The 72,089-nt window shown below is 42.0% G+C and overlaps 1 protein-coding gene across 3 annotated transcripts; it reads right to left on the bottom strand.

Moving 5' to 3' along the window:
• Window positions 1–52,033: 52,033 nt before the first annotated feature.
• On the bottom strand, window positions 52,034–65,074 carry LOC148018839 (phosphatidylinositol 4-phosphate 5-kinase 9-like). Of its 3 annotated transcripts, XR_015695030.1 has the most exons (9): window positions 62,806–65,074; window positions 62,545–62,712; window positions 61,935–62,100; window positions 61,041–61,151; window positions 60,753–60,940; window positions 53,686–53,840; window positions 53,078–53,234; window positions 52,562–52,990; window positions 52,034–52,473 (listed from the first exon to the last, which is right to left on the bottom strand). XR_015695030.1 is itself a non-coding variant. In XM_087701110.1 (8 exons), the coding sequence occupies exons 1-8, from the start codon at window positions 64,062–64,064 to the stop codon at window positions 52,702–52,704; spliced, it is 2,493 nt and encodes an 830-aa protein (XP_087557236.1). In that variant the 5' UTR covers window positions 64,065–65,074; the 3' UTR covers window positions 52,035–52,701. The 3 variants fall into 3 exon arrangements, 2 of the variants coding, with proteins under 2 accessions (XP_087557236.1, XP_087557237.1); XM_087701110.1 differs by having other exon boundaries at window positions 52,035–52,990; XM_087701111.1 differs by having other exon boundaries at window positions 52,036–52,990; window positions 53,078–53,225; window positions 62,806–65,072.
• Between the last annotated feature and the right edge of the window lie 7,015 nt (window positions 65,075–72,089).

Genomic DNA, 72,089 nt, shown 5'->3' with positions numbered 1-72,089 from the left:
AGAAGAATACTCTTTTTGCCACACACCAAAGAATGAGCTTCTCATTCACTTTTCAACTTTATATACAAAGCCCTAAATCCTTTTTGGGCGGTCATCCCCTTTTCCCTCTTTTACATGGCCGGCCGTAGCCTAGGCCCTTTTTCCCATTTCCCACCATTCTAATTTATCCTATTCCCAACTAGTGCGTACACTTTGCACAGGAGCGAGCCTGGCACTCTTTTACAAAGATTCGGGGGCACTCCCACATTTTAATGGTGCGCCTTTTTTCTCTTTTGTTGTCTCGGGCCAACACCGAGGCTTTCTGAGGGTCATGCTTGAACATTTAAATTTTTCAAGGACTAGTTATCGGTCAAGGCGCCTTTTTCTACTTTTATCATGCGCCTTTTTTTGCTATTTCTGTTTTTCCATTCTTTGCTCCTCTGTGCTGCAGGAAACACGGTAACATTACCCCCCTCCTAGCCAAGTGCCAGTCCCATGGCACTGCGGTGGGACGTAGTGGCTAGTTAGGTCAGTTGCTAGGTAGAGAAGGTAAGTGGCGGATACTGCTTCCAATGTGGTTGGGTGAATGATAAGTGATGGGGTTTAAGGACGATGACCAGGAAAGATTCCGGCGTGCTTTAGGCTCCATGAAGATACTCGGCATCTTTCACACTGTTGTGGCGCCTGTGTGTAGCTAGTCGTCTGTTGAGTATCCGAAACGCTTAAAGCAATAAGCAATCCTTTAGGAGGATGGTATTGGAGGGATTTATTCTAGAGAAACCCCCCGAACATTGTTTGCCTTGAAAACCCGTGGCCTTGATTGAAGATCCTTGTCTTTGAGTAGAAGGTCTTCAGTTTTGAGTTAAAGGTCTTCAGGCTTGTGGAGTCAATAAGCGATCCGTAGATCTTGAGGCGTTGGGCATGGATCATTGGGCGATGAGGTTCCAAGATCTATGCCAATGGCAGTTCTACCTTGACTTGGTTCAATCAGGGTAGCCATCAGCAGGCAGATGGACGGATGCCGGTACAGGAAAAGAAGTTTTGATCATTAAAGGATGCCGTGGGTGATCCTCTTCTGTGGGTAGCCATGTCTTGAAGCGTGAACATAACCTGCACGAAAAGTTGTGCACTCGCTAAGGGGTGTGTCTGTCCCGCCGTGTAGTGTGTGGTGCCCGTGGCAGTGGAACTAGGAGATGGGTCTAACCTTGGGCAAGCCCTTGGTAACGTCCCACACTTGAGGACCCAGTTCATGCTTTGTTGGAGGTGCGGTGCAAGTCTTAGGGTGACAGGTCTAAAAGTCCCGCCCTTGATGCGCCCTAAGTGTGAAGTGGGGAGAGGGGCTAGGGAGAACCCTAGGTGCGGTGATTGTGGTGCTTCTTTCTTCTTCTTCTTCATTTTCTTTTTCTTTTTTTTGTTATAAAATATAATAGCATAAGGAGGCGTATACATGGAGACAAGCGGTACAAGGGCATGACGGGAGTTTACTCCTCGTCATCTGAATGGCAGGTAGGGGATGGCAGAGGGCGAGGGGCCTTGTTAAGGAATCTTCGACTCAACAAGTAGCCCTTGAGGTTGAGGCGGGTTTTGAGGGTGGTGGTAGAAAGGAAGGGGTAGTTGCACTGGGTGAATTTGCTTTCGCTCATATCTTCAAGCAGTGCAACACAGAAAGATGGCAAAAGAGAAGCACACATCATGAGGTGAGTCATGGTGCTGCTGTCTATGGCGTTGGGGTCAAAATAGAGGGGTGGGAGGTGGCGTTCTTGGGGTGCAAGCTCTTGGTGGACTACGATCCTAATTAGCCTAAGATAATTACAAGTGGTAATGAATGCGGGGTCAGGACAAGAGGTGAACTCGCTAAGAAATCTATCTATAGAGCTATACAAATCAGGGAGGGTGAAGAGAAGGGCGTCCCTATGGGAGGTGCTATTGGTGTTATAGATAATGGGGAAGTCAAACCTGCCATGGATGGACAGATTGAAGTCTACCCCTACCCTCCGAGGATATGGAATAAAAGTAGGGTCGTTTCCAGGTGGGTTGGCAATTATAGCCTTCCACTGATCTAGGCACCTGGAGGACTTTATACTGCCAAAATTTGCGGTCCTTGGCTCCCCAAGCAGTTGGGTGGGCCTCACGCTCCGCTAACCACTTGGCTTTGAGCCTTGCACCCATAGCGATGACGTCCTCTACAAGTTGAATGGGCAATACTCTGTTCAAGGTAGTGGGAAACTCAAAGCGCAAGTCGAAGGGGTCGCGGTTATATTCCTGCTGTTCCCAGATAATCAATTCGGCACAGAATTCAACAGGGGGATCTTGAGTGCGCGGTAGGAGAGGGGCAGGCTATCTTGGAATGGGTCTAGTATTCAGCTTTCTCCTTGCCTTCTCTACCATCTCTTTCCTGCGGTTGGCCTGGGCTGCTCTTCTCTCAACAGATGTATCAGGGGGCTGCACTTCCACTTGTTGTGGCTGAGGGGGTGGTGGGACATATTCCTCCTCCTAAGGTCCTAGATCGAACTCCGGTTCACCCCCTTCTACTTGCTTGTCTTCTTGTGCTTTTGCCTCTATGAAACCGAGGTCATCTATTTCATGCGCCGTCAGGCCTACTTGTGCAAGATACTCTGCGGCGGGCCTCCTAGCTGCAGCGGCACATGCAGGCCTGCTGTGAGCGCTCTACTGTAATGGTTAGTTTCTTTTGCAGCTGATCATTGGCTTCGTCTCCTTCCAGTCTGGTGGAGTGGAGCAGTGTATTGAGGAAGGTGTGCTGCTAGTCTATCATGGAGAGTTGGGCCGCCTCTACCTGATTCTCAGCCACCAGCACCCTGTCTCCTTCGGCTTTGGCTAGCCGGCATGCTAAGTCCCATATTCTCTGCTCATTGTGATCGGCCCATTCTTTCGCTCTTTTTTCCATATCTTCCATGCTCTCCCCCTGATGGAGGGTCATTGCCATGAGTTGTTGCTGTTGGGCCTTGAGCTCACGGTGCAGGCGGGACTGCTCCTGGCGTTCATCTGCGATCTGTGCATTGAGCTAGTCCAGCTTCACCTGCATCCTTCGCACCTGTTCTTCCCTTAACTGGTCCAGCTCTGCAGCCTCCTGTCTGATCTTGTCAAGCTGGCTTTGTGCTTCCAGGTTGACTGCAGATAGCTGATCATTCTTGCGCCGAAGGTGGGCATTGGTTTCCCTCTCCCCATTGAGACGCTCCATCAAGATTTTTCTCCTTCCTTCCCAAGCAGCGTCATGTTCCTTCAGGGCCTTTAATTCCTCTGCCTCCTTAGTGCTAGCTTCCTCCCTGAGCGCAGCGATCTCCCTTTGATATTATGTTATCTGCTTCATTCTCTCCAACTGGAGAGCGACTTGTGATTCTCATTTTGCTACCAGCTCCTCCACGGCTGTCCTCCTTTCTTCCCTGGCCCTTTCCAACTACGAGAGCAGCTCCTTGACATATTCGTCATGTTGGCCTACTGGAGGTGGGGGATGGGGCATGGTGGTAGTGGTGACAACATCTTCTAGTTTCTACCTTTTCAGCTCCCGCCTTGGCTCCAATTCAGTCGTAGCTACCCTTTTGGCTCCTGATGCTAGGGTGGCCACGGCCGCTTCCCTTGCCAACTCCCGTTCCACCAAGAATTATAGCCAAGTGACCACGTTGCTCTCGTCGACTTTTGGGGTGGAACCTTGGGTGGCGGTGGCAAGGGGTGTTGTCATGATAGGAGTGGCTGGCATGGAAGGTATGAAGAGGGGGAGAGTTGGCATCATCGGATCCTTTCCTCTTCCTTCTACGGGGGGTAGGGGTGAGATTTCCGACACGCTGGTACTGGGACTAGGTGCCTCCTTTCAGTGCGGGCCCTCTATGCCTTCCTCGTCTCTTTTGTGCTACTCCTCGATGGAGCGATGGGTTGCCAGCTCTATTTCTTTCTCTTCCTTCCTTCTCAGCTCCTCCTCGGTCTTCTTTTTTCTTTCCTCCTTATCCTTGACTGACTCCCTTCGAGCCCTTTCCAAATCTTCCTTCTCTTTCTTCTTTCGCTCCTCTTCTCTTTTTCCATGCAAGGTTTTGGTTCGTTGTTCCGCATGCCTTTGTGGTGTAGCCTAGGATTCTCCCTCTTCGTCTGCGTCCCTCTCCGTTTCATCAGACGACCTCTACTGCTCTTCTGTGTGAGGCGGGGACTGTGACGATGACTCGTCACTTTCTTCATCGCCTCCCTCTTTGGCTTCTCCTGCTTGTCCTTGCCCTAGCGCTTCTTGGATGATTGCCATAAGGACACCTCCAAACCCTACGGTGGAGGCCTTGGAGAATGATGCCTTGCGGGTCGATCGGGACGACGGGGACTCCCCTCCCACGACTCTTCCTCATGTTGCCAGGGCCTTCGCCGAAGCCTCAATTGTCTTCCTCATGAACCCATTAAGGTTCACCTCATCCAGCGATTGCACCGCAATGCTGTCGAGCAAAGGTACATTAATTCGGGTCATTATGCTGTTGTACCTCTAGCTTGAGAACAAGGCGTGCATCATCTTTGCCTGCAGCTGAATTTCTTAGTTGGGGATGTCTGCCAGGCTAATTCCATCATTGGTGTGGACCTTCACTTTATCCATCCCCAACATGGCGTAGATGTCTCTTTTCGGCTTCCTTTCCACCTTATTCGGGAGCCCTAGTGCCCTTTCCACCAACTCGGGGGTCAGCTCGATCTACACCTGTCTGGTGGCTTCATTGTCGTGCACCGTGATGGTGCCCCTGTTCCTGTTGAAGGTGCACAAGAAATTAGCACACATAGTGTAATCTACCCTCTGGCCCACTACGTCCAGGTACTTCTGCAGGTGGCACTGCTCTATGATTTGGCGTACCGCCGGCTCTTCGATGGCCACGTCTTCAAGGTTGAAGACGTGGCGAAACTTTAACTGGTTGAAAGCTCTCATTTCCACCATGAGGCCGTACTTTACTTGTTCCTCCTCCGAGAAGGGAAGCTTGCCCGCTTTGTCCTGGCTTGCCATGATCGCCATTTGCACGTTCAGCCATTTCCACTTTTAGTGCTTTTGACAACTAATTTGCTGGAAGAATAAAAGCATAGCAAATTTTATTGAACATAGCCTTAAATTTTCCTTTCAAACTTTTACCACCACCTCTTACCCTTTCATTTCAAATTTAACAGACGTTTCACACTCGGTTTACTTTTTAGATTCTATTTTGTTTATTTTTTTACATTCCACTATATTCCACCTTCCACTACATTCCACCTTCCGCCTTCCACTACATTCCACCTTACTACCCCTTCCCCCTTTGGAAAAGAAGAATCCGTCCCAGGATTGGAGGTTGCGAGGCCAAGGCTTTCAGCAGAAAGGTCGTCGCTCTATTTGTGTAGGAGCCAAGCGTAGAAGTTGGGGTTATATTCCAGTTGAGTGGCACGGTCCAGATCAAAGGGTCGAATCCCTACGTGTGTGATGTACGTGAGGACATCTATGAGGAAGTCACCAGAGTCGACTCAACTTGCGATGTGGAGCTCTTCCTCTGTTAAGAGGCGGTCAAGATAGGGATGCCCCGTGATATGCTCGTCCATGGGTCGACCCCGTGATATGCTCGTCCATGGGTCGACCCCGAAGAGTGGTTAACACTCTATACGAGGTAGGCGCAACGTAGGTGGGATCATACTCTGCCATTTTGATGGCTCGGCGTTGGTCATTATGCGACATCCGTCAACCTCCCATTACAACCTAAGAGCGTACCACTGCCTTAAGAAGGGTGATCCAGTATTAGCAAGGTGTGATAACCTTGTGATCTCTTGGTCAGTGATAGCAGACGTTGTCTGTGGATCATATGATGTGATGAGGCATTGCTTAATGGCTTGCTCTTTGGAGACCTCGCTAGCGAGCAACTCAGCAGCAGAGCGAGAAGCCTGTGCAAAGGCGAATTCAAAAGTCTCCCAAGAGCAAGGCATATTGCTCACTTCTGTTGCAAAGGGTTCCGCTAATAGACCCAAGTCCAAGCAGTCATAGCTGAGGGCCAGTGATACAAAGGTGGCATCGAGTCGTTTGATACAGTCCACCACATCATCTCTGTTGTCCTCTACAAGGTCAACGGCCAGCGCCAGAAATGACATCCGTTCATAGGAGGGCGTAAGGCCGACGGGTGGTTGAGGTTTGCTAGAACTAGAGGTCCTGGCAGTACAGAGTTGCGGTTGGGAGTCCCTTTGAGCCTGCAACCGGGCTGTTTGCAAGGGGGTGGGTTAGGGTTGGTCACAGTAGACAGCTGGGCTGCTGCAATCAGCTTTGCTGCGGAGAGTTGGGTTGACTTCGTCGGATGATGCCACCTGTGGCAGTGGCCGTTGCTTGGGCCGATAGGTTTGTGCGACTCTCTTGGGCCGAAGCGTAGAGGAGTCGGATGGCTGGGGCTCTGGAGAGCACTGCGGCCTATGGTCTTGAGGTGTTGGGGGACGTGGGCTGAGCAGGCTTGAGGGTAGCGTAGGACTAGTGCCTTTGGCCGTAGGTGCCTTAGGGATCCACAGTGAGGCATTTCCTTCATAGTAGCCTTGCGCATGCAGGAGGGTTTTAGGGGCCCATATTTGCTTAATCACGCTGCGCTTCCGGTGATTGTGTCTTGGTTTCCTAGATTTAGAGTTGTAGGTCTTATGCGGACAGGCGCGTCTAGTCCTAGGCGATTCTCCTGGCTGTTTAGACACCCATTGGAAACGAGGCTGTTGGGCCCTTACTTTGGTTGTTGTGGTCTGCGGTTTATGGGAATCGGGGAGCGGCAGATGCGTACTACCCCCTCCTTAATCTTGCCTACGGACATTTCTATCGGTGGCCCTGCAGACGGTGATGGTGTTACACAGCCCTTGTTGAAGGCTGTGTCAATGTGCACATTGCCGATTGCTAGGTGGATGTGCTACAACTCATAATCAACATTGCAGTGAATCTGATTTTTGAAGGTTCGCCCGAGCAGTGACTCCATGCCTGCGCCTATAGCACTCGAGAACACGTAAAACAGCATTGGAATAGCCTCAGACTCGATAGAAATGGCGACTCTGCACTTGCCGAGAAGTGCATAAGATTGAGCCCCATATGGGCTTAATTTGGCAGTTGTGGGTTGAAGTAGTGGTTTGCCAAGTTGGATCCAATGCTTGTGCGTTAAGACATTGAAATCTGCTCCCTCATCAATCAAGGCGTTGAAGGAGCATGTTTGCTTGGCAGTGGACCGTGACACGGAGGTAGGCGGGTTCTACAGCTTCCTTCTCATTCTCGTAGATTTCGGTGATTGTGGCTACTCGTATTTTGACCAGCGGTTCTAACATTGGTGGCTCATGCAAAGGATGAGTGGGAGGGTAGTACTTCTTGACACGGCTGCCATTGAAGAAGCCTATTCCTTCACCGTCCAGGGTCTCAATCTCGACATTACCGGTTCGGCTAATTGCCCGAACCTTAAAGGGTCCGAGACCTCTGAATTTCATCTTTTTCTTATGTCCTTTAACTGAGTAGAGGAGCACTAAGTCACCCTACTCAAACTCGCGCTGCTTGACATGCTTGTCAAACTAGCTCTTCCGTCGGGCTTTCTCGCAGATAAGTGCGTGGGTGGCTGGAAGACGAGTTTCTGACAGGCGTTCTAGCTCGAGCAAGCGTTGCGTCCATGCTTCCTTTCCTTCCCATCATTCTTGGAGTGCTATTCTCAGGCTAGGGACGAAGAATTCTACTGGTAGAATTGCTTCAGTCCCATAGGTCAGCCTAAAGGGGGTTTGGCCAACGGCCGTTTTATAAGCTGTGTGGTAGGCCCACAAGGCTGCCATCAACTTGTTGTCCCAGTCGCTTCGTGAGGCTGAGACTACTTTAGTCAAGACATTGATGAGAATTTTGTTAGTTGATTCCACCTGGCCATTATCCTGAGGGTAGTATGGTGAGGATTTGCGATGGATGATAAGAAAGGTGGATAGGAGATATGTTATCACTTCGTTGATGAAGTGTGTGCCTTGGTCACTAACCAGTTCAATGGGGCAACCGAAGCGCGAGATCACTTGCTCCCATAAGAACTTGGTAGTCATCCTAAAGTCGTTTTTTCGTGTGGCTCTCGCCTCTGCCCATTTCGTGAGGTAATCCGTGGCCACCACGATGTATTTGGCTTGTGAGTACTACGCCGTAGGGCTGATGGGTCCTATGAAGTCAATCCTCCATTTTTCGAAGGGTTGGCGAGCAATAACTGGGGTTAACTCCATTTGATCCTTACGAATTGGAACTTTTGTCCGTTGGCACTCGTCACAATGCTTGACGAATCGCTTATCATCGCGAAAAAGTGTGGGCCACCATAGTTGGGACTGCAGCATCTTCCGTGTTGTCGTGTCTCCGCTAAAGTGTCCTCCTGCAATGCCGCTGTGCACCTCTGAGAGCACATCGTGCATCTCATGCTTACATAGGTACCTATAGAGTTGGCTTACAATCAGCTAGTAGGGCTGGATCTTCAGGATCAAGCGCCTAAGTCGTGCCTTTTCCATTGGTCACTCAGGTAGTCCGTGCTCGAGCACTTGGACTATGTCGTCTACCCAGTATGGCGTCACATCAGCCTTAAATAGATCTCTCTTGCTGGACAGGTGGAATAAGTGGGCGTCAGGTAACTCGTCAATGATGCCCTGTCCAGCGGCTTCTCCTGTGGGTATACGGGACATGTGATCAGCCATGTAATGTTGTTTTCCCTTTCGTACCACCACGGAGAAATCGAACTCTAGGAGCAGGAGGAGCCATCGAGCTATGCGTCCTGTAGCACAAGGTTTGTTCACTAAATAGAGCAGGGATTGATGGTCCACGAAGAAGATGAAAGGGGTGGCCAATAGGTAATGCCGGAACTTCTTCACGGCAAACACCATGGCTAATCCCTCTCTTTCTATTGTCGAATAATTCATCTCCGTCTCAGAGAGTTGCCTGCTAGCAAAGCTCACTGGGTAATCTAGGTTATGCTCACCAGGTTGGCACAACACTGCCCCCACGGCAAACTTAGAAGCATCGATGTGTACGTGGAAGGTAATGGTCCAGCCTGGGGCTCGTAGAATTGGTGTTGTTGTCAAAGCCTTTTTCAATTCTTTGTATGCTCGTTGGCATGCCTTGGTCCACTCAAAGACAACCAGCAGCTTGTACAATGGCCTGGCGATCAATGCGTAGTATCCTGTGTGACATAAGAAGCATTGAACTCCCTTGTAATTAATTGGGGGTGGAAGGTCAACGATAACCCTGACCTTCGAGAAGTCAGTGGCAATGCCGTTCTTCGACACCAGTGTCCTAAGATGCATCCGTGCTTCACCCAAAACTGTCATTTCAAGGGGTTCAAGGAGAGATGGTACAAGTGGCACCGTTCAAAGACTGCGCGGAGTTTGTCTAGGTGTTCGATCCAGGTCAAATGGACACACTGATCGTCGACAAAGACCTCTAACTCCTTGCGAAGCATGTCTTTGAAGATGGTGCACATGAGGCGTTGGAAGGTGGCAGGGGCATTGGTCAACCCGAAGGGCATGACTATGTATGCAAAGACACCCCACTCAGTGGCAAAGGTAGTCTTGTGCCTGTTTGCAGGATGCACCTACACCTGGTTGTACCTTGAGAAGCCATCTAGGAAGCTATAGGCTTCCTTGCCTGCCACCCTCTCAAGCATATGCTTGGTGTACGGCAAGGGATAGTTGTCTCTCTTTGTAGCAGCGTTCACCTTCTTGTAATTGACGCACACTCGAATTTTGCCATTCTTCTTCATCACAATGACTATGGGTGATACCCAGTCTGTGTGCTCAATTTTGTAAATGAATCCAGCTCTCATCAGCTTGTCAATTTCCTCTTTGAGAGCATGAGCATGTTTTGGATTCATGGGGTATGGTCGCTGTGCTTGACCGGCGTTGCATCCGATGTCATGGGTATGTTGTGAGTCACAACACTCGGATTTCCCCCCCATAGCTCTTCTAAGGACCAGGCAAATACGTCTATGTACTCCCGCAAGAGAGCGACAAGACTCAACTCTTCTTCACCAGTCAAGTCATCGGCAATGAACACTGGTCGGGGTATCTCCCCTTCCAAGGCTAGCTTTACCTCCTTGACCTTGGCTGGTCCTTCGATTGGTTCGCTCGTCTGCCCTTGACACTTGGCACCTAGCAAAACCACTACCCTATCCTCTTTTTTGAATTTAGTGAAGCGTTTAGGGAGATCCTGCGGCTTTCGTTGTTCTTCTGATTGTGCATCCTTGGGGTGCTTTGCCCTATCCTGCCTTGACCGTCTGCGTCTCAGGTGGACGGGTAAGTGCCCCTTGGTGTGTCTGGTCATGGGCGGCCTAGGGATCTCTGGGTCACTATCTGAAGTAACTTCCGATTCAGAGTCAAACCCTCCATCTTTACTAGAAGAGGTGGTCTCCCCTAGTGGCCGCAATTCGGATGGCGATTTGGTCCTAAGTATTGATGTCATTCCTGATTGGGCTAGGCCTACTTGCTCAAGGTCTATGGCCCCTATACATTCCAACCACGCACGATCACATTTCATGCGCATGACTCCTTGCTCCAGTCCAAGGGCCTACTTTTTTTGCGGCTTGGCGTCTGCTCGTATCTGCTCAATTTCTCGTCCTTCAATGTCGTACTCTATGGTATCCACTTCACCCTTGCTCTCATCACCGAAGGATTGGCAGTCTTTGTATTCATCACAGGAATCTTTGTCATTCGACTGCCCATCGTCTCCTAGGGCTTGGTATGCCCTGTGTCGTTGGTCTGGAACCAGAGCCCAGTTATACATGAGGTTCAGCTCGTGCACCCTGGTCCATTGCCACTTAGAATCCTCTAAGAGATCCTGGAGCAGTTTGAAGTTGGTAGCCGGGTTGCCCGCTAGCTGGTCCGTTAGGTATTCCAATGCCCCCTGGAGATCCCTTTTGTTGGATGGCACTTGGAAGGTAACAGGCTTAGGCCTTCCATGGAGGCTTGCTGCCATCATGCAGACTGGTGTAGGGAGTGCTTCGTTTGTCTTGCCGATTGTTTTGATGGTCTGCTCAAACGCCTCATGGTCTGAGAATGGCAGGTCAATTGTAGCGAGAACGTGCATCCAATCCCGCTCATCCTCTGGGCATGGGATATAGTCAAGGACCCATAGGGCTCCCTGACCTGAGTGTTCCCTTTGAGCATAGCAGAGATGGCATCTAGGTTGACTGGTGAGGTCTTCCAAGTGTCCATCTCTATTCTTACGGTGTCAGTTCTATTGCCAAGGAAGATCAAGCCGTCACCCCAATCTTCAATGACTCTAGCATTGTGCATCCAGGGTTGGCCTAATAGGACATCGTAGTCCACTCCCTTCATGACTATAAAGTCGACAAAGAACTAGACACCTGCAATCTTCACTGGCCAATTCGTCAAGACCCCGAATGGCTTCACTCTCATACCATTTGCTAGCGTGACGTTAAACCTAGCAGCTTCGATAGGCGGGTTTCCCCAAGTCTACAGCACTACATGGCTAAGCACACTAACCCCGGCTCCCGTGTCTATGATTCCCTTCCTTGTTGTGTCACCCACCGGTAGGATTGCATGCATCTCAGAGCCTTCCCAAAAGGTGTTGATGTGCAAAGATTTAGGCACGGAGTGCAGCGTCAGACTTGGCAATTGTGTTTCTACATCTTGGTCTCGAGGGCCTGCGTGACCTGCTCTTGTGATCCCTCGACCCACTGCTTAAGGTCTTGCCATAGGGCGGGGTGCTACTTAAGCAGATCTCCTAGGCTAAGTGTTACAAGGGTGGTCACTAGCGTGGTCAAGAGATCGTTAGATACTCGTCCTTCCTTTAGCCATGACTGTCCGAGCCAATGGCTGTCGGCTGACCTACGGCTCTGTTGCGTCTAGGCTTGGTCTCAGCGGCACTGCTTGTGGCACAGCCGCTTCGGCTGACTTAGGTTGAGGCGGTGACATTGGCATGCTTATGCTGGAGAGATCATCGATCTCATTCTCTATGATGGGTTCAGCATCTTTGAGATGCTGTTGAGCCTCCCTCACCCATTCCTTCACCTTTTCTATGGCCTCTAATTTTTGCTTTGGATGCGGGTATTCCCCTATCTTAGCGCTTCCCTTTTCAGCCGTCTTAGGGGCTGAAGTCTCTGCCTCCGTGTCTGAGACTTTCTTCCCAGCAGGTAAGGTCGTAGCACTCTCAGTCTTTAATGCGACCTTAGCTTCCGATCTCTTCTTTTTCTGCTTGCGGCTTTTCTTTCCTATTGAGGTGGCGTCAAGATTGCTAGGTCTTGGCAGAGAGATGCCGGCCTGCTTCGTTTGGGCTCAGGTCATAACTCGCAAGGGAATAGGTGTGGCCTCCCCATCAGGGTTTTCGACACCAAACAGCCCCAATGGGACGGATGGCAAATTAGCTGAGCCAGAGGACGGCTTCCGCTTTGGGCAGTCTATGAAAAGATGGGTGATTCCGCACTCTGCGCACCTTTAGTCAGCCTTGTCCCTGTTTTTCTGCTCTCTTTCAGGGCAGCGTGATGAGACATGACCGGGGTGTCCGCAAGTCCAGCAAGTGACTGGATCCTATGGCTGCCCTCCTAGGCCTCTACCCCATCCTTGTCCTAACTCCATCACCGACACGGGTCGATAATCCATGAGGACCGCGTTGCCCTCGTCATCATGCGAGACCTAAGGGTATATGTAGGTCTCTTCGTCATTCGGCTCCTCCACGTAGTGTACTGGAGCGTCGCTCGGTGGGTGGGTCACATAAGGACCAGGTGGTCTAGGAATGCCTATAGGATTTATGTCCATTCTAGGGACAGCTGGTTTCATATCGTTAGGCGCGAGTAGAGCCAATGGGGCTCCCCTTTCGAAGAATGGCTGCGGCCTGTTAGCTAGATAAGGCTGGCCGTAGGGTTGCGAGTATGGAAGTCTTCTTGGTAGTCTGCAATGTGTGACATCGTGGCCAAACGTACCGCAGTTAGTGCAAGGTCTTGACCTAGGGTCTTGACACTCGGCCGGCAATTGGTTTCCGCCACAATACACGCATTGGATGTGCGGGCGCATCGGTCGTCTCAACATGTCTTGTATCTTGGCGAATTCCATCTTAACCTCAGCCAAGCCTTCCCCTTATCTTGGGATGACGGGTTTGACCGCTCACTAGAGGCTGACGTTCTCTCTAAGCTTTGCGGGTTGGTCTCTTCTAGAGTTGAGCTCCTAGAGCTTCGCTCTTTTAGCTGGTCATCGACTCTGATGGCGTCCTCAAAAACTCTAGCCACCACGTCCCGTTGCAAGCTTGAATTGCCTGCCAATGCCTTATATAACTCCTCGTCTCTAATTCTGCTGATGAATACAGTTGAAACTGCTCTGTCACTTGGTCACTCACCTAGAGGGATTCTCTTAAAGAGACTTCTCACATGGGTCACGTAGTCGTGGATGTCCTCCTTCTCTTTCTGCTTGACATTCATCAAGCGTACTAGCAGGTTATCGGAGTATCCGGGCTCGGCGAACCTCTTAACGAAGAGATCCTTGAGATTATTGAAGTTGGCTCGTTCCACGGCATCCAGGCTTGTGTACCACGGCCTACCCTTGTCGCCTAAGCAAAGCCCAAATGCTTGCGAACGTTGAGTCTGGTCATTGAGGCCGTTGGCTTCGCAGACTTGCTCAAACTGCTCAACAAAGCTGTATGGATCGGCGGTTGGTACTTATCGAGTTGCTTGGCAACAATCGGTATTTTGGCCTAGCTCTTCGAGCCCTGGTTTGCCCCTAATCCTGCAAGTAGAGATGTTGCTAGTGCGGTAGCACTCTGCTCTACTGCGATGTTATCAAGTAGCCATTTCATGAGGAGCTTGCTCAATGTCAGGTCTCCTTCTAGCGCTCTCTCATGGTCTGTTCGGTTTCGGCTAGCCAAGTTTAGCACTCGCTGCACCTCATGCAGCTACATGCTTTGCCTTTGGCTCCTAGCCTGTTGATCCCTATTATAATCAGCTATGCCCTGCAATGCCTTGCGGGCTAGCCTTCTCTCCTCCTCTAGGTCTACAATGATTGCGTCTTCTGTCCTGTCGTGGTACTTGTACCGGGGGTGCACATCATAACTGCTCACCATCTGCTGTATAGCGTCTGGGAATATCCTCAAATTGAGCTCCTCGTTAGACCGATGGTCTGAGCTTTCTTCCGTCCTGGTCGAATTCTTGCGCCTCGCTGCACTATCGATCAGGTTGACTAGTCGTGCAGATCCTCGTCGTTGGCGCTCCTTGCTTGGTTCTACCCCGCACTTCACTTGTTTGTCTATGTCTTGTGTCCTCTTCTATTGGTGGGTTTCTTGAGCGATTTATCTGGGTGAGTTCCTTTGATTATTGAATACAAACCTAAAGTTATGATCACTTGGTGAGTGTGTCGTTTCTCGTGCACTTGTGCCCAATCAGGCTCTCAGCTTTTTTAGGTGTGCTTCAAGTGCGGAAATTCCACGTGAGTGCTGCAAGCAATTCCTCGGCGTCTCACTCACTCTCGCTCGTGTCGAGCGTGATAGTCTTTGTCGCTCAAGTCCTAGCCGTTCTAGTGGGTTCTAGGGTCTGTGTTGATTCTTATCGTTTACTAGGGGGTAGGTCGCTCGGGAGTGCTCCAGCACTGTCCCTTGGTCTTGACTCCTACGTCGGGAACTGCCTACAAGGCATTCGTCATGTCGTCGAGGAACGGGTTGCGCTTTCACTCACTCATGGGGGTCAAATTTTGATGTTTTTCCCCTTCTTCTTTTTTGTGTCCGAATCTGGGAATCGGACATCCGATTTACCAGTGGTCCGATTTACTAGTGATCCGATTCTAAGAATCGGACCAGGTGGGTCCGAGTTGAGTAGTCCGAGTCTCAGAATCGGACAGGGGTTAGGTGTCCGATTTTAGAAAATGGGACAAGTGGTCCGATCGGACGGGGTTGGTCCGAGTGTCCGATTCTGGGTGTCCGATTATGGGTTGGTCCGATTCTGGGGAATCGGACCGAACAGGGTGGTCCGATTGCTGACGTGTCCCATTTCGTCCGATTGGACGGGGTTGGTTTGAGTCGAAGCGTCCAAGTCGGAACGTCCAGGTCGGAGCGTCCGAGTCCGAGTGTCCAAGTGTCCGAGTGTCTGAGTGTCCGAGTGTCCGAGTCAGACGGGTTGGTCCGATCCGAGCGTCCGATTCTGGGAATTGGACACTGAGTCGGGTGTCCGATTTCACCGGCCCGATGAACTTTCGAGCACGGATTCGTCAAAAATCTCCAGCTATCTATGACTATAGACCACAAAATTCACCAGTAATGATGTTGGAGTGGTGGGGGAGGGATCTATGTACCTGGGGATCACCGAATGCAACGTCACTCCGTGCCCTGATCGATCGAACGATCACCCAAGCTCTCTCTCTCTCTCTCTCTCTCTCTCTCTCTCTCTCTCTCTCTCTCTCTCTCTCTCTCTCTCTCTCTCTCTCTCTCTCTCTCTCTCTCTCTCTCTCTCTCTCCCTGCATCCAGGAGGGATCACCTGCTATTAGCGACTTCGACGATTGCTACTACATCCCATGATAGTATATCTCCCTGCATCTGTTACATATACACATCGCACCACTTTATCACAGCCGACAATTGTTCCCCTATCACAGCCGACATTTGTTCCCCCTTTGTAGCCATTATCTGGAGTACCAGAGCTACATACGCACATACACATACACGGCACTTATCACACTCACAGCACCGTATTTTCAGTTTCCAGTTTTTAGCTTTTCATTCAGCACTTTTATTTTGGATAGCTGGACCTCATCAATTGTATCACAATTTGTCTCATAGGCCAGTTTTGGTCTTTAGAAGACGTTAATATAACTTTCTTTCCTTCTCTCTCTCTCTCTCTCTCTCTCTCTCTCTCTCTCTCTCTCTCTCTCTCTCTCTCTCTCTCTCTCTCTCTCTCTCTCTCTCAGCTGGTTGCAAATGAGGATTCCCTTGCCCTTCCAAAACTTATAACCCTGCTGGTCATTCCCTGGATGCTACAGATCACTCTCCTAGTGATTCCTACACATTCAAATGCACATTTCCTCCATTTTTCCCTTGTTTTCCCCGATTTTCTCCCTGTTTTACAGCAACAAACCCTCTACCTCTCGGTTGTGATTTCCTACTGTTACCCTACTCTAAACACAACATAAATCGAAAGCAAAACACTGAACTAATTTCTCCATGTTTTCCAATCATCAAACAACCAGAATATCCCAAAATACTTACCTATTTTGAAGATCAAAAACACCCAACTTCCTACCTATCTCAAGCTCCGTTTCGGGGATGAATACCCTACTTCGATGCTCGATATGAGGCACGCAAGTGCTCAAGCTTGAATCCGTTGGTCCCGGCAACGGAACCAAAATGTGGGAGCCTTCGCTCAACCTCTTATTGTTTCAAGCGTTCCAAGCAAGCTCTAATGGCTATCTCTCACCTAGCCGACGCGGCATCGATCCTATGAGTGTAGTGAGCTTACCTTGATGCTCGATATAATACCCTCCTCTCTCTTGCACTCCGATAGCTCCACGATTCTTGATGCTAGCTCAAGCATCCTCAAGCCTCCTCCATCTCCAAGTTCCATCCTCCATAGCCACGCGCGCAAGAGAAGAAAAGAGAAGAGAAGAGAAGAAGAGGAGAGGAGATGGTGAAGAGCTTCACCCTCTTGATCCCTCACTCTCACACACACTCACTCCCTCACACTCTCACACTCCCTCTCTCAAGAGCACACACAAGCAAGAAGGAGAGAAGAAGAGAGAGAAGAATACTCTTTTTGCCACACACCAAAGAATGAGCTTCTCATTCACTTTTCAACTTTATATACAAAGCCCTAAATCCTTTTTGGGCGATCATCCCCTTTTCCCTCTTTTACATGGCCGACCGTAGCCTAGGCCCTTTTTCCCATTTCCCACCATTCTAATTTATCCTATTCCCAACTAGTGCGTACACTTTGCACAGGAGCGAGCCTGGCACTCTTTTACAAAGATTCAGGGGCACTCCCACATTTTAACGGTGCGCTTTTTTTCTCTTTTGTTGTCTCGGGCCAACATCGAGGCTTTCTGAGGATCGTGCTTGAACATTTAAATTTTTCAAGGACTAGTTACCAGTCAAGGCGCCTTTTTCTGCTTTTATCCTGCACCTTTTTTTGCTATTTCTGTTTTTCCATTCTCTGCTCCTCTGTGCTGCGGGAAACATGGTAACAATCATGCACAAGGCACATCATGGTTATCAAACAAAACTTTCTTTCGTAGTTCCCGTGCACTAGGAACACAGATCTTGCCTTTTCATTTAAGAAACCCATTCTCAATTGAAAAGTTCTTAAATGAACTTGCCTTATCAGAAATAACAGTAGGTAATGAAACAAAAGTATCGGGTCCATCCCTAATCAAAGAGTCTCATTCTATGGCTTGATAAATCTTTGCCATATAAGAGTCCCCTAACTATGCTTCCTTTATTTCTTGAAGCAATGACCTTCTAAAATTGTAAAGCTCATTTGATGCATTATATGAGATAACGCATCAGCAACAACATTATCCTTAGCCTTCTTGTATAGAATTTCCACATGAAATTCTTGCATCATTTCATCCCATCGAGCTTGGCGCCCTCGAAGATCTGGTTGACCACAAAAATATTTAAGGGTATGGTGATATGTATAAACTTTAAAATCTACACCATATAAATAGTGTCGCCAAACTTTAAGACAATGAACAATAGCATAAAGCTCTTATTTATGAACTGGCCAATTCTATTTGCTTGGGGAAAGCTTCTTGCTTTCAAAAGCTACAGCCACGCCTTCTTGGTTAAGGACTGCACCTATCGTGATGCTACTTGCATCTGTTTCTAAAACAAATGGTTTCTCATGATCAACTACCTTGAGAACAGGGGCAGTAGAAACTGCTTATTTCATAGCCTCTAAACTTTCTTGTTGCACTGATGTCCACACATAAGGCACCATATCTTGCAATGTCATAGGAGCAGCTATATACAAGTATGCGTATATAAATCTCCTATAGAATCTTGACAATCCCAAAAAGGAACGAAGAGCTGTTTCATTTTGGGGTGTCGGCTAGCTAGGTATCACAACAACCTTCTTGGGGTCCATCTTGATCCCATCGACAAATACAATATGACCTAAATATTCTATCTCTGCTAAACATAGAATCGTCTTGTCTAGGTTAGCATAGAGTTTTGCTTCCCGCAAAGTTTCAAAGACTATCATCAAACGTGACTCATGTTCATGGATACTCTTACTATACACAAGCACATCGTCAATAAAATCTACAATGAACTTGCCCATGTATGGTCTTAGTAAATCATTCATTAACATCATAAAAGTAGCAGGAGCATTTGTTAAACCGCAAGGCATAATCAAATACTCATATTGACCAAATCTTGTTCTAAAAGTTGTTTTAGAAGTATCTTCATCTCTCACTCTAATCTGGTGATAATCACTTTTTAAATCAATCTTACTAAAGATAGAAGCACCACCTAGAGCATCCAAGAGATCATCAATACGAGGCATAGGATATCTATGCTTGACAGTTATTTTATTTAAAGCCCAGTATTCTACACACATTCAAAAAGAATCTTTTTTTTTTTACAAGTAAAACAGGGGCTGCAAAGGGTGAAAAGCTAGGTCTAATCAATCCTTTGCTTAATTACTCATCCACCACCTTACGAACTTCATTCTTCTCATGTAGACTCATCCTGAACGGGGGTCTAGCAAACTGGATTAGCTCTTTGGACGAGCTCAATCCTATGATCCACGTTCCTACGAGGAGGTAAACCAAGAGGTAGATTAGATTTAAATACATCAGAAAATTGGGATCTTATTTTACTTGATAAGGCCGAAGGGATACTTGTGAAACTTCCACCTTTATCTGTGTCATCCTTTGACAGACATTTAGAAATATTTAAAATATAACAAAAGTAAAGAGACTTATAGTCAATCTTGAGCGCCTTGGTCATCAAGAGAATCTTTGCTTCTTGGAGATCCGGTTCTCCGTGAATCAACAATCGTCGGCCCTTGTGCTCAAATTGATAAATATGAGAAGAGAAGTCAATGATAGGTTTCTTCTTTGTGTGCCACTGCTTGCTCAACACTAGGTCGAATCTTACAAGTCGTGTAATTTCAAAATCCAATCTATCCTCATAGGATTGGATCTGTACAGGGAGGTCAACAACTTGCTGATCCCATGTCTCTGTACCCATCTCGTCAGCTAGCTCTACCGAATAACTATATTCTGAAGGGGTAGTCTTGAGCTTCAGCTTCTTGACAAGATTAGAGCTAATAACATTATGTGAAGAGCCCGTTTCAAATAAAATACGCACAATGCATCTTGCCACTATGCCTTTCATTACAATGAGCTCAGTGTCAGCAAATTGGTACCCCTTTTGTGCCTCAAGCGATAACACTGCATCTGGCACAGTTGGTACTTTCTTTGTTACTAGCACAGTTGGTACTTTCTTTGTTACTGTGATGGCTAGGATCCATTCATGATAACCAGATTCATGTGGAGGTGACTCATCTAGGTCATCTCTCGCCTTATCCACATCCTGCATTAGATTAAGCACCATTTGAGCACTAACTCTTGCCTTCTTGGGACAAGCCTTAAATTTATGCTACCCCAGGCATCCGTAATAGAGTCCTTCTCTCATTGCTTTCTCCCTTTGCTGTGGAGTGAGCATGGATTTATTGTAGGCTCTCTCAACCATAGCAAATACCTTCCTCTTGGTACCTGTCACAATCTTGATCATATGCACTTCTCTAGTATCCTTTGCACAAGGAGCACTAGGTGCAACTGCAGGAGTAAAGACAGGGCATGCACCTCTAGTCCAAGGAAATCTCTAGGCCTTCCCATCTTCAAGGACTAATGCAAGCTCCACTGCCTCATTCAAGGTTTTACATCTCTCCTTCCTAACAAGTGGCCTTAAGGTTTCTTTTAAGCCCATGACAAATTTATGCACTTTCAAAAAGTCAGGAATATGTTCAGGGACCTTTAATAGAATCTCTCTACACTTGTCTGCATATTCCTGGACAGAGTAGCTCTTCTGAGCTATGAAGAACCATGCATCTAGAGCCCTTTTCCGCTCATCTGGAGGGACAAAATTATTATAAAACAATGTCTTAAATGCAATCCAAGTAGACGGCTCTGCATGATCCTGCTCAATTTTCCGCCACCAACGGTGTGCGGCATCCATGAGATTATATGTAGCTTGTTGTATCTTTAAAGCATCCTTATGAATATGGCATAACTTAAAACACTGATCCCATTTAGAGAGCCACTATTCCACCGCATTTGCAATCCTTTGTGCTGCCGTGCCATTGAACTTAGGCGGCTTAAGGTCTTTAAGCTTCCACTTAGCTTCTGGCAACGGAGGAATGACTACGAAGGAGTCATGTATAACTTATGTGTCATGCATACATGCATCAAGTAAACTCTCAAATAAAGGTCTCTTGCCTTTATCCAAAGCATTTCGAGTTAAAATTTGCATTTGTTCAAGCAAAACTTGCATAGTGCCTTCCAAACTAGAAAGATGATTACGCACATCATTAGATGAAGAGGGCAGTTCGTCATCATGCATAAGAGGTTCTTCCTCTACATCAATGTCATTCAAAGGCATATCTTCAGTGCCTGACATGATTGATTAATTGATGTTTTTTTTTTCCTTGGATTGATAATTCAAACTAACAAAAGAAAAGCAAGCGTAAATACAATGTACTTTCAGAAAACTGCTATGTTTCCGCACAAGTACTATCCACAAGAAGCATACATGTCAAAAGCAAGCCTCTTTGTACATTTCAAACAAAAGTGCAAAGTTGAATAGGTCAGCAAATCCTCTTTAAAACCATGCATAAACATCCAAATACACAGAATACACACTCTCAAGCATACATAGGCGCACTCAAAGTAGTGAATTTTAAGCCCAAAAGGTAGAGATAAAGTGTATCTAGCACCAAGAAACCAATTTGAAACGTCCTCACTAGTCAAAACTAGAAGCCAAATATGCTCAAATTTGATACTCATCGATGCAAGAAAACCACAGGAACTGACAGCACTTGAATCAGAGTCCGTTGGAGCCCAAAAATCCCAATTTTTGCCCGCCTCAAGAGGTCACTTTGGCGCAAAATTTCGAAAGTGCTCCCAAGCTCAACTGGCAATGATAATACTTCATAATCTTGTCTTCAAATCATTCTCGAAGCTTGTGAAATCAGTTTGCAATTTGGATGTTGTACCAAGGAGTTATAGATCTCAAAAAATGTGCTTAGAAATAGGAGAAAAACACCCTCTTTTTTTTACAAGGGGATGGAGGGCTCACAAGCTTGGTAAAAACGGGATTCTATCCCACATGTAGAGTGCCACAAGGAATTTACTGGGGATAAAATGCGAAAGGGAGATAGTCATTCTCTCAAGTAAAAGAGAGAGAGCACTCTTGTGTGATGGAGTGTGCCTTGGCCTTGGTGGTGCTAATGGCGTGATTTTGGCCTACCGTTGGGCCTTGTGGTGGGTGCTGCCAGAAAGAGGCACTGCGATGTCTTCTATGGTATGTTGCATAGATGCCTTCACGCTGCCCACTCCTGTGCGCTCTCGCGACTGCTGCACAATCTCACCTGTGTGGTTGTAACAAAAACCCCCAAATCTTTTTTTGGAAACCTATGTGCTCTGATACCAAATGTGAGAAAGAGAAGAAGATTTCTTGTGTGTCTTACTCACCTCCCAACCAAATATACCCTCCCAACCAAATATACCCTCTTCCCACCTTCTAATCGGGTCTCTAGGGCATGTTTTCATGGTGCACCCGACCGGTGTTCCCAAATTAGCAATTCCTTCCCAATTTAGCAAGAAATCTAAGGGTATCCCCTGAGCTTCGGACCTTGGCACTTCTTGTCCTTGTCCGGACACACTAATTAATGGCCATCTTCGGCTTCTTGCTCGGTCGAAGGTTATTATGTTTGACACTGGTGATAATGATTCATCATATTTCCAATGGAATGAATCTTGTGACTTTGATGATGAAACCATTTTAGGTGATTCCCAGGATCTGTCTACACCACCAGTAACTACTTCCTCTCCTTCAACAACGGAAGAAGGATTTCATCTTATCAATGCCCATCATATTCTTGGTTGTTTTTCTTCCAAAGAAACAGAAAAGTATCTGCTATGCTATCGATGGCTTCTACTACTAGCTCTCAGCATGGTAAGTCTTCCCATCACAAAAAACACCAAAAACAAAAAAAAGATAATTCTAAAGAAGATTTAGGCATATTCTCTACTAGTAAAACAAGTTCTACTTCTGAGTATGATACTACTAGTCACTCCAAAATGAAAAAGAAAAATAAGGAAAAACTTCGTAAAGAATTTTTTCATAATCCACATGATTTGCCTAAACATGGTTTTCTTAGCCCTCAAACTCTGAAAAAGATGAACTTGTTTGTGCTTCATAAGTTCAACCAAATCTATACTCCTAGAACTATTTTATAGTTTATCAATGACTTCACAAAATCCTCTTCAAAAGTTAATATTGAGTTACAAGCTATACTCCAGGTCTTTCAACAATACAGCTTTAATTGCATTCTTTATGCATGGTCTTCAAAGGATACTCAAAGAACAAATGTAGTTAGTCCAAGGTACCACTATAGTTCTCTAAGAGCTTACTTTATCACTCCCTATAAACTCTCTCCATACCAAGCCTACATGCTCAATGCACTCAATAATGGAGACTCATTCCTACTATTTCTATCAAGTTAAAAAATGTTGGTAGATTTTATCTATATTTGGATACTCTTATTCACACAAGTTTAAGTTTAACTATTATTTTCTTGGAGCTTTTTGCACAAGACTGCATATCCAATCTAGCAGTTCTGTTATTGAGGAGTTATCTAATAACAAAAGGATTACTTTGTCTCATATTACCCAAGCATATTTATATCTTGGTGAGATCAAAGTTCCTATTGAAGTACAATTGATTAGACAAATGAGATATGATATCTTGCTTAGCACTAGTGCATTGCAACATCTTGTTTTCTATATCTGTTGGGATAATCATTTTACAATTTCTTATCTTGGAAAAAAGATCAATATTCCTTTGCTAGAAAAAGTAAATTACCAACTTAAAATAAGATTCAAGCAACAACAACTTCTTAGTTGTCTTAATTGAATTAATCATTTTACACCTAATGTTCTTCTTTAAACAAGCTTATATTCCTTATTTTTTAAAAAAATCAATGAAATTCTCTTTATAATTTTTTTCATTCAACATATAAAAAATTAAATTTAAAAATTACCCTTTTTACACCTTCATACAAGTCTTCCTTTTTGCATATACTGCATATACACTAATGTTACTAATATAGGTTGGGATGCTATCCTTTGTGATAGTCCAACAACTAATGGAAAAGATGTTCACACTTGCCGCTATACTTTAGGTTTGTTTTCCTCCACAACAACAAAATTCTCTCTTACCAAAGAGATTTGGGCAATCATCAAAGCCATGAAGGTGTTTTAAATTTTTATGGAGTTTGTCCTCTATACCGTACACACTAACCTACAATATGTGCGTGACTATCTAACCAAGAAAGTTTCCAATGAGATTGAAAACCAAAGCCTTCTACAATGGTGATGAGCTAGATATCACTTTTAAACATTTGCCGAGAAAAGACAATATATTAGTCAATATGCTATTTCAACAACCACCTTGATATTATAGCCATTAAGCATTGTACTTGTATACTATTTCACATTTCCACTGTAGATTATAAGCACTTCTTGCATTGTAAAGTATACACACTTCCAAAAGGAATTCTCCCACCACTCACAATAATTATTGATCCCACTCAAGCTTCGAGGCTTTGTAATCTATAAATACCTTGTTTGCAATGCAATCCAGGAGAAGTTTTTGACTTTCATTTAGATTCTTACATCTTGTATGTTGCGGGTAAAGGCACCTCCACCTAGCTGCCCGTGCATTACTACACTAACACTACCCGTGCCTGCATATTGCAGGTGGTGGGCACCTGCACCGTCACTTTCTTCTTTATTCTTTAAATGATAGATGAATAAAAGGAAGGCCAGTCACACATTGTGACTGTTGGAGTTCCCACACTGTGAGTCTCTCTCTCTCTTGCTCTTGCTCTCCCACCAAATCTCTCCTGTGAAAGCTTCGATCCTTCTCACCTTTCAAATGGTATCAAATCATGGTTACTTGAGCATTCAACCTTGGTCCATGACTCCTTCAGCATTCATTCGAATCCCTACACCATTGGTTCTCGCTCTTGGCAGCCATATCTGACTCCTTCGAGCTCTGATCACTCCCCGATCACTCCCCGACTTCCTAAGCACCTACATGGCCCATTTGGGCACCCTCAGGGCATTCCTTCAGGGGTATTGAAGCATTCTTTTGAGTGTTTATTTCAATTTGTAGGGTACAACAAGAAGGGGCATCCATAGCTCTAACCATTGGAGCTCCCCCATTTCATATCTTGGCTCCTGTTGCCTGATTAGGCTTGACAAGGTTTTGTGTAGGCCTTCTTTAGGCCTTACTTGGGCCCCCCTTCCACCCCATTAGTGTGAAGTGGCCAGCAGCATACCCAGCAACATCAGCCCTATTTGGGCTAGCTTGAAGACCTGCAAAATTCATTTTTAACTCCAGCCCTCCCTTGGCACTCATTGGCAGCTTGAAAACACTTCATTTGGCACTTGGGAACACCCCCTTGATGCTTGGCATTGGTGGTTTACCATTGGCATTGATTTGTGGATTGATTCACCTCAGTCTAGGACTATTTTCCACAGTCTAGAGGCACCCACAAACAGTGTTACATCAGCACTTTATGTTTATGCTTGGATGGCATTGACATTTGATGCTCGGTTGGTCCCGAATGGTCCTCGAATGTTAGGGGAATGTATGCCTATTGATTGGCCGTCGTTTGGAGCTGATTTAGTGGCCTAAAATACTCAATTTTACACTGTAAATCATTGATGTGCACTCCAGGGCTGAAGCTTATTTAGTCACTTTATGCTCTGCCGATTGGTCAATAGGTGCTTCCCAGGTGTTTCATATGACTGTTGGGATGCAAATAAAGGTTGGAAAATGCTTTGGATGGTTTCAGAATATATTTTTAGCCTTTTTTGAGCTCTGTAGTGGTTGGCATTTACTTGACATCGGTCTACACTGGCATGCTTTGTGGCAAAGGTTATACCTATGGTCTATGGTGTTGAGATATCGAGCTCCACTCGTGATATGCCAGGGTGACCATTGTGCATTTATGTCACTGACCTGTCAGTTGCAGATGCGGTTGGTACACCGCCCATGAATAATAGCTAGATGACAGCTATCCTTATCTACTCTAGTTCGTGGCTCAGTTAGTATGCCACCTTAGTTAGTTGAGTTTGGCTTGAGACCCATATATAGGGTTCTTCTATTTCTATATACTTGAGTTCTTTTGGCTTACACAACTAAGTAGAGGAAAACTGTTTTCAGCCTCCACCTTTGTGTGTATTCCCCCATTATGCAAGCAGGAAAGCTACAAGTGAGACTCCTTCCTTCTCTCCCACAATCTTGACATGGTATCAGAGCCTTGTTCGTGGTAAGGAGCTCAAGAAAGCAAGCCAAGTTCGCGGTGTTCTGGTAAGAGGACCAGTGTTGCTTTCATTTTTCTATTTTAGGAGCAAGTCTCTGCAAGTAGCACAGCCGGAAAGTGCAAGAGTGCATTGTCTTAGATTGAGACACGCTTCGCGGTGTAGCAAGAGGGCAGTATATGCTCTGTTTTTTTTATTTGAGACCATTTTGGGGCATGTTTTGGAGGCGGAAGTTTTTTGCACACACTCAGAAAAAGGCCCTATTTTATGCTGTGCAACCACTGTTCTACAGGTCGGTGAAAAGTTACTGTAGAAATTGCATCGTATGCCTATGCGCAGAGACATTAGGAGTTACAGAATCATCCTTGTTGCCTATTGATGCAAAATCGTCACTAGAAAGTGACTGTGTGGTCAAATACCACTTTCGTCAGTTTTGCAGATTGCCCTTGTGAGGCTGAAGCTGTATTCTTTGCAGTGACAGAATTTTTTGCAGTGTTCTGTAATGGCATCTGATTCTCTTTCACAGATTGTCACTGAAAAGCTTGACAAGAACAACTTCCAAGCATGGAAGTTCAGAATGATGAATTTCCTTATGGGAAAAGGATATTGGAAATTCGTTGCAGGAAATGAAGAAGAACCAGTTCTTCTTGATGTTCCCAATCAACAACAAATGCAGGCATTTAAAGGATGGCATGAGAGAGCCAGGAAAGTTATGTATTGGCTGTCTATCAGCATTTCAGACTCTATGATTGTGCATATTCAAGATGCAAGTACGCCAAAGGAGGCATGGGATACTTTGTCAAAAATGTATAGCACAAATACGCAAGCCAGGAAAATGCAGCTCAAGCAAGAGTTGCACAATGTGCAAAGAGAAAGTATGAGCATCAATGACTACCACATGAAGGTAAAGAAGATTGCATATGCACTTGCTTCCATTGGGTCACCAGTGGAAGATGATGATTTAGTTTCTGTGACCTTGAATGGTCTAGGAAAGGATTATGCACAGTTCCGAACATCAATTTCCGTCCGTGAAAGATTTCCTGATTTTGAGGAGTTGATTGCTCTTCTAATTTCTGAGGAGCAGAGAAATGGTGGTGCATCTTCTTCAGGAGGAACTTCAAAAGAAGTTGTCTTCTACTCAAATGCTGGAAGAGGTAGAGGAGGCCGATCTGGAGGCCATGGTAGAAATGAGAATATACAGCAAACTCAAGAAAACCAGTCCTTTGGAGGAGGACGTGGTAACTCTAGAGGCAAGGGGAGCCAAAGAGGTCGTGGTGGATGGCAAAGAGACTAAAATGCAAACAGCAATGTTGAATGCTACTACTGTGGTAAAATGGGTCACATGGCTAAAGACTGCTATAAAAAGAAGAATGACATCATGAATGGAAAATTGCAACAAGGGAATTATGCATCTTCTAGTAGACAGGGTGATGACAGAAATGAGCATTTGTTTATGGTGCAGCACATGACCAATTCTGTGACAAGTGTAGAAGAAGGCAACGTTGTGTGGTATGTTGACTCAGGTGCATCAAACCACATGACAGGTCATGCAGAATGGATGCAGGATGCAAGGAAAATGGTAAAACCAGGATTTGTGGAGATGGTGATAATATTGCATATTCTATTGTGCAGATTGGAAAATTTCCTTTGTCTATGCAGGATGGGAAAAAGAAATACCTGTCGGATGTATTTCATGTCCCGAATATCACCAAGAACCTAGTTTCTGTTGGTCAAATGGTTGAGCAGCGCTTGTAGGTCAGATTTAATTATCATGGATGCTTTGTTGAGGATATGAAAAATAAAGGTCGCTTGATAGCAAAAGGAAAGAAGAAGGGTAGAATGTTTACGTTGGATGCAGACATGCCTGAATTGAGTGCAGCAATGTTTACACATGGGACGGGTGTAGTTGCAGATATTGATATCTGGCATAAATGCATTGGTCATGTTAATGTACAGTGACTTAAATCAATGCAAGCCTAAAATATTGTTACAGGATTGCCTAAATTCAAGGTTGGAGAAATGCATAAGGTATGTGAAGCTTGTCAATTTGAAAAACAGGCAAGGAAACCATTTCCTAGACATGTTCAAGAGAGTAAGAAGCCATTGGAATTAATCCACTCTGATGTGTGGACTACTAAAGCTGCATCTCTTGGAGGTTGTCATTATTTTGTCACTTTTATTGATGACTATAGCAAAAAAAATTGGGTGTATTTTATGAAAAAGAAAAGTGAAGTTTTTGGGCATTTCAAAACTCTTAAAGCTATGGTTGAAAAAGAAACAGACCTGCAAATAAAATGCCTAAGGTCAGATGGAGGGGGAGAGTACCTCTCAAATGAGTTTGCAAGGTTTCTGCATGAGCATGGCATAAAGCAGCAATATTCATGTAGTCATACCCCACAACAAAACGGAATTGCAGAAAGAAAAAACAAGCATATTGGAGAGGTATCTCGTGCCATGCTCAATGAAAAAGACCTTCCAGATTTTTACTAGGTTGAGGCAGTTTCTACAGCAGTCTACATAATGAACAGGACTCCCACTGCAGCAATACATGGCATGACTCCAGAGGAGAGGTATACTGGTAGGAAACCAGATATTTCTCATTTGAAAATTTTTGGTTGCATTGCCTATGTTCATGTGCCAGATGAGTTAAGATCCAAGTTGGATCCAAAAGCTGAGAAGTGCATCTTTATTAGTTACTCTCTACAGCAAAAAGGGTATAGATGTTATAACCCTTCTACTCGTAAGTTTACAGTGAGCAGAGATGTTGTTTTTGATGAGATGAGTAGCTGGTATAAACTAGTAAATGTGATTGATAATGTAGATGCACAAAATGGTAATGCTACAAAGAATTCACAGCAGCAGTCACAAGATATTAGTGGACTAGGAGCGTCCTCTAGCAGTGGTTCACATTCTTCGCCATGGACAAGCAGATTGAGATCAGGAGAATCTTCTCAAAGCAATGCAGATAGTGGTATGCATGTATCACGAAAAGGAAAAGAGAAGGTAGATCAGCCCATGTTTGATGTGAATGCAGGTCACTCTGCAGCAATGGCTGCATGTGAGGTAGCTTGGTTGCATAAGCTACTTTCTGATATGCATCAGTCTACAGATGGGCCAGTTGTCATTTATTGTGACAACATGAGTAGTATACACTTGGCAAATAACCCAGTCTATCATGCTAGAACAAAGCACATTGAGGTGCATTATCACTATGTGCGGGAGAGGGTTTTACTAGGTCTTATTGATCTAGTTTATGTCAGCATAGAGGATCAGGTAGCTGACATATTCACAAAGGCATTGGGTGCAGAGAAGCTGCGCAAGTTCAGAGACCTTCTTGGTGTGCAGGAATTGGGATTGAGCTCGAGGGGGAGTGTTGAGATATCGAGCTCCACTCGTGATATGCCAGGGTGACCGTTGTGCATTTATGTCACTGACTTGTCAGTTTGCAGATGCGGTTGGTACACCACCCATGAATAATAGCTAGATGACAGCTATCCTTATCTACTCTAGTTCGTGGCTCAGTTAGTATACCACCTTAGTTAGTTGAGTTTGTTTTGAGACCCATATATAGGATTCTTCTATTTCTATGTACTTGAGTTCTTTTGGCTTACACAACTAAGTAGAGGAAAACTGTTTTCAGCCTCCATCTTTGTGTGTATTCCCCCATTGTGCAAGCAGGAAAGCTACAAGTGAGACTCCTTCCTTCTCTCCCACAATCTTGACATATGTATGACCCATTGGTACATGTTTGATCCTTACACATGCTAGTTACATTGTTTGGACTTGAATGCTACTAGAGCTTCATTTGCACTTGACTTCGAATATTCTAGAGCTTATTTTGGTCTTGTTTTGGCTCATCAAAGATTGATTGGAATTGTCTTCATGACATTGGATGCTATCATTGGATACTTGACTGCTCATATGCTTTGGATGCCTTACTGATGTATGATCTTGGATACTCCATCACTGGTACTCTTACATACTTTGTTTGAGCTTATTTTCTTAACACTTATGACTTTTGTGCTAGTGTGAGCGTCTTTGTATGATTATCAGACATTAAGTAGTGTGGGTTATGCATATTGAGCTTTTGGATCTTTGAGACTGGGATCTCCTTATGGATGATGTATGATTGATATGCCTTGGTCTGTGTAGATGTACTTGGGCTGATTCGGCTTTGTATTCATTGAGCAGACACTAACTTGTATCAGGTCTTGGCAGTGGTATGTACATTTTACCCTGTTGATTGGGGGTTGTACCAACTTTACTGATGGACTTTGTCTGACATGCTTGGGTGTTGGCTCATGTCAGTTTGACTATTACATGCTTGTTTATGCCCACTTGATGTTGGTTTTTCATTGACAAATTAGTGATTGACTTTGAATATTGGGCTTTGTCTACTGTCAACTCTCATTGTACATTGTTGTCATAAATTACAACAAGCATATATCTCCAAAATGTCATGTATTTTTCATGTTGAATCATCTTGGTTTGATGTACTTTTGATGGTACTTGGTGGGAAGCATCATTATATACTTATTTCTCACCATTTTACCTTGGTTTTGGTGGTTTTTTGGTTATTTTCTATCGTTTACATCAAGCAGTTTTGAACTGTCTACATTGTTTTGGCTTACATTATGGCATCTTCTTCCACTGATAGTGTTATCTTCAACATCACTAAGCTTGAAGGTACGAATTATGCCTATTGAAAGAGCCAAGTTTGGCAAGTATTGGTGTAGAAATTGTAGATAAAGCCATTAAGGTTTAGTGGAGAGCAGCCTGAAATTATGACTCATGATGAATGGATGGAGCTTGATGAGTTATGCAAGTCCACCCTCATCTTGTTTCTCACTAAATAGGTGCATTACAATGTGGTTGAGGAAGCACAGATGGCTTGGCATCTTTGGGATAAGATCAAGAACCTCTATGACAAGCAAAGTCCTACAAGTCAAATGTATTGGCTGAAACAGCTTATGGATCTTCTCATGAAAGAGAATGTGACCATGTCAGCTCATCTAAGTCAATTTCATGCTATTCTTAAGAACTTGGTTTCATAGGGCATTGATTTCAAAGAGGATGTCACTTCGTTGTTCTTGCTTGGAACTCTTAATGAGTCCTGGGATGTATTCCACACTGCCTTATGTGGGTCTGCTACTACTTTGAAGCTATCTGATATTGAGAGCTCTCTTCTTCAGGAAGAAATAAACCGTAGGAATTTGGATGCCTCTCATGTGTCGCATGCTTTGATAGTTAGAGGCCAACATGGTGAAAATACAAAGAATTACCATGGTAATGGCCATGGATGAGATTCATAGAAATCTCGATCCAAGTCGCGTGGCAAGTCATGCAGTAAGTCTCATGGGAGAAATGCCAATCTGACTTGTCATCATTGCAGGAAGAAAGGCCACAATGTCATGAATTGCGCAATGAAATACGCAAAGTCAAGGGGAAAGAGAAAGTGGAGGAAAATTCTTCCAATCACAACATGGTACTTGCTAAGTCAAGTGTTAAAATTGAAGAGATCAATGTTATGCAGCGCGAGGATAGTGATGGGGATTATATCCTTACAGCAGCTTCATCTAGTATTTTGCACATAATAGAGATACACTCTATGTATGCATGGTGTTGGCTCTTGGACTCAGGTGCACCCTTTCATGTGACACCTTGTCAAGAGTGGTTCCATTCATACCATTCTATTTTGGGTTCTGTGCGCTTAGGTGATCACAGGTCTCTTGAGATTTCCAGCATTGGTGATGTTAGGCTGCAGTTTTGTTATGCATGATGTACGTCATGTACCTGCATTGACATGTAGTCTCACGTCCGTTGGATAGCTTGATGACACAAGATATCATGTATCTTTTGGAGACTCTGCATGGAAGATTACTCATGGAAAGCTTGTGCTTGCGAGAGGTGCCAAGGCTAGCATCCTCTACCCCTTAGTTGGTTCTGGATCTACAGTTGATCATATTTTGTCTATGGAGTCTTTACCTCATGTATCCCTTTGGCATGCCCATTTGGGGCACATGTCCATTAAGGGAATGAAAATGCTTCCTGGTTTGTAGTACTTACCGCCCCTTGAATATTCTCATTTTGATTCTTATGATCATTGTCTTTATGGTAGGCAGACTAGGTCTACACATAAGAAGTATGGTATGTCACACATGAGTGAGCCCTTAGCTTTGGTTCATTTTGATGTCCGTGGGCCCATGCCCCGTCAGTCTATGGGTGGTGTGAAGTATTTTGTTACTTTCATAGATGATTTTTCACGTAAGGTATAGGCTTATCCCATAAAGCAGAAGTTCGATGTCTTGGCAATTTTTCAGAGATGGCTTGCTTTGCCCAGTCTGGGCATAAGCTGAAATGCCTTAGGACAAGCCTTAGGATAGATAATGGGGGTGAATATGTATCACGTGCTTTTGAGCAGATATGTGATGAGAGGGATATTAAGCATCAGTTCACCGCCCTTTACACCCCTCCCTAGAATGGTATGGCTAAGTGGATGATAGGACCATCCAGAAAAGGGTTCACAGTTATGCTTAGCCATGCAGGCCTACCCCAGCACCTTTGGGCTGCTAAGGCAGTCACGACTGTCGTGCATATCATAAATAGATTGCCCTGTAGTGCCATTGATTTTCAGGTTGTAGAGGAGGTATGGATAGGAAATCCTCCCTCTTATGTGCATTTACGTGTCTTTGGATGTGAGGCATTCTGCCATATGCCCAAGGACAAGCGTAACAAGTAAGAGTGTTAAATGCATGTTCCCTAGTTATGGAGATGCAGGAGAGATGGGTTGCCGTCTATGGGATCCGCAAGCATGGAAAGTCATCCGTAGCCATGATGAAGTCTTGCATGAAGACAAGATGCATAGGCAGCCTGCTGAGAGAGTCATGGAGATACGTAGGGTTATATTTCAAGAGGAGCCACGAGCTCCCATACATCCAGTTGGACAGCCTGCAGTAGCAGCAGCAACAGATGCTCATGGCCAGGTGTTTGATAGAATTTGAGCCCACCTAACAGATTTGAGTTTCCTTGTTTAGTGGCAAGAAGGCTCTGCCATGCAAATGGGTGTACAAGTTGAAGAGTACCCCTGGACACCACAAGCCGGCTTATAGGGTAGGACTTGTTGCTAAGGGTTTTAAACAGGAGCGAGTTGACTTTGATGAAGTTTTTTTCTCATGTGGTTAAGATGACCACCCTTCGCTTTGTTTTGGCCTTAGTCACGCAACTTGACTTGGACTTGTATCAAATGGATGTCAAGATGGCATTTTTACATGGAAATTTGCATTATGAGATTTACATGGAGCAGCCCAAGGGCTTTGTAGAGCCCAGCAGGGAGGAGCACCTAGTGTGCAAGTTGAAGAAAAGTCTTTATGGCTTGAAGTAGGCACCTAGGAAATGGTATCATAAGCTCAATGCCTTTTATGCAATCACAAGGCTACAATCGTAGTGCTATGGATCCATGCTTGTTCACAAAGAAAGCATGTGATGGATCTTTGCTTATTTTGGTACTCTATGTGGATGGCATGCTATTAGCAAGGAAATCTCATGATGAGCTAGATGCTCTTAAGGCTCAGCTCAAGAAGAGCTTTGAGATGAAGGATCTAGGACAAGCCTCTCACATACTTGGTATGCACATTAGATGTGACAGGCATCAGGGACTCCTTTACTTGTCTCATAGAGGGAGTACGTTCATAAAGTCCTTGAGCACTTCCGCATGCAGGCCGTTAAGCCCATTGGTTGTCCATTGCTTTCTTATGTGAAGGTATCATAGGCCGATTGTCCATAGACAGATGAGCAGATGGCTAAGATGGCCAATATTCCCTATGCATCTGCAGTGGGTAGTCTTATGTATGCCATGATAGCCACTTGTCCAAATATTGCCTTTACAGTTAGTGTTGTGGCATGCTATATGGCTACACCTAGCAAGAAGCATTGGGATATTGTAAAGGGTATCATGAGGTACCTAACGTGTTGAGAAATCAAATGATGTATGCCCATTGAGGCTGAATGTATGCCCATAGAGACTGAATTTGTGTCCAAAAGAGGCTTGCCCATAAGTAGCTTTGTATGGAAGATATGAGAAAAGATGTATACTCGAGAAGCTCTAGAAAGAGATGTTCAAAATCCCATATGCACAATGAGGAGAATGGTACTATCCAAAAAGCTATAAAGGCATGTACTTGGTTGACACTCATAACACGGCAATGGAACTTTTAGTTTGAGTCATTGTCAATTTCATTGTCCATCTTACACAAGAATGTGTTTATGAGTCCAAGCTAATCTATTTTGAAACCTAATTCACTTGTATAACAATTAGTCTATTTAAATCTATGTCATCATGAGTTGTACATTCATCTTCCATCCTCCATAGCTTCTGCCACACTCTAGATCATATGTTTATCAACATCGTATCAGAGCTCAACTGAGCATGGCACTGCTTCTCTAGTCACTCTCAGTCCCTCTCCAGCTCAATCCAAGCTCAGGTTGAGTATCTAACTTCATCTCCTCACTTGAATCACACTCTCTCTACCTGTCTGCCATAGTTAGAATAGGACCAGCCCATCTTGAAGCCCCTGATTCTCTCAAAATAAGGCATATGTTCACTTGCTTTCTTCTAGGGAATTCTCTCCAAGCTCAGGCGCAACTTCTCATTAGGTTGCATCATGACATTGGCCACTCATCAATTCAGCATTGCATGATTTCATCCTCGCTGTCTGAAAACACGTATGCCTTGGTCGTACGATTGTCATCACGCACACAGCACACCATTGCTCCTGTGAGCTTAGGGCAATGGAAGCCCACTAAAAGAGCTTCATATTCACCAAGTGACTCACGAGAACAGTCACTCTGCGTACTGGAAATGGAGAAAAATCAGTCGGGCCTATTAACCCTAATTATAGCCATAGCTAACTTCCTAAAGCTTCATTTTTCACTTTATTCTCTCACTCCTCCAAGCTCACTGGAGTTCTTGCTGCTCTGATTCACTAGCCTACTTATTCTCCAACAAGATCTAATCAGCAAAGAGAGGAAGTTCTTGAAGTTTTTGAAGTCTTGAGGACCTCAAGCATCAACACCATAGCCATTAACATTCAAGCTTACTTGGTAAACTCAAGAAGAAGATTTGGAAACTCCAGCTCAGCACAAGAAGATCAAGAATCAACATCAGGCTCTTTGAGAAAGTGTCTATTGACACTCCACTAGTGTTATTTGGCACTACTTCTTGTGTTCTTGGGACACTCAAGAGAGCAAATCACTTTCTGGTAGTATCTCAGCTATTTAAAGTTCATTCTCTACAATATTTTAATGTGGAAATGTCAAATTGATAAAACCCCTTGTAAGCCTCATTGTAAGGGACTAGACACTACCTTGAGCATTTTCTCAATGGTAAGACCTTCACGTGCCTTTAAAAGGGAGATGTTTTATGCACAAATGTCAAGAAAATCTCATGCCTGTGTAATTCCAAGACATTTTAGTGAACATAATCATATAACCACCACTAATCTAAACCTATCCAAAGAGAAATGTATTTTTCTTGCAAAGCTCCATGGAACCCCGAAATCTATGTATCCTAAAGTTTATGTCATATCAAGCTACATCACTGTACCTATTTGTATCCATCTCAAACTCACTGAGAAAGAATATCAAAAGGACCTCACAAAGAAGACTAGAGTACAAGATAATGAAGAACAAGTCAAAGATGAAAAGCATGAAGACGAAGAAGGAGTCCAAGAAGATCAACTGCCCATGAGCTAGTCTCCTGGGCCATGTCATCGTGTAGGGGGGGCAAAAGCCAACAAGTTTAGGAATTCATCATTTGAGGGGAGGTGTTGAGAAATCAAATTATGTATGCCCATAGAGGCTGAATATGCGCCCAAAAGAGGCTTGCCCATAAGTGGCTTTATATGGAAGATATGAAAAAAGATGTATGCTCTAGAAGCTCTAGGAAGAGATGTATGCTCTAGAAGCTCTAGGAAGAGATGTTCAAAATCCCATATGCACAGTGAGCAGAATGGTACTACCCAAAAAGCTATAAAGGCATATACTTGGTTGACACTCATAACAAGGCAATGGAACTTTTAGTTTGAGTCATTACCCACAAACACCTATCTTTTGGAAGCTAGCTCAAACATATCCCTTTGTTTCTTTGAGATGGGAGCATAGGTATCACACCCAAATACCTTGAAATAAGACAAATCCATCTTTTGACCAAAGTAATCCTCAAAAGGTGTCATATCAACCATGGTCGATATAGAAGATCGATTAAGGATGTAGATAGCTATGGCCACTGCTTCAACCCAATGACATTGGGGTGTCTGCCAATGCTCCATCATAGCCTGCACCATCTCGATCACAAATCCATTCTTTCTAATATGCCATTCTCCTAAGGTGTGTTCATGTTGGCAAACTTTTGATGAATGCCACAATCTGCACAAAACTTGGCTAGCCCCTTGGAGACAAACTCCCCTCCTTTATTGGAGTGCAGGGTCTTCAATTTCCTACCATACCAGCTCTCCTCAAAGTTTTTAACCAATTCTTAAAGTGTGAGAATGCTTCAAACTTCAATTCCAAGGAGTACACCCATGTCATCTTTCTAAAATCATCAACAATGAGCATAAATTATAAAATTGTCATTAAGGGACTACGTCCTCATCAGTCCACATAAGTCCATTGAAACAAGCTCCAAGGGATCCTTTGCCCTACACAAAGACTTGCTAGGAATACCATCTCTATGTTGATTTCTATGAATGCAAGACACACATGGCAAGTCACTCACCCCAAACTTCATTAATCCATGAACAATCTAGCCATGAGCTACCTTCTGAAGGTACTTGTAATTGAGGTGGCCGAATTTAGTATGCCATAACTCAATCTATGTTTAAGACGAAAGAAAAAGAGAGGTAAAGGCCAAAGAAGTCTGCATCTTGTAGACTCCATTCTTCTCGTAGCTTGCATAAAGAACCTATCCCAAATCTCCATCAAGAACTCGAAAAGAGTCCTTATAAAACTCGACCATAAGACCAAGAGCATAAATCTTGCTCACTAAAAGAAGATGATAACCTAAACCTAGCACATAGAGAACCTTGGATGTCTAAGCACCAACATGCCCAAAATTAGTTTCATATCACTTTGCCTTTAATAAGGACCAAAGAGCTATGATCACCAAATGAGAATTCACCCTGCATCAAACACATACAAGCAATACTAGGTGATAGTCTTCCCTATGTTCTAGACATGCATCTACAATTGTCGAAGCTTATTGACATGCTATGAAAGTAGACTTGGACAAGTTCAATGTCAGCATTTGTACCTCCAAAGACACCCACTTCATCATGGTTATCTGATTGTACAACTGATCCAATTCCAACCATCTCTTCCAAGAAATGGTCAAATACTCAATCTATGCTATCATAGCTAGAGTGCAAGAGAGAAATAGGAGCAAGCCAATGGAGGTATTTAGTTTGGCCCAATGTGCCTATACCTTTGCCAACTCAACTTTCTCATCAAAACAAAGCTTGGATACTTCACAAGCTATAGTACAATTTGTGGCCTCAATCTTGAGATCTACCAAAATCATAGGACTCCAAGATGGCAAGCATCATTACCTACCAAATGTGATAAGTCCCCCATTGAGCTTTTGATCTTGAGGAATAGTCAGTAGCACAAGGACCTTACAATCCATAATAGCCTAAAAGTCCACATCAAGCTCAGAAGACATACTCGCCTGAAAATAACCTGCACAAAAACAAGGGCAACCCCCTCTAACTCTAAAAATGCATCCTGGTAGGGCTTGCTCCACTTGTCTTGAACCTGTTGCAACTACCAAAGGCGATGAAAACTCAAAATCTATAGCAAAAGGCTAAAAACGTAGCCTTTTCACCTTCATGAATAATAAAAACTTGCAAAACATCAATAACTTTACTCCTTTCTTGTGCTTCTTATTGGAATTTTCCAATTCTAGACAATTCCCAATGTGACTTATGTAGTGTGGATACTTATTGAAGTGTCAAGGTATAGTGTGTATAGGACTTAAATAGTAGTGTTACTAGACATAGTGACACTAAACTCTAGAGTTAAATTAACTCAATTGAGTTAGGGATAGGTCCAACTTACCTAAGGCCTATTGTACTTTCATTCTAACATTCTAATGCTTCCATCTTTTGAGTGTGGGGCTATTGTCCACTCTTGCTCACTATCTTGTGTTCTCTCTCTCTCTCTCTCTCTCTCTCTCTCTCTCTCTCTCTCTCTCTCTCTCTCTCTCTCTCTCTCTCTCTCTCTCTCTCTCTCTCTCTAACAATTGGTATCAAAGCTAGACACATGGGTCCCATCTTGCCACTGCTTAACCGATGCCACCCATGCGAAGTCCACTAAAGGAAGATGAGTTGTTGTTTTGAGGGAGGAGTTGCTATTTTGAAATACAAGTTATTGTTTGGAAGTTCTTGTTGTCTTCAGTTACATGCATACAAACCCGTACACAATCTTGTATGCAACCCTACACACGTAGCCTCTCTTATCCCTGTCATGATATGCTCAACCATGTCTACCATTTTCTCAATGCCCTGCCTACAATTTTCCATGAATCTGGAAAAAATTACAAACCCCTATTTTTTTTATTTTGGGGTTTTCAAAAAATTGTACAATTTCTCATCCATCTTACTCGTCTTATCCCCAATTTCAAGGAAATATTCAATTTGTCATACTAAGTGCCAAGAAATTTGGGGGTTTTTATCAACTTGCCCAATTTCTAAAATTTCTTGAAATTTCTTCAAGGGAATTTTGAGGTTTTGCCTGATTTGAGATCCATGCAAGAATCTCCATCAAAATTGCAAATATTGCACAATTTCTTTCATATTAGTGCAAGAAATTTGAGCCTTTTCCATCTTACTCATCCCCGATTTCAAAGAAATTTTCAATTTGTCATACTGAGTGTCAAGAAATTTGGGGGTTTTTGATCGAGTTGCCCTAAAATTTCTTCAAGGTAATTTTGAGCTTTTACTTGATTTGAGATCCATGCGTGAATCTCCATCAAATTTGCAAATATTGCACAATTTCTTTGACACTGTTGCAAGAAATTTGAGGCTTTTCTCATTTTTTGGTCCAGGACACACATTGAGGAGCATTGAAGTTGTTGGTTACTGTCTGCACATATTCGAAAGTGACATTTCATCAAATTTTAGGCTGTAAGTTTAAAATTTCTTAAATTTCTTTAAAGAAATTTGGGGCTTTTGCTTGGCCTGCATCCCAAAGCAGTGAAGAAGTGCCGCAACAACATTATCTTGCTATTCAAGCAGAATTGGCAGACATTTATAAAATTTTAAAAATGTACAGTAATATTTGGGGATTTTTTAGCATTATGTTGTTAAAATCAATACTTCGTATGCATTTTGAGGCACTATATCATTATAACACTAAATTGCTATAAATTATAGATTGGGTATTGATTTGTGCAATGTGAGTATGCTTTTCAAGGAGTCTGATAGTTTTGACAAATTTGTACTTGTATTAGTATCCCACCTTAGGATTTTGGTACTCAAGAAAGTACATTTCACACTTCAAGTTGCAATGTTTGACCACTAAATTTGTGCATTTATTTACAAATATGGCAAATCAAGTCATTAGGGATCACAACAACATTTTGGGAGTCATCACACATGAGGATAAGTTAGATGGCACCAACTATCCCATGTGGAGGTTCATGGTGCACAATGCAAAGGATCTTTGGGACTTTAACTAATGATATCAAGAGATCTTGCACCTCAAACACCTCTATGTGGTACTAAAGGATAGTTAGCTACGCCTGCTACTGCCCTTCCTTCTCCTATAGCACAGATCAAAGGAGGTGGTATTTGAAGGATACATAAGCTTTGTCATTAATTTCCTTATTAAGAAACAGAGCTATTATACCTCATATTTGGTCATGTGGGACCTTTAAAGCAGCTTGGGATGTCTTGGAAAACATGTTTGTAGTCCATAATGAAGCCAAAATGATAGCGTGACTAATTACCTTATCCACTTGTAGGACTTACATGAACAACTACTAAATATTAATTAGGTTATTTTGGATCCAGAGATGGTGAATATCACTATGAATTCTCTTTCAGAGTCTTATATTGGGTTCCATACCTCATTGAATTTGTCGAGGATGCTATAGCCAATTTTGTAGAGTATGATTATGCATTTTTGACATCCAATTATGACATTTTCATGGCTATTTATGCATTTAATGCTATTGAAACACGGCATACTTGGTATTTTGATACTCAGACATCTAGATAACACCATGAAAGTGTTTATTTAACTATTTGCATTTAGTCCTTGCATGAAAATGCATTACATATGCAAATAACAACTGTTATGATGCATGTGGCATTGGTTCAATGTTGAATACAAATGGCTCAAATTTTATACTTCTAAATATCTTGTTTGTGCCTAGTATCACTAAAAATCTCTCATCCATTTTCTCTTTCAATAAGCGTAGATTTCAAGTCATCTTTGAGGATGACAAGTGTATTATCAAAGAGAAAAAGAGTTTGATTACACTCTTCACTTGTCAAGCACCTTATATAAGGGCCTTTTCTTATTCGATGCATATGAGAGGAGTTTGCATGATGCTCTAGCTGTTAGCACTCTTACATTCACTATGCAGACTATAAGGTTATGGCATGCCCACTTTGATCATATAAGTTTTGGCAATCTTATGACTCTCCAATGTTGTCAAATGGTGGATGCCTTCCTCCTTGGAGACCTCACCTCCCCATTCATGTGAAGGATGTATCTTGGGTAAAATGCATAGGCTTTCTTTCTAAAAGGATGGTGCCATGCATGCTATCTAAAAATATAGCTAATACAGTAATGTATGAGGGCCCATGAGGACACAAGCACTTGGGGGTAATCTCTATTTTGTCACTTTTATAGATGACTACTCACAATCTACTTGGGCATATGGACTAAAGGAAAATTTTGATATAGCATGCACTTTAAACATTTGGTTGCTAAGCTTGAGGCTAAAATTGGTTTAAGAGTGCAAACACTTCACATGGAGAGGGGGGGGATATTTGTCTCGTGCTTTTGAGAAATTTTTGTTTGAAATAGGTACCACACATCATGCCATTGTGAGGATGACCCCTCAGCATAATGGCATTGCTGCTAAACGAAGAAGTGGACACTTACTGAAATGACTATATGTATGCTTAAGAGTAAAGGGCTGCCACACAAGTTTTGGCTTGAGGCCTTCAATGTGCTATTCATGTCTTGAATTGTGCACCAAGAAAGGCACTTAAGACTCACATATTTTTAGGCTTGGCATGGAAAGAAACCAAAGGTTGACTACTTTCGAGTGTTTGGATGCATTGCCTATACACATGTCAAAGTAGCTTTGTGATAAGCTCAATGACAAGACCTTAATGTGAGAGTGCTCAATGGAAAGAGGAAAGTGAACACAGAGAGAAAAATAAGAAGACAAAGAGAACACAAGAGTGAGAAGGAACAACGTGATTGAAATGGTTGAAGATACAAGGTTGCAACAATCAATCCCAATACGCAACTCTACACATTAGTGTGGGCACTACACGATGATAGTAGGGGGATGAGAGAATAAGGATGGTTGGCTGATCACGAAGGATCAATGATGGATAATGGATAATGAAAATGAGAGGGTAGGCTACATGTATATAAGCAAAAAACAGGGAAAATCCTAAATGTGGTCAAACCCCTAAAAAATAGTCAAAAGTGCTTAAAAATAAATGCACTAATGTGCCCTCCAACTAAAGTGTCTAAAACACATAAAGTGACAAAAAAAGACAATGTCAGAGCTCCTAATGTCCTCATCTACTGACTTAGACTGAGGCTCATAGGCAAGAGATGACCACACAAGACATACATGACTACTAACACCCCCTCTTAGATCCTACATGTGGCAGAAGGCCAAAGGAGATGCAGATTCAAGGGTGGCAGGAAGATTTCCAATTGTTGAGATATTTGCAATCACACCTACTTCAGTCTCTCTAGATGGAGCAATGAGGGCTCAGGACAAAAATCCCATAAGCACAGTAGGAGGATGTGCTGCCTAGACTTTCCTATAAAGCATTGTACTTGATTGTCATTTTCATATGAGATGAATACAATGTCATTGTCATGTTGCTCCTTAGTATAGTATACATGATGATTGTCATTTGCTATTGAGTCAAGGTTCTTGGTTTCTATCATGTCAGTATCTTCATGTGTCTAGTCAAGGTCTATGAGCCACCATAGCTGCCATGCTCTAGATCCCGTGCTTTTGCATGGTATCAAAGCGTAGTTGAGCATGGCTTAGCATGAACTCAATTTACAGTTCCATCTTCACTTTGCCTCTTGTCTGCCATAGCCAAACAGTACCCAACTCACTTGGAGCTTCCTGATCTACTCCTACAGCCCATATCTCTTCATGCTTACTTCTATGGAAATGTTTGTGAAGTCAGGGCATAGCTTTCCATCACAAGAATTCCTGACATTGTTCACTCTGGAGCCTGGCATTGCCGTTTTCTGAGATCAATGTCCTGATCACGCTGCTGCCTGGTCATATGCTTCAAACTCCATCTACACGCACTGCCTTAACCTACAACTATAGGGCTTCTTTAGCCCTTTTTATAGGCCTACTCCCCACCCAATATTGGTCAAAATTTCTGCATATACACGTTGCTATTGTCGCTTTTCTCATACGGGTCTAAAACCCTAACACAGTCCTCCATAGTCAAAAGTCCTCAAGCTCAAAATCACCTTATTTTCTCTCTCCTACTAGTCAAGCCAAAGAATTATCATTTAAATCCAGTTACTCTCTAAAGATTCAAGCAAGTACATGCATCAAATCATTGAGGAGGGGAGATCATGGTGACTTCTTGCAAGATTGAAGCATAGTATCATAGTGTCTCTTGACGCTTATTTAGTGACTCTTGTTACTTATATTGGCTTTGCCTCACATCAGGTCTGAGATTTTTGGGCTACTCCAACATCAAATCAAGGAGGGGAATACAACCTTGAAGATCAGTTCTTGAAGACTCATTAAAGATTTGAAGATCTCTCAAGCATCTGGCTCCACCAGTATCTCTTGGTACTAGTCACGTAGTGCTCTTTTGGGAACTTGTTGTAGCACATTCAAGATCAATTCTTCTGCTACTAAAATATGAGAATTTTGGAGTTGATTTTCTGTTGTTCGTGCAAATCCAACATGGGTAAGGACTCTCCGACAGTTCACTTTAAGGGGGTTGGGTTTCACACTTGGCAGACCCGCATCAAGCTTATCCTAATGAAGAAGGGTCTCTGGACCATCACAAGTGGCAAAGAAAAGAAACCTCGTGATGCAAACCTGGAAATCACTTGGCAAAAGAATGATGATAAGGCTCGAGCCATTATCAAACTGGAGCTAGATGACAGCTACATCCACTATGTGGATAACTGTGATACTTCACATGATACATGGAAGAGACTTAACACTTTGTTTGGTGCACAGTCTAAGGCATCAAAGTATGGTCTCTTGATTGAATTTGTCAGGCTTGACATGAAGTCCAGCATATCACTTACCACACATCTAAATTACATGGAATGACTTCTAACCCAGCTTACAGGAATCAACATTAAAATGGAAGAAGATGTTTGCATTGGTGTTCTGCTTAAAAGTTTGCCTCCTGAATATAATAATGTATCAAAAATTCTAATCAATATACCAAACCCTAAGCTTATTGATAACCAGGCATCACTATTAGAGGAGGAAAAGAAACTAAAAACTAAGGAAGAACCAAGCACCTCTAGAGATGAACAAGCATTATATGTTGGCAACAGGTACAAAGGCAAGAAGGATCAGCTTTTTTGTGATTTTTGCAAAAGAACCAGACACACCGAGAAGTTCTACCATGCCAAAAAAAGGTCCTATAAGGCCTATATTGATGTAGTTAAAGAAGAAGAAGACCGTGAAGCAAAGAAAAAAAAAGAAGAAGAAGACCACCAAGAGAATAGGAGAAGGACAAACCTCATCAGTCCTTCTATTCTAATAGACTTTTTTAGCCTTATATTGCCTAGCCCTAATGCTTCTGACATAAGTTTATAAACTCCTCATGTAGCCTTGTACTACAGCCTTTGTACACTTTGTGAGACCCCTATTACAACCTTGGATGTCCACCATGTTTGTGGTACCCACACTTAGCCTTTTTTGCGATAGCCTCTAGTGTTTTGCCATGTTTATGGTGTGCCCACACTTTGCAGGTGTTGCTTTCCCTAAAGCCTCTACATACTTTGTACTTCTGGTTGTGATTGAGGAGGGGTGTTGAGATATTTGCAATCACACCTACTTCAATCTCTTTAGATGGAGCAGTGAGGGCTCAGGACAACAATCCCATAAGCACAGTAGGAGGATGTGCTGCCTAAACTTTCCTATAAAGCATTGTACTTGATTGTCATTTTTGTATGAGATGAATACAATGTCATTGTCATGTTGCTCCTCAGTATAGTATACATGATGATTGTCATTTTCTCTTGAATCAAGGTTCTTGGGTTTTATCATGTCAGTATCTTTATGTGTCTAGTCAAGGTCTATGAGCCACCATAGCTACCATGCTCTAGATCCCGTGCTTTTACACCAATGCGAATGTAGTCCATCGATGAAGAAAGCCAACCGAGGGGCAAGACCCCCTCTCCATGGAAAAATCTGATCAAACAAAAAGCCGCCAAAGGGCAATGGAAAAGGAGAGGCCTTGAATAGATCACTCCTACAAACTTCAGTCGAGGATGGGTGAGCCAAGCCTCTAACCCAACTATGAGATGATAGTGAGAGGAACTATCAAAGGCACCATAAGCTACATAGAAACATCACGGACCAAGTGCCAAGCGGTAGGGAATGGTGGCTCAATGACAAAGAAAAGAGGTAGCCACATAAAAGAAAGGCCCAAAGTAGACTAGAAACCCTGAAGAAACTCTTCACAATCCTAGGAAGTCCCCCTCTGAAACACAAAGGGCGAGAATATCCACAATTGCATCACCAATATTGTCCCCCTTTGAAAGGGATGGGAGGTACAAGAAAACCACTAGAGGAGATAGTGGGGGATGGAATGGAACTTGTGGAATAGATGGTGCACAATCAGGAACACATGTAGCAATAGAAAGCTACCTCGAATGGCCCTACACAAAGGAAAGGGAATGGAGCATAGATATCCCACTCTCCCACCAACCTGTCACAAAAGTGGCTCCTGTAGAAGCATCCTTAACAAAGAAGGATGGCTCAATGAAGATAACATAGGTCCTGAGATTAGGAAGACCATGAACTATAAGGAAAGGGAATCCCTAGTCAGGAACTTATAGAGCTTCAAAAATAGAGCTTGATGGATGGTTAGATAATAGAAGCAAGGTGCCAATACCACGAAATTGTACCAAAGAAATATCACCAGTAGTGATGAGGATAGCCTCGAACAGGATGGAGAACCTATAGCAAATCACCTCGAGGAGTCATAAGACTCGAGGCACCACCAAAAATCAGCCAAGGCTACTCAGAGGAAGAGATAGTCAAAGAAGGCTCCTCCACTTGATAAATGTATAGAAACACTAACTCAATGGAAATAGCAAGTGACGAAGTAGAAGTAGACAAAGGCTCTGATATAGATCCACCCTTTGCTCCCAGATATAGGTGAGGGTATATCCTCCAGTAATTCTTGGGGTGCGAGCTCTTCCCACAATGAGGACATGTGGGATATCCTCTACACTTTCCTACAAAAGTTGTAATAAGTCTAAAGATGACTCCAACTTCTTCCTTTTTCCCTTTCTTTTGCTTGGCTTGTCATGTATATTGTAGATAAAACCACATAAGCACTGCCATGTGCACAGGATCTGCAAGAAACCGGCTCACTATGATGTGCATCCTACTCAAGCACCAATGGAACTAGCTCCTCCCAAGTGAGAGTCTCTTAGCTACTACGAGAAGTGAAAAGACTCATGTAGAACACATCATATGTCAGTGGTGACGGAAGACAGAAGATATGAGAGAAGTGTCACATCTAGGTCCTTCGAAGAAATATTTGTACCAAGGAATAAAAGCTCATCCTGAATCTCCTGCATCATGTGGATGTGATCCCTCATCATAGGGGAATCTATGACAAAGAGCTATCATAGCTTCAACTCAAGAGATAATTGATGCCCAAATGTCTAGATCCGGAAGAGAGATGCCAATCTCCTCCAAATCTTTGCAATGGTGCGAAGATGTCTAACATGCACAAGCATAGAATCTGTATAACTCAAAAGGAGAGAAGAGCGGGTTCTAGCATTCAATCAATCCCATAAAGCTATCGAATCCATGGTCACACCGTCATGAGGATCCACGGTAGGTCGAGGTATATGGACTGTAACAAAACCCCAAAGGTTATAGTCATTGAGAAGACACTCTGTGTAACATGACCATAGAGGATAGATCATCCCATCCAACTTGTTGGATGTGAAGAAAGAGGGTAGGACTAGCACCTACTCACAAGATGCCATCAATGCCAATTAGGGACTAGAAGCCTTGCAAGAATATAACATGAAAGAGTAATAAGATGGTGGTCAATCTGAATGATCCCAAACCACCTAATAAGAGGTATCCTCGAGATAATCGAGATCCATCAGGCCATGGTACAAAAGAAAACTAACTCTCGGGCAAGGTAAACAAGGAGTACACAATCTCGAAGGAACGCACAATGCCGAGTAGAGAAAGGGAGTAGTAAATGCAGAGGAAAACATATTTTTAATCTATGATCACATTCAATTTAGAGGCTGATAATGTATAAGAGTGCCTAGAAATGATGTACCTACAATAAATGCTAATCTGCCCTACTATTTTCTAAAAAAGAGACCGCCAACCCAGCAACAAAAAGAAGTCACCTTTGTTAAAAAAGACCATCCAATTTGAAACGCAGCAAAGAAATGATGTTGTCCACTTGTAAATAGGTTGCCCAATAGAGAACAGTGCTACCCAACAAAGAAGAGTTGTCACCTAGCCTTCATGGTTGTTTCCTAGTAGAAAGGAGGTTGCCTAACTGAAAATACAAATTCAGGGATGGTTTCCTATAGAAAATGCAGGCAATGCTTGGCCTATTTCTAAAACAAGTGTCAAGGACTATGATAAAAACACAGGTGATAGCATGTGTGCCAAGGACTACCTGCAGAAAATGCAAGTCTATTTTGGTGTCGCACAACCAATAGAATGGCCACCCAACCTATCTGATGCTGCTGAGGTATAGTAATGGTGTCACTCAACTTGGTAGAAACCACCCAGTAGCAAAACACAAATCTACCCTAGTAAAGATGCCGCCCTACCTTGTTTGACTCAAAGCGTAAGGTCTGCAACATGTGGGCATGATACCTAGCAAATTTTTTCATGAGTAGCATGCTCCTCTTCAAGATTTCTAGCTCCCATGCATGGCTCTAATACCATGTGAGAGTGCACAATGGAAAGAGAAAAGCAAACATCGAGAGGAGACAAAGAGAACACAAGAGTGAGAAGGAACAATGTGACTCCAATGGTTGAAGATACAAGGCTACAAAGCAGTCAAGGCCAATACGCAGCTCTACTACGCATCAACGTGGGCACCACATGATAGCAGGGGGATGAGAGAATGAGGAGGGTTAGCTAATCACGAAGGATCAATGATGGATAATGGATAATGAAAGTGGGAGGGCTGGTTGCCTATATATAGGCAGAAAAGAGGGAAAACCCTAAATGTGGTAAAAAAATAGCCAAAAGTACACAAAAAGAAATGCACTAATGTGCCCTACATCTAAAGTGTTAAAACACAAAGTGACAAACAAAGACAATGTTAGAGCTCCTAATGTCCTCATCTAGCTCAGACCTAAGTCTCACGAGCAGGAGATGATCACACAAGACATACATGACTATTAACACTTCAAATATATTTTTATTGGCTACAGTTCAGAAAGCAAAGGCTATCGATTGTATGATCCATACACAAAGGAAGTGTTTGTCAATAGAGAGTTTATTTTTGTTGAAAATGCAACATTTTCACATGATCAATTTGAAATGCCAATCACTTATAACTCCAATGATGTTTTCAAAGGCCTCTTACCACTTTGGGTTTTGAGCCTACTATACATGGTCAGACAAACTTATTATAACAAGTTGCTACTACACCATATACTGTCAAACAACAAGTACTTGATGATGGTATTCCTCCAACAATGGAATGTGTAGTATACTAAGAAAGAATTAATGCATGATTAACAATCCCTAGATGGAAGGGTTATTGTAAATGCAACAAAAAGTCCCTAGATGGTTGTTGCATACTCTTCAAGAGACTAGAGTGGATGCTCCCTTACCTCAGTGTACTAGAAGGGCTGCTAAACATGTTGCACATCATGTAGGGGAGGCTCATTTGGCTTATATTTCAGAAGTAGACAATTATTGTAATGAACATGTGTTCATGAGTTCATTGTTGGATGATGATCAATCTACTTCCTTCAAAGAAGCCAACCAAGATGTCAATTGGATGTGGGCTATGCAAGAAGAGTTGGATTCTATTGCCACCAATAATATTTGGGAACTTGTGATAAGAAAGCCATTGGTATCAAATGGGTTTTTTAACTCAAGCATAAGGTTGATAGTACTATAGATAGGTACAAATTACATTTGATAGAAAAAGGCTATGCATAGACGAAAGGTATAGATTATGAAGAGACTTTTGCTCCTACATCTCATATGAGTACAATTAGGCACACCATTGCTATGGCTGCAAATTATGGTTGGAAAGCACGTTAGTTGCATATCAAGACCGCATTCTTGAATGGTAACCTACATGAGGGCGTTTATGTCACAACCTCGGAGGTTTGTGGTAAAAGGAAAAGAGTACATGTTTATGGTTTAAAAGAAGCTCCTTTGTGCATGGTACTAGAAGATGGATGCTTATTTAGCCAGCATTGGCTTTACAAATCATCCAACTACTCTCTTTCTTTACAATAAGAATGAAAGGGGAGACTTACTGGTAAACATCCTCTATGTAGATGATATGATGCCCATCGAATCAAAAGAGCATAAAATTGCATATTTCAAGGCTGAATTGAAACACGCTTTTGCTATGTTAGATGTGGACTACTTATACTATTATTTGGGGATTCAATTCACCCAAAATCAGCTCGACATCATCATGTTGCAATCGCAATATGTGGATAAGCTTTTGCATAGGTTTCATATGCAAAATTACAAACCTACATACACTCATATGGAGCCAAGGCTAAAGTTGTCCATGGATGATGGTGAAGAGATGTTTATTGTTGCAATTTACAACTAGGTGGTTGGCTATCTTATCTACCTTTGTAACACACGTCCTAACATATGGTTCATAGTATCCTAGGTGAGTAGGTTTATACACAGCCCATAGACCAAGCTATTAAGTGGATCTTTAAATATTTGCAATGTACTCAATCATATGCATTATTATTTCCCAAGGGAGGAAACTTGCACCTACAAGCTTATAGCAATTCAAATTAGGCTCTAGGCAATCTACTAATGAACACTTTCTTTTTGGGCCGCTCATACATTTTGTGGCTAAGTAACAACCTACATTGGCTACCTCGTATTGTGAAGCTGAGTATAAGGCAAACTTCACAGCAACAACGGAATGTATATGGCTATCTAGATTGTTCATTGATCTACAAATTTCACTAGAGGGTCACACGCCTATTCTTTCTAATAGTTAGAGTATCATTGCAATGGTACAAAATCCTCTATGTTTACACAAACACATTGAGGTACATTATCATTATGTCAAACAGAGATGCTATGCAAGAGAGATCAACTTGATGTATATTCCTACATAGGAAAATGTTACCAACATTTTCACCAAAGCCCTACCATGTGAGAAGTTTAAGGCTTTTCAAAAGTTCTTGAACTTGCTACCTTTTGGTGAGTGATCTTCCTGTACTTTCATCACATTGGCATAGCAAGGGGTATTAGTGTTTGCTAATTCTAGGCACAGTGCCTAATGTAATTTGTGTGGTGTTGACACTTGAAATAAGCGTCAAATTTTAGTGTGTCTAGGACTTTGAAAAAGTAGTGACACTATACTCTTAGAGTTAAATTAACTCCAATTGAGTTAGGGATATGGCTAACTTACTTCAGACCTATTGTACTTTCATTCTATCATTCTAGTACTTGCATCTTTTGAGTGTGGGATTGTTGCCTACTCTTGCTCATTGTTTTGTGTTCTCTCTCTCACACACACATTTTTCCAATATTTATTGGCTCATTTCAACCTTTGTCAATGCGCAACCTTGTCACTCATCCTTGAACACTAAAAGTGCAACCATTTATCGCACTGAAATCTCTTCTTCAAGTTTGCCCACCATCAATTAGCCCTTTGACATTGCTCTGATACCATGTCAAAGTGCGGTGAATGCACAAGTACATGATTGGACTAAAAGAAAATGAGTGCAAAGAGAAGAAAGAGAGAGAAAGAGACAATAAAACATGAAAATCTCATTTTTCCAATACTTATTGGCTCATTTCAACCTTTGTCAATGCGCAACCCTCCCACACATCCTTGAACGCCAAAAGTGTAACCATTTATCACAATGAAATCTCTTCAAGTTTGCCCACCGTCAATTAGCCCTTCGACGTTGCTCTGATACCATGTCAAAATGCGGTGAAAGAATGCCAAAATGAAGCAAGCAAATATGTAAATAACTTGTTCTCGAGTGTATCTGCACCAAGGATATCTCTTCACCTGCAAAACTCCAGTGGAAATGCAAGCTAACCATATATACACAATAAAAAATAGGAAAAAATGGCCAGGTCAACCAATAAAACCTGGCCAACTGCTACATAAAATAATTGCAACGCTTAAAAAATGCTGCGCAAATATGTTGCATGACACATGGCATCCTACCTAACCTACTCAGCTTGTATGGCCTACCCATCTGCCCAAAACTGCAAATCAACTGGCAATTGCATGAAACTGTCTGATCTCAACCAAAAAATGCATAAATCTGCCCTAGAGTAATTACTGTACTCTGCTTGTGCCCGTCCAAGGGATGACTGAATCTCAAACAACTTTTACCTTGAAGCTAAACACTGCTTTTATCTTGCAAGCCTTGTGATTACCTGATGTTATTATTGTTAGGTGCCATTTATGGTGAAATGAGACCTATTCTTTTGTAATTTTTCACTGACCTGCTAAACTAGACATTCACTCTGAACTTGCCTGCCCTTGCATGTTTTAGGCTCACTTTTGTGATTGATGTTTGTATTTTACCCCCGACAAAAGGGGCACCAAAGAGAGATGTTTTAATATCAATTTTAGCCTCCCAGATGATTGCTTTGGTGGAACTTCTCAACTCATTGAAACATTGTAGTAACACTATACACTGTATTCACATTGCCTCTTTTCATAGATAAGCATGCGCTCAAATTTAAGTCTCGAAAAAATTTAAATCTTCTACAAATATCAACCAACTCTTGAGACCAAAAGTTCTTTGCTTGCAGGCCTCTTGTCAGTAGTTCCATTACCCTTGGACAGGTCAACTGTGATTGTTGATCCTAGACAATAAGGTGCTTGAAAAAGATTCCACCACATCCATCAAAAGTTTTTAAATCTTCATCAAGAATAAAGGTGAGGATAATTACAAAAGTCATGGTTATTTCCATATTACAATCAAGGTCCAAAATGTCCAGCATCATCTCCAAGTTACAGAACATCTACGTAGTCAAAAGAATGGTTGACAGGAAGCAATGCGGCTGCACACACAGGACATCTACGTAGTCAAAAGAACATCTACGTAGTCAAAAGAATGGTTGACAGGAAGCAATGCGGCTGCACACACAGTGCTTTGGATGCCAGTGCCACTATTTGTGATATTTTGATGACATGGCACTTGTCCCCTTGATTCTTCCCAGGGATTATGGTGACATCTTGATGCCATACAGGTTAAGAGCAAATGGATTTTTCATAGATTAGGTCTTGATGTACACACCTACTTCTGCGAACACTTCACAGCAAATGGACAAGGCCACAAATTATTCCGATTGTCACATGCAACAGGAGATTGGCAAGCAACGCTAACACTGACCCCATCATGGTCAAAGCCTTCTTCCAAGCGTTCAATATCCCAAATCAGAAAGTGAACCCTAGATATACCCTTGGCAACCACTACATTTTTCATAACAGCTTACAGCAGGAGTGTGTGTTAGTACATTGTTTAGGGACTACAGCCTCCACTCCTATCAGAACCCACCATGGGACTTGTCATCTCCCATTATTGGAAGACATCCCCAAGGAGGCTCGCCCTAGTAGACACTATCAACAGTGCGTTGAGATGTCTCCATTCAGACCCAGATATTTCAGGAGTAGGCAAACTCCACTGTCAGAGACATGCTGAGATCTCTCCATACAACCCAATAAACATTTCGGCATAGTAGAAGAGCCACTCCTTTTTTACAATATACTAGACCTGTCAGGATAGTAGAAGAACCACTTTTTTTAACAATATACTAGACCTGTCCAGATAGGAGGAGAGGATCAGAGGAAGAAAGATTGCAATGTGAACTCCAGACACGAGGAAGAACAGATCAATGCTAAAAGAATAATCAATGATTTCAAAACAACTCTTTTCCATATCCCAATACATCCCACAGGAGCCAGTAAGGCATCTATATACATCTTATTGAGCAATAAGTTGTACTCTTGACAAAAGGCTTTCATTCAAGGAGAGGCTCTTGAGCTTTACAGAACCAATCTAAGCTCCACTTTAAACCATCTCAAAGCAGTAGGTAGCAAATCACACGCACATGCATGCCCTCTCTGCATTGTATTCAGGGCCAATCCAAACTGTCATCAGCTAGATTATGCTTCTTTTCCAGGGGAGGAAGTTTTGCTTCTCAAGTAATCCCATCAGGTAGATTATGCTTCTTTTACAGGGGAGGAGGTTCTGCTTCTCAGGTAATCCATCCTTTGTGAGCCAGTTACCACCAGTCAGCTAGAATTGAGGAGTCACATCTCTCCACAGAACTCCTGAGGCAATGCATTGTTGAGGATTCGAGATTTTCCATTGGTGGTACTTCTCTTTAGTTAGAAATAATGTGACACCAACAGCACAAACCTTGTTTGCAGGTAGCAGACAACAAACCACTGTGCTACCTGAACTCGTCATTTTCCTCATCTGCAAGATAGTGAGGCAGAACATAAATCCCACCCAATCACAAAGATAGAGATTATTTTAGGAAACTCTGCTGATACCATCTAGTCCCAACTATCAGGGAATATCTGTCGAATAAATTCTTGGAAGCGTTTTGAATAAAGACTTGGATCTACAGCAGAGATGGAAAGAGAATCAAAGTGAAGGGACTTGTATGCATGCTCAAGCTTCTTGCCCATGTCATATTCTTGCAGAATGTCTATTACGCCAAAATAAAGCACCACATCATAAGCTTCTCCATTCCATTCATGCCTTGGATAAAGTGTGCCTTGTCTTTTGCATGGTCTTCGGTCTGCCCTAGCAGGCATGTTCACCCCTAATTGTATTCGCAGCCTGTTTACCATTAGATCAAGTTAGAACTGTCTAATAAACTTTACCAAAATATTGCATACAAAATTCAAACATGGCCTTGATAAACACCTGGCTGTCCCTGGCAACAGTAGGTCAACCTCCTCATTGCCTGCCACAGCTGCCTTTAAGGGACTGCCTCTAACATGTGAGCCTAGGGTAGTAATATTCTTTTCAGGCTCATGTGCAACAAGAACCAGATTCTTCGAAGTTGTTCTCTCTGCAACCACTAAAATGAGCTCATAAGTAAATATAAATCAAAATCAATAACTTGAGTAACAATAGCTGCAGGATGAAAAGAATTTGACAATGTGCACAAAAATGGAAAGATGATCCACTGAGGTCAGGCTATCATAACATATTAGTAAAATAGCTTAGCTCCGAAATAGTGAAACTAAATTCCATTTTCAGGTTTACATCTCTACCATTAAATTGTTTATGTCTCACAAAGTAATACCCTTTAGAATCCCATGCATCCCATGGTGAAGCTTGTGACTTGTGAACACACAGCTTGAAAATCTAATTAAGACAAACAGGGACCGTCCGTTTAATGAAACATGAACTGGTATCCCAAATAGAAGTACTACTTTTCCATAGGCATCAGCACAAGCTCTGGCCAACTACACAATCAATTACATGAATAAAACCCTTCAGAAAGCATGTACAGACAGTGCCCAAACCTTCTGAAGCAACTCCTGACAGAAGTTCTGATGGCAGGCAAGGCCCAGGAGAAAAGACTGCAGAGAATTGAGGAGCCCTAAAATGGAGACCAAGCAGAAGACTATAGTCCATAATCCGCTCCGACTCCAAGAATTTGCAGTCACATTCAATCTGCCTGCAGTTGAACATCCAACGGTCAACACAACTCAGTCCAAGACGGCTGATTGAACCAGGTGAGAAAGTATTCAGTAGCACTAATTCAGTATTGTTTGCAAAAGCCAACACTTCAATGGTAGTCTACACTTCCAGTATACAGAACCTTGACAAAAGTCCAGCAAATTCAGAATTTGATTTTAGTAAATAACAGGATCCTTGTTTTTGCTCCACCTTTTTGCATTACATGTTCACAATTGAGCACAGCAACTAATTTTCTCCCTACCCTATCTATCTATCTATCTATCTATCTATCTATATATATAGTCACACATAACTAGTAACAAAGCTAATCTTGTTTAATTTGTTAGCCTTAGAATTTAAAGCAGTAGCTTTAAAATTCATTCAGAAATTTGTGAAGCAATCAAGGATGTACAAATTCTGGAGAACCAACTCGTTTTTAGGCAAACCACCCCTCAACTAGTTAAAGATTAGACTAAAACAGTGACAGAAAGCACCAGGTGCACAACAAAAGATCAGAGATGGCTACCTGATCAACTGAGCTGGCCACACTGGAGGAGCTGTCAGGCCATACAAGGCATAAAGAGTGACAATGGTGGTCTAAAAACTACAATGTTGCTGGGAAAGCACACCTATGCTATACAAGATTTTCTTTAACTTGAGGGTCAATCTGGCGAGATGCAATGAATCCACAAACCATAAAAAGTGGTCAATTCACAGGTTCATGGGAAATTTGATGGGTGGCTTCTTTTGAGATCTGGTCTACCTACTTCTCATAGTTCAGCCCACCTTTTTGCCCATGAAAGAAGAGTACATGACCACATTGCTTGCATGGGCTCAAATGATGCTGGCTTCTTTTGGATTTGGTTCACATCCTTATCCAAATGATTGGAATGGGATGATGATGACTATGAGAAAACAATTGTTACTTGGGAGACAAATGATGCTTGTGCATGCTCCACTATTCTCCATGCATCTCTAGAGAAGTTCTTCCGGCGGCCACCTCCTACAAGACATCTTTAGAAGTGTCGGAAAAGTTACAACTTTATGTAGGAGCGCTATTGACCATGCATGTTGTGACCCTCTATGTTCAACACCACACTATCAAGTTTGAGGCAATCGCTGACCCAAATACAAGATCAATTTTTAACACGTGCAGTCCAGTCCACCTTCCCAAAGACACATCTTGTAGGATTGTTCTCTACAAGCTTTGAAGTCTGGCAAGTTTTGAAACCTTGGAGCTGGTGTAACAAACCTTTTGTATATCAATTGTTACGAAAACATATTAGCTCAACGTTTCCAAATCAATTTGATACTCATTTACTTTGAAAGGTGATTTGTACTTTTTTAAATATTTCAAATATTCATCTTTCTATTTAAACATATTCAATGGCCAAAACACCCTATAATTATACTTGGGTGAGAAATTAAAAATTGTAGTCGAGCTGCCAAATTGACTAGAAAGCTCAAATAACTAAGACTTTTACATTGAAATAGTCATATTGACTAGAAGCCCATATAATGAGTGGTTTCAAAAAGTGGAACCAAATGCTCATGATCAAAGAAACAAACCATGAACCAGTGAATCTATATAATAAAGCTCTCCAAAAGAGCTAAATTTAGCGACTCCTAAAATTAAGGAGGTTACTATTTTTGAAAGCTGCTCAAATGGAAATTCTGTTGCAATAAAGACTCCACAATTTCGCAAGGAATAATTTGTTTTAAGCAACTATATCAAATTCTTAACCATTTAAGAGATTTTAAAGTAAAAGTTTTGAAAGATTCTTTCGCTAGAAAAGTAACATGTAGCATCTAGAATAGAATATGTGTCATTTTGAATAGTAGTGTCCCTACACTTGTCATTTTCAACAAACACTTATCATTTGTAACCTCTGCTTTCACTTTTGACACCCAAGCTCCACACTTATATATTAGAGATCTCTCTCTTTGTTTAGAATAAGCTCTTATGCTAAAATTTCAGACACATGCTTTATACTCTTCTATTTATCTCTCATCTAAGAAACACTTTCTACTTAGCTTGATCTAATTCAAGCACTAAAGAAAAAAATCATCGTTCTACTCAAAGTCTGCAGAAATTAAACCCTAACTCTCAAAATTGTAACAAATCAACCCTTTTGTATATGGTTCGAGCACTTGGTGCTCGTAGTTTTATTTCAATAAATTCATGTAAAAAGGGAGAAGCCGGTTCCCCTCTCCACTTTGAGTCTTCTCTCTCTCTCTCTCTCTCTCTCTCTCTCTCTCAATTTTCATGGTGATAATTAATCAAGTTGGTTAAGTTCAAAGTCAAAGTATTGTCATTCTCATGTTCTTCCCAACACTTACATTGGTATCAAAGCAAGGACTTCTTCTTTGCAACAAGAAGCTCTAACAAGTCTCGCAAGTCTACTAAGCTCGCCACAAGAAATTATGGACCATTTCAAGTCATTAAAAAGATCAATGATGTTTGTTTCAAATTACAACTTTCAAAGCAATGAAAAATTCACAATGCTTTTCATATCCATCTTTTAAAACCTTATGAAAAGCCTCCACCATTGGAACCTGTAATAGAGAATCCATTTAAAATAGATGAACAAGAGAAGATACTTCAACCAAAGCAAATAGTCTTTCATATGATCAAGAAACATTTCTAGAAAATTCCTTCTGCAATTTAAAAATTACTCTCAATTAGAGTCTAAATGGATACCAAAATAGTATTTTAAAGACTCCAAAAATACTTGCGACTTATGAAAAAGTTATAAAATTAAAAATACTTCAAGCAAGGTCTTAAGAACAAGACAGATTTCAAGAGAGAGAGAGATCTGACAAACCTTTTGCATATCAATTGTTACAAAGATATATTGGCTCTCATGTACTTTGAAAAGCGATTTATATTTTTTACATAATTTAAATATTCATCTTTCAAAACGCCCTATAATTATACTTGGATCATAATTGACAAGATACCCAAGAGAAATTAAAAGTTTAGTCAAGCCATCAGATTGAGCAAACAGCTCAAATAACTAAGACTTTTAACTCAAATAGTCACATTACCTAGAAGCCCATATAGTGAGTAGCTTCAAAAAGTGTGATCAAATACATATGATCAAATAAACAAACCATAAACCGATGAACCCATATAATGAAGCTCTCCAAAAGCTAAATTTCACGACTCCTAAAATTTAGGAGATTACTATTTTTGAAAGCTGCTCAAATGAAAGTTTTATTCATATTAAAAGCTTCGAAATTTCGCAAAGAACAATTTTGTCTTTAGCAACTATCTCAAATTCTTAACCATTTGAGAGATTTTAGAGTAAAAGGTTTGAAAGCTTTTATCTCTAGAAAAGTGATATGTGACATCTAGAATCGAACATGTGTCATTTTAAAAAGACGAGTGTCCCTACATTTGTCATTTTCTACAAACACTTATCATTTGTAACCTTTTTTCACTTTTGAGCATTCAAGCCCCACACCTATATATTAGAGACCTATCTTTTCATTTGAAATAAACTCTCACACTCAAATTTCAACCACGTGCTTTGTACTCTTCTATCTATCTCTCATCCAAGAAACACTTTCTACTTAGCTTCATCTAATCCAAGCACTAAAGAAAAAAATTAGCTTGTTGCTTAGAGTTTGCAAAATTTAAGATTTCAAAATCCTAATTTAATTTTCAAAATTACAACAACTCAACCCTTTTGTATATAGTTTAGATACTTTGTACCTATGGTTTTGTTTCAATAAATTCCTGTAAAGAACAATTTTGTCTTTAGCAACTATCTCAAATTCTTAACCATTTGAGAGATTTTAGAGTAGAAGGTTTGAAAGCTTCTATCTCTAGAAAAGTGATATGTGACATCTAGAATAGAACATGTGTCATTTTAAAAAGACAAGTGTCTTTATATTTATCATTTTCAACAAACACTTATCATTTGTAACCTTTACTTTTCACTTTCGAGCATCCAAGCCCCACACCTATATATTAGAGACCTATCTTTTCATTTGGAATAAGCTCTCAGACTCAAATTTCAGCCAAGTGCTTTGTACTCTTTTATCTATCTCTCATCCAAGAAACACTTTCTACTTAGCTTCATCTAATCCAAGCACTAAAGAAGAAAATTAGCTTATTGCTTAGAGTTTGCAAAAATTAAGATTTCAAAATCCTAATTTAATTTTCAAAATTACAACTCAACCCTTTTGTATATAGTTTAGATACTTGGTACCCATGGTTTTGTTTCAATAAATTCCTGTAAAGGAAGAGGGGCTAGTTCCCCTCTCAAGATAGTGTTAACTCTCTCTCTCTCTCTTTTTTTTTTTGTAAATCTCTCTCTCTCTCTCTCTCTCTCTCTCTCTCTCTCTCTCTCTCTCTCTCATTTTCATGGTGAATTAATCAAGATGATTAAGTTCAAAGTATTGTTATTCTCACGTTCTTCCCAACGCTTAAAACTCAAATTAATATCAAGATTCAAAATGAGTTGTATTATTTCATAGAGCGCAATCTTTACTCGGGCTAAGCTCACATGAGGGACACATTAGCAGTCTACTTAAAGGCAAACAATCCATGGTCACATATGTTGAAGCACAACGTTGGTAATCAACATTGAGATACTCACCTTTTTTATTTTCTATGGTTTGAATTTGTACGATCAACATTCACATTCATTACTAAGATACCTTGGTGGTGGCTTGTGCATCCATTGCCTTGGTATCCATGGTCCTATTTGTTTCACATTGTTATATATACTATGATGAGTCATTATCATTGTATACTATATTGCACTGATCAACCATAATCTAAGAGAGCGTGAAGCAAAGTGCATCTCATGGGTGAGTATGGGCACTTACATGTAATTTAATCATTTATATCAAATGTTTTTTGTGGCTACATGTTAGTAATTTATGTCAAATGTTTTTTGTGGCTGGCCAACCCATATTTTCAAGCACCTTAATGGCTGGCCGAATAGTATTTTCTAGCATCACTTTATTGTCTACTTATAGGTTGCCTCTCCCTCACACTTTGTCAATCATCAAATATGCATCCTTTAGCTTGACTACTAGGTGGAGAGAGAGAGATTAGTGCACTCTGTCAGTGACTCAATGCCCAAGCCTTTGTACTGTTCTTGAGCCTTGGTATATGGATCCTATTTCGTCAGCATATTCTCCTTGAGTTCTTATGTTCTTTTGTCTTCTTTGTGTTCTTGCAATCAATTACAACAATGTCTCTTTGCTTTCATTGTGCCATACTTTTCTAACAAGAATGTGCACAAGCTGATCAAGAATACAGATACACCTTAACTAAAACACATCATTCTCCATCTTTTCATATCATTGACAATTGAGCAATGGGTGTGCTACATGGTACAATTAAAGAATCCTAGAATCATTGCTCCCCTTTGGAAGTCCTCATCAAGCCAAGGTACACCACAAAAGAATTCTATTGGAAACATGCAAGCGCTACTAGAAATATACGTGACACTTTGTAACCAATATCACACTAAGGAGTGAAACCAAGTGTCACACTTAAGAGTCCTCATTCACATTTTTTTCTTTGGCCACATGTTTGACAAATAAGAAATATCCCTACTTGCTAGTTGCAGGCCACTGAAGTCAGTGCAACTTCAAACATTTCCAAAAGCATACTCTCATGTTATGTTTTATAATGCATGGTTTCAAATGGCTTGTAACACCAAGCAAAATACTTATGATCAAACCTACAATACATTAGTAGTAAGTTCTTTCTCCTTTTAAGCTATTTGAGACCATTGAAGATTCCTAGAATCATTGCTTCACTTTGGACATGCTGTTCGATGGCTCATGTATTGTACTAAGCCTAGAGGATGATAGCTTGTACAACAACTCACCTTTGAAACTTTGAAATTACAACAATAGGACATCTTCCTTGCATCTATCTTCATGGCCATGGGTTCTTGTGATACATAGTAAGGCTGAAGTCAACTAGACGTCTTTCTTGCCTTGATCTTCACAATAGTGGATTCTTCTAGGATATAGTAAGTATTGGCATCTCTTGGAGACCTTTTTGCAACTTCCAAGCTAATGCTATGTAGAAAGAGCTTCTTTTTCATTTTATGTTGTCCCTCTCAATATGCTACAAATCTACAATACAATAATGAGACACATTTTGTATTGATGATTAATGTACAAAAAATAGTTCAGCCCCATGACTCCAAAACATTGGTGAAACAGTAGCACACTCTATCCAATCCCTTGTGACAAGACTATCGGGGAGAAATTGCAGATCTTCTAAGAAAAAAGTGCATCCATGAGAAATCATGGCATCAAATGCTATTAAATTGTGCACGCTTTGGAAAATAAGGGCACCTCACCAAACAATTAAGCATAAACATCCAGCCTAGTAGGCAATTGATCCAAAAAGCTAAAACAATATTCCAAAGCCAATGAACAAAAAGTATGGAGTCTAAAAGGTGAGGATATACAACAAAGAGACACACAAATGCACATCCATACATACTCCCCATGCATCGATCCACAAAAGACCCATCTAAGCAGCAAAAGTTTGGGGCCCCAATGCTCTCAAGATTCAAGAAAATCTCTAAGCCATCCCAAATAAATGAATGTGTGTGAGGCTTGGGTGTTTGTGTCGCACGTTGTTTTGCAAGTATAATAGGAGTACCAAAAGTAGTATACTCTATTATAACCATAACCAGCTAAAAAGAAAAATGCATTGGGTGTAGGCACACTCCCCACCCCCCAAGGTCACATCAACGAAGTCTTGGAACAAACATAACCCAAACATCTCCTTTGATAGGTGAAGTACAGTTCACACAATAATGCTGAACTAACAATACAAAATCTTACAATCAGTGCAAATTCTTCCAGGCATATGGCATTTGTAGTACACAGCAAACAATTGTGTAGTAAGAGGAACATTGCCCACCTCAGCAAAGCTTGCCTCCAAGCTGGCTCCAATCGGAAAACAAAGTCCAAATCCAGATCTTTCAGAGTTGTGTTTTCATCCATCTCCAACTTGTCTGCAGAGCGTCCTTGTGAGGATCCCTTCAAGTCAAATCTGCGATGAATCCGCAACTCCGTGCAGAACATGTTGCCCATAACTATGAAGCGAACCTGCAACATGATTCATATGAAGTGATAATTCAGCACATGGAACAAAAGAGATCTTTGATGTGGTAGTGCATTGAGATAGCATGTAACACAATATATCTACCTTTTGACCACCTGCTGGCCTTATTCGATGCAGACCAAAAAACTTAGTAATAAGAGTGTTTTCATATGTCCGAACATGTTCATAATAATTTGGAAGCATTCCAAGCAGCACCTGAGATCACCAACCCATAGCAGCAATAATTCAAACATCTAAGCTAGGACAGCCTTTGGCAAGTAGGAATATGTGCAATAAGCAAAAACCAAAAAAAGAACTGAGAAAAAAAAAGGGAAGATGGTAAATCAAGAAAAATCCTCAAAATCCAGGACACCTTTTGATATCAATACCAATATCATCCACCAGCAAGATAACAAAGAGGTTAAAGACCAAAAACGGGGAAGACAATGGACAGAGAGAACAGAGAGAAGCTAGTATATAGCTTCACATATGTGAAGAGCAAAAAAACCTAGTTTTATTTTGTTTGGGAAGGTGGGAGCAGAGCTTGTCTCTACATTCATGAGCTAACAAAATTGCAACATTCATGAACTCATATATCTTTCAGATCTGAAACTAAGCTTCTGTTTTAAGAAGTAAAGAAAACAAGCTAACAAAATTGCAACATATACATCCAAATCCTGTCAGCAGAAACACTTCTGACATACTGAAAATCACAATACATGCATCCAAGTCTGCCAGCAGCAACCCTTCTGAACATACTTTATGTTGCAGAGCTAGAGAGGGCAGATAGCTGAGACAAAAGAACAACCACAAATCTCTTACTGTGCATGTGACAGGATCAGATTCACAACAAAAGAATGCCTAAAAAGTAATTTCCATACACTAGATAAGAAATTAATCAATGGACTTCACTTGCACGAACAAGATAGAGATTGAAACTTGAGATTTAATAAAATTTCAAGGTGCAGCATTTAAGAAAAACACAAAACCATCAGATACCTTAACCTCCGCCTTCCGCATAGTTTTGATCATAAATCGATCATCATTTGAGACATAAAATACACTCCCACTCTTCCCTGGTGATGATAATTCCCTCAACCCACTATCTCCACAAATAGACAACATGTAATCAGCTGTATCAATCTTGAAAAGCTCCCGCAGGTGCCTGGTTAATAGAACAAATCCAAACACAGTCAAACCATTTAAAATTTTCAAAATACTAGAAGCACACCCTAAAGTCTATACGTAAAGAATTGAGGAACATAGGCGTCACGCTCTATAACAAAATTCTGTCAACCACAAGTGATTGAAAATACACCATATACAAGAATGACAAATGAATCGATGGCGGTCCAAGAGAAATGGAAAGGAGATAAGATAGATGTACAATGTTGAATGCTACTAGAGGAATCATTGGCAAACAACAAATATGATACCTAGCATGATGCTTACAGGATAAGGAAAAGCAATGGAGACAATACTAAAAGATACAAATAGGCCAATCTTGCAAATCACTTCTTTAACTCCATGATACTTGCGGAAGTCCCTTGGGACTCTGATATAAGAAGTGCACACACAAATTAGGCCAAATAATTGAAAAAGAACTTACCTAAAAACTATTGGACAATAATCTTTCCACTTGAAATCAAAAGATTGATGTGGAGGAGTAAGCTGAGAGCCCTCCCTTGGAAAGTTCATCCAAATTCTGGCCCTTGGCCCAAAATCAGCAGGGCATATTTCGCGCTTCGGCTCTGGTGTTATCTTTCCAACAGTATATCTAAAAATCAGCAAACATCCCAGTAAGTGTGCTGCCATTAGACTGTAGATGTATGAATACACTGACACAATTGAACAACTAGCATTGTCTCACCTTATCCCTAGCTGCAAATTTAACATTAGATCATAGCTCTGATGTCCTTTGAAAATTGTTTCCCCTGGTCTGATATGTTCCCCACTGTGACGCCTTTGCCGCCTCGAAACCTTTCCTGGATGCACCAAAGAAGTTTCTTTCACAAGCTCGTTAATCAGCACACCCTGTACATATTCTCGCTCCACTACAAAAGACTCAAATGCTTCAAGATCTTCCAAATTGTATCTTCCTGTAATTTGCATCACTGAGGCATTGTTAATCCCTCTTGTCTCAAGGAACCGATCAAGGGAATCGTGAATGCTCCATCGGTGCTCGAAAGAGACACGTCTCTCAGTTCCATCTTCAGAAACTGCCGAAGCATCACTGCATGTAATTTTGTCTGTAGATGATCCAGAGCTTGACATCCTGCAATCACTAGCAGCCCACTGCTCACTATCCGATGCAGATGAGCTTCTTGCCCACTGGGATGCTGTAGCTCCCTCATCCAAACAAACTTGGTCACCTAAACTTGACCAGGATCCTCTTCGGGAACTTAATCCAGGAGGAATGAAAACTCCCTTTCCATCTTTAAAACCCCTGCTCCAAGTTCCCACATAAGTGCTGCCATCTACCCAGGTGTAAACACCATGGCCATGCAACAATCCATCCAGCCACTGGCCATCATACTTGTCACCAGAGACCCACATCAATATTCCTCTCCCAGACATGGAACCTGATTTCCAGTCTCCTACATACTCGTTTCCATTCTTCCAAATGTATCTGCCAACACCATCTGGAACACCATGATTCCATGAACCCTCATAAACATCACCATTTGGATAGCTTTTGGTTCCAAGGCCTTTCTTTTCGTTCATATACCAACTTCCTTTGTAGGTCGTGCCATCCACTCCTGTGAAGGTTCCGACACCATGGATATAGCCTGCCATGAAATCACCCTCATACGTAGCTCCTGAGGGCCAGGAAATTTTTCCTTTGCCAGTCTTCTTACCTTTGGCCCACTGGCCTTCATACATGCATCCGTCTGCCCATAAATATTTGCCTGTACCTTCTGGAAGGTTGCCTTGCAAAGATCCTGCATAGATGTCACCATTTGGCAGTAGCCTTTCTCCCACAAGCTCCTCAGACGTCAAATCTATAATAGCAAGACCGGCAGTTTTATCCTTTCCAGGGGAGAACAGATCACAAAGTGCATCATCCTTCTTTCCCTGAGAAAAGATCAAGGAATCATCGTAGATTACATCGACTTCAGGGGTAGACATACATCCAGGATCACAGCAAGGCAATGTATTTTCTGGAACCACTGATCCCTTTCTGGTCTGGAAATGCAAGTCATGAAAAAAAGTCTTTAAAGCTTTCTTGGGCTGCAGGAGTGCTAGGCCTTTGGGGGCCTCCCCAGTGTCTTTCGGATTCGCCACTATGTCAGTTGAGTAGCACAGACGGAATTTTGAGTCACATGTCGTCGAAGGAACGAGAAAGCAAATGTGTTCAGCAGAACGCAAATTTGACAATCAAGTTTGTCTTGTTCTTGCAGGACCAACTGCCTTGATTGTTTAGTAATGTCCTCTTATTGCAGGAAGACTCTGTCTGATTATTCAGTAATGGTCTGTTCTCGCAGGACGACTGTCTTGATTATTCAGTAATGTCCTCTTGCGGTACCCACGGCTGTGAGCAATTAGTATCTCCTCTTCTTGCAGGACCGACTATATTGATACTGGCGCGCCCGACTAGGTATCGGATTGCACTCCCCTTCAACAGCAGAAATGCAATAGGACAGCACCTAACCGAAATTCTCCTGCGATTCAGAAAACAAAAACGGACACGATATGTGGCCCTTGAAGCGCGAGAAACAGGGAACTAGTTTTCGAACGTTAGAATGCTGGATCTATCGAGCAAGATATGGATTAAAAAACGGCCTTATGTAGAATGCATGGCGCAAAATGAACGCATGTTAATAACAGCCGCGAGTTTCTCTCAGGAGAGAGCGGGAAAGAAAGAGCAAAACCGATAGAATGGCCAAGGCGAAAGGTCCCTTTCTTTCTCTGTCTGTTCAGAAAGAGAAACGGCGCCGATCATGGCCGGGAGAGGCGCATCGGCACGCCATGTCTGAGGGGAATGTGCGACGAAAAGACAATCTTCCGGATGCCTGAGGTCAGGTTAGAGAGACAAGCAGAGGCTAGGGTTAGAAGCACAGAGAGAAGCCGAGACACAGTCTACAGAGAGAGAGAGAGAGAGAGAGAGAGAGAGAGAGCGCGCGCAGAGCAGTGCAGAGCAGAAGACTCCAATCTTCCAGTGCGGGTGGAGCAAAGGAAGCGCTAGCCTAGATGGAATTCTCGAGGCAATCACCCTTTTTTTTACCCCCGAATATTTTTTAAACTCACGTAAAATTCTGACTGTAAATTCAAAAGAAAAAAAAAGGGGTTGATGACGCTGTTCAAAACGGGCAAATGCAAGGCCCCCCCCGCCCCCGTCTCTGTCCGACGCTGGCTTATGTTTTATGGCGCGCCGGTTTCTTTTCTAGCCTGCCGTAGGCGTAGCCTTAGTGCCAAGTGGTGACTATATCATTAATATCGGTCTAAAAATAAATTATACATTAACATTTTAACTGAAATTTAAATTTTATATATATAACTAATATTAATCTAAAAATAATTTATACCTTAATATCTTAGATAGCAAGTATTTTGTATAATACTATAATATTCTAAATTTATCCATAATACATCCTCTCTTTTGCTTGATTATCTAAGGTAGGGGCATCTGCAAAAGGTAAGACGGCAAGATAACTTTTAGCTGATGATGAAGATGATCATCAGTCAACCCTCTCCCCTTATTTGAGAGAGTTGCTACAAGTGATTTGCTGCCGATCTCTAAGACCCTTCAAATGAAAAAATATTGGCAGGAGTATACAATAAGAAAGTAGGTAACAATAGCTGTCAAAGATACGTAGTATTGTTGCATTTTCTTTTCTTTACCAAATTCGGTCACTTTGCAAGCTACTATTGGCTTATTATCTCTATTGTGCCCCTTGTCTATCCCTTGTGTTACCAATGTTATTCTCTAGTAGCAAACATCTAGAATTGACAAATGACCACCACCTATATCAGCCACCTAAGAGAGTCTTCGTGCCCATTTCGCCATTATACTTTATAACCTCACCACATCCAAGTTGACAATGTGTGTAGGGCATGTGCAATTTCATGCAATGGTGGAGCCCAAGCTTGTCTCTTGAACTGAGAGAGAAACAAGAGTTCAACTGACAAATAACCACCACCTATATCAACCACCTAGGAGAGTCTTTGTTTGCTTTTTTCTTGTTATACTTAGTGCCACAAGAAAGTCAATTGCACCTACACAATGGAAGCCTAAACCATGAAGGGCGTTAGGGTATGTGCAAGTTCATGTCACAATGGGGTCGAGCTTGTCTCTTAAATAGAGAAGAGTTCAAGGATCGATGACAACATTTTGAAAGCAATACAAAATTTTCCAATAACATTTTTAACATCTAATGAGATAATCCTCCGAATGTCTAACTAATGAATGCATATGGCACTAGGTGTTCAAGAAATCACAATCTCATTGAGGCACATCCAAAAGCACTCCTACACTGTTTTTTACAAAGATGCAAGTAATGCACTCCAATTCTTCCAAAAACCAACAAGCAACACACTCTTTGCTGTGCATTAGTGTCTCAAAAAACCCCTCTATTTAGGTATCAACTTGATAGGCATGGATAATGTATATATACACAACAATTTCATAGACTGCAATCAAAGCATTGAAGATTTTTTTTTTTGCCTCAATTATCGACCCTCAAGCTATTGGACTTGTCAACTCTCCTTTATTGAATTTTAGTAGAAAGTGAAACCTGCACTAGAACACATTGCATGGTTTTACATTTTCAAGAGAAACTTGGTTTTGAGTCATGGGCAACTTGGAAAGCAATCCATAACAATGGGACCACCAACTATTTTCCAATAATCGCAAAGGAAAACTAATGTTTAAGGTGATAGGTGAGACTCTTAGGTTGAACAATATATGTTGGTGCATTTTTCCACATAAAATTTTATTTTTAGATACGCATGACCTTTTGAGACAATTTCATGGGAATTGTTTTAAAACCTAAAGCTGGCCCCAAAACTAGTTTCTTATCTCTAAGTCTCAAGGGAATCGCTTTAAAACCTAAAACTAGCTTATCTCTAAGGCTAGGATAACATCCTTAAGGATTTGTGTCTATCTTTGACTTACTTAAGATTTGGCTATGGATGTTTCTATTCTTTTGCTTCTCTCTCTTTCCTTGACACTAGGATTGTCAATCATCTCTCTCTCTCTCTCTCTCTCTCTCTCTCTCTCTCTCTCTCTCTCTCTCTCTCTCTCTCTCTCTCTCTCTCTCTCTCTCTCTCTCTCTCTCTCTCTCTCTCTCGACACACGTGCATGTGTCTAATGTACAATATATGGCGTTTGTGTGTGTGTGCATGTGCACGTGTGTGAACGTGTGCATGTATGTATGTATACATGTGTGCATGTGTAGAGAGAGAGAGAGAGAGAACATGTAAAGCATATATTGATTGACTTGCCAATTTGTACTAAAATTCATTTCCATGTAGTTGTAGCATACATTTTCCAAACAAACATCCAATGTGTCCTTTAGTGGGCGTGTAAGATCTTAGAAATAGATGTTGCAATGTATCTATTGAAAACATGATTTGCAAATATATCTAATCCCATTACTCCACGCATAACATGTGAACCACTAAAAATTGTTTATTTAGTAGAATATTTACTTTGGTAGTGAATGTCGAAGAAGTGACCCATTGGTTTTCACATCACGTGGGCCTAGTAGTTGTCCATTGTATGATGGCTTTCAAGCGAAGCTTTTTTGCACTTACTTCAAACATTGACCATTAACATGGTTGAAATGGGCATGTGCTCATTGTCATTGGGATTAAAATCATGCATGTGACTGAAAATTTATTAGAAGCAACCCAACATTCACAAGTTGAAAGGATTAGATTAGTTTGTATATCCCTATGTACTATTTATGCATGCAATCTATCATGTTATTAATGCCATGTTTTAAGGATACAAGTTAGCTTTAAAAGTCCAAAATGCATTGTGAAAACAAAGGGTATCATCACACAAGTTTATAAATAACTTGTTAATTGATGTAAAGAAACATAACATAATGCTTGCTAGAAATTAGTTCAAGTTTTTAGTGACATGAAAATCTACAAAGTATTGTAAGGGTTAAATTGCAAGTTAATTTAGACTTTCAATTCATGGCAAGCCTTAGTGAAGCTTTCACCTTTTTTTTGTGGAAGTTTTACATATACTAGTAAGGAATTGCATGAAAATGTTGAATATTTACATCAAAAGAGGGTAAATATCCTAGCATTATAGGTATTGGCAAAGGACCATAAGGCCAACATGCATCTACAATTCAAAAACATCAAGTGAAGGCCGTAATTTTCAACAAACTATCATTGTGACATCCATTGGACATGAGATCATGAATATAGTGTAGCATATCAGTTGTACCCTCTCGAGTCTCAGCAAGATGTTGCAAGAGGAGTGATCCAATTGTGCACTCAATTGGTTAGGAGTAATCCAGTAGTCTTGTAATATATTCTCTTTGTTTATTGCTTTTTTATATATTAAAGCACTAAGGTGTCCATAGAAACCTATAGCAAGATGTCCATTCTCATGCTGTGAGCAAAACTAAAATCTTACCTTTGAAGATTGCTTCATTCCTATTCATCCTAGCATTCTATAGAGAAAGAGATCTTAGCCAATTCCATGTTTCAAGCTTTACCTATAAATTTTTCCAATAAGCAATTTCCTTCAATTAAGCTTAAAGGTGTCTAGAGGATGAATATAGAATTGAAGCAACTTGAGACTTTTTTGCTTTATACATACCCTCAATAAATGAATGGTTCAATGTTTTTACCTTTGTCTTGCATGTATAGTACATACTAGTCCCAATTCCAAATTGTCTCTTTATCACCTATCTTGGACTAGCTTATGGGTAGTCGTAGCAATGTTAGGATTTATACCAAGAACAAAAATGCTTATCTATAAATTCAAGGTGGACCAAACATAAAGAAAGGCTGGGATTATTATAGGCATTGTTCCAGCTAGCCTTAAGCTCTTCACCTTTCTTCTGTCTAGATCACCATCTAAGCTTCACTGTGGAAATGCAGGGGTGGACAGAGCCATCTCGATATCAGTTGTTTGGAGCTAAAGAAATTTTCTAATTCTCCTCTTATCTGTTGTGTACTCTCTATCTCTATCTCTTTCTCAGATTCTGTTCGCTGCGCCGTGTAATTTTTACATGGTATCAAAGCCCAAGGGGCTCTAAGGATCGAAGAGTGCGCAAGAGGCAAAGGCTTCAACAGCAAAGAGGAACAATGTCATCTTCCGGAAGTGGTTTTGGTGCATCAAGAAGCAGTGCAGGAGGTGGTGCTACTGTACCAGCTATTCAAACACTGAGGATTCGTCCACCAATCTTTAGCGAAGGCAAGTTAGATGGTACAAACTATACCTTGTGGAAGTTCAAAATTACAACTATCATTGATTCTTATGAGCTTTTGGAGACTGTGCTAGGGACTGACGTAGAACCATAGCCTACCCACGACCCATCAAATCCTAGTGTGATGATTCCTTCGAATGCAGATCTTCTACGAGCTTGTAAATGAAGGAATGCAGATGCATTTTGTGCCTTAGTTACAAGCTAATCTGACCTCTAACTTTGATTCAGTATACAACCAAAGCATCAGAGGCTTGGAATGTACTGAGGAGTCAACATGAAATGCGAAACCAAACAAGGATTCAAAACTTGGAGAATCAACTAGCAGCGGAGAAGTTTGATGAAGGAGAGACACCTGAAGCATTCATCACTCGGATTAAGAATCTGCGCGACCAGATGGCTGGTGCTGGGATACAAAAGATTAGCGAGGAGCTAACTCTGAGGTGTCTTCGGATTTTTCCACAAAAGTTTGATGGACTAGTAACTACCCTCAATACTCATGTGAGACCTCAAGCTTTGAGTTTTGGGGAGTTTTGTGCATTATTGCTGGAGGAGAAGTTGAGGCTGAAAGCCCGAGAAGGAAGCAACAATGTAGATGCTGCATTCTCTGCCAATGCAAAAGGCAACGGTGGTTCCTCCACCAAAAATGACGGTGACAAAAAGAAGAAGGGCAGTAAGAAGAAGTTTCAAGAAGAGTGCTTCTACTGCAAGAAGAAAGGGCATGCAATCATAGATTGTCGTGTCAAGAAGGTAGATGAAAAGAATGGTACCCTTAAAAGTAAAGGAAAAGAGACAGCTAATACGGTTGAAGCAGAGTTGGAGTTATTCATGGCAACCATTGAGGAGGTGTGCTCCTCGGCGCAAGAAGAATCTACCACTGATTCATGGGTGTTGGATAGTGGGGCCTCCCGTCACATGACCAACAAGAAAGGTCTATACAGTTCTATGCAGCCTCTACAAGAATCCATCACTGTGACGGTTGGAGATGATGCAAAATGCCCTACTGCGGGCACATGTACTATTTCATTTGTTGCTGCAAATGGTGATGTCAAAAAGCTTTCAAATGTGTTGTATGTTCCCAAAATTAGGAGAAATCTGTTATCAGTTTGTTGCCATAATTGATCTTGGTCATGAAGTGAGGTTCAAGAAGACAGGTGCAGAAATTCTTAACAGTGATGGCAAAGTTGTTGGCAAAGGAGAAAGAAGGAACAACCTATATGAGCTAAGTGCTCTTAGAGCCACTGTTGGAGTGGGCACAAGTAAGCTTTGGCATGAAAGGTTTGGACACATTGGATTTGCAATGTTGAAGGAGATGTAGAAGCAAGGTATGGTTGCTCACCTACCTGCAATGACTGAATTGAAGGAACCATGTGAAGCTTGTATGATGGGCAAGCAATAGAGAAAGGCATTTCCACAAGAAAGCAAGAATAGAGCACAAGCTTCTCTAGAGTTGGTCCATGCTGACTTGTGCAGAAAGATGCCTACATGGGCCTTGGGGGGATTTTCTTATTTTATGTTGATTGTCGATGACTACAATAGGAAGATGTGGGTGTATTTTCTTCGTGATAAGGCTCAAGCTTTTGGTAAGTTTAAAGAATGACTAACACTTGTTGAGAATGAAATAGGGAAAAGTGTGAAGAAATTTAGAACAGATGGTGGTGGTGAGTTCAACTCAAAGGAGTTTGAAGACTTTTGCAAGAGCAAAAGGATCAAGCGTCAATCGACGATGCCTCACACACCTCAGCAGAACGATGTTGTGGAACGCAGGAATCGCACCATTGTGGAGATGGCAAGATGCATGCTAAAGGGCAAGGGATTGCCTAACCATTTTTGGGCTAAAGCTGTTAATACTGTAGTCTACATTTTAAATCGGAGCTACATAAAGGCTCTCAAGGGAAAAATACCTCATGAGGCTTACACTGGTAAGAAACCATCTATCTCACACTTTAGAATTTTTGGATGTGAATGTTATGCACATATTCCAGATGAGAAGAGAAAAAACTTACAACCAAAAAGCAGAAAATGTATCTTCTTGGGTTATAGTAATGAGCAAAAGGCTTACAAATTATATGACCGAGGCAAAGAAGATCATCGCCAGCCGTGATGTGGTGTTCAAGGTCTTGAGAACTGTCCCTATCCTTAAGGAGGAGGAAGTATCATCTTCAGATGATGAGGAAAAAGTTCACCAACCTGACATCACCCCACCGGAAAAGCCATTACCACAGTGGGTGAAGTAGCTCTATGACCACAATAATCCTATGCCCACATCTGTTGAGGAGAAGGCAGACGGACCAAGGAGGTCTCACAGAATAGAGGAGCAAAGGAGGGCTTTTGCTCACATAGTCAATATGGCCTTGATGGGCTGAGATTATGAGAGAAGTAAAGGAGCCAACTGACCTAGAAGAAGCACTTGCAGATCCAGCATGGAAGTCAGCTATGCAAGCCAAGTATAACAACATAATGAAGAATGACACTTGGGAGCTAGTGGATCGGCCATCAAAGCGGAAGGTTATTGGCACCAAGTAGATCTGGAAGGTAAAGTACAAGGCTGATGGTACTTTAGAAAAGTACAAATCTAGATTGGTTGCACAGGGTTTTTCACATGTTGAAGGGTTTGATTTTCAAGAGTCACTTGCCCCAACTGCCAGAATGACCACTATTCACACAGTACTTGCAGTGGCCGCCCATAAGCAGTGGCCAGTTTACCAAACGTATGTTAAGTCAGCGTTCTTAAATGGTGACCTCAAGGAGGAGGTTTACG

This window comes from Lygodium microphyllum, chromosome 20 (assembly GCF_053477565.2).
Source record: "Lygodium microphyllum isolate KBCC chromosome 20, Lygodium_microphyllum_v1.1.10, whole genome shotgun sequence".
NCBI classification, from domain to species: domain Eukaryota; kingdom Viridiplantae; phylum Streptophyta; class Polypodiopsida; order Schizaeales; family Lygodiaceae; genus Lygodium; species Lygodium microphyllum.
Note: the sequence above shows the minus strand (reverse complement) of the source record. Positions and strands in the feature narration are given on the sequence as shown.

Bases quoted from the DNA above. Each gene is read 5' to 3' on its own strand.
- LOC148018839 (XM_087701110.1), bottom strand. From the start codon at position 64,064: ATGTCTACCCCTGAAGTCGATGTAATCTACGATGATTCCTTGATCTTT. The intron at 62,713-62,805 runs GTGAGACAATGC...GCTGATTTTTAG, and splicing joins AATTTGCAGCTAGGGATAAG to ATATACTGTTGGAAAGATAA. The intron at 60,941-61,040 runs GTAGATATATTG...ATCATGTTGCAG, and splicing joins GGCCAGCAGGTGGTCAAAAG to GTTCGCTTCATAGTTATGGG.